Source organism: Homarus americanus, unplaced genomic scaffold (assembly GCF_018991925.1).
Source record: "Homarus americanus isolate GMGI-L3 unplaced genomic scaffold, GMGI_Hamer_2.0 scaffold8226, whole genome shotgun sequence".
NCBI classification, from domain to species: Eukaryota; Metazoa; Arthropoda; class Malacostraca; order Decapoda; family Nephropidae; genus Homarus; species Homarus americanus.
In genome coordinates, this window is record NW_024717620.1 from 3471234 (window position 1) to 3543322 (window position 72089).

General features: G+C 44.8%; 1 protein-coding gene across 1 annotated transcript; it reads right to left on the reverse strand.

Moving 5' to 3' along the window:
• Nucleotides 1-4209: 4209 nt before the first annotated feature.
• LOC121858970 (neuroblast differentiation-associated protein AHNAK-like) lies at nt 4210-25383 on the reverse strand. The gene is made up of 3 exons (XM_042355627.1): nt 24942-25383; nt 23911-23981; nt 4210-4557 (listed from the first exon to the last, which is right to left on the reverse strand). The coding sequence occupies exons 1-3, from the start codon at nt 25381-25383 to the stop codon at nt 4210-4212; spliced, it is 861 nt and encodes a 286-aa protein (XP_042211561.1).
• Nucleotides 25384-72089: the final 46706 nt, after the last annotated feature.

Genomic DNA, 72089 nt, shown 5'->3' on the forward strand with positions numbered 1-72089 from the left:
CACTGGGGGGGAACTGAAGAAATGCAGTGGTGTAAATGGTGACTGAAGGATGATGCTGAAATTAAGTGTGCTGTTTGTGCAGGTAATCACGTGGCTTTAGCAAGGTTGAAAAACTCAACACTGGTGATATATCTCTGTTACCTGGGTGACATGAGCAGTGCTGGCGATGGTAATGAAGGTATCACCAGAGTCAACAGTGTCTGGAAAAGTGTCGTGTTGTGTGACAGTGAAGCGTGTCCAGTTAAAGAGGATGACAAACGAAGGCTTAAGCGAACTGTAATGGGAACGGTGAGATGGATGTGTAATACGAAGTTGACAAATAATAAACTGAGTCAAGGAGCCGGGAGGGGACTGAGAGTGGTGGCGAGGGTAAGAGAGGTGTTAGGCGGAGATGGTTCTGGCATGTGGAGATACCGACTGAGTCAAGTGGAGGGGAGGGGAGCCAGGTGTAAGCCAACAATAAGAACCTGACAAGAGATCATTGTAGCATAGAAACCTGCCTCAGGTAACAGAGTGCCCCACGTAAAACTACGATAAAAATGTTTAACTCCAGCACATCAGGTCTCTGGCCACCACCTCCCAGCAGTATCAGGGCCAGCAGGTCTGGCCACCGCCTCCCAGCACTAACATGGCCAGCAGGTCTGGCCACAAAACCTGGGATGAGGAAGTGTCTTAGCCAAATCGGCCAATCTGTTATTGTTTACCGCCCGGGTGAGTCTCGCGACAGGTCCCCCTCCTAACACCTGACTCCATAATGCAAGACACGTCCTGGCTCACTACCTCACTAGTTACCTGCTGCACACACTACCTCGTTACCTGCTGCACACACTACCTCGTTACCTGCTGCACACACTACCTCGTTACCTGCTGCACACACTACCTCGTTACCTGCTGCACACACTACCTCGTTACCTGCTGCACTGTTACCTGCTGCACACACTACCTCGTTACCAGTGCTCGTTACCTGCTGCACACACTACCTCGTTACCTGCTGCACACACTACCTCGTTACCTGCTGCACACACTACCTCGTTACCTGCTGCACACACACTCGTTACCTGCTGCACACACAACCCGTTACCTGCTGCACTACGCTACACACTACCTCGTTACCTGCTGCACACACTACCTGTTACCTGCTGCACACACTACCTCGTTACACACACACACACACACATACAACCTCGTTTCACACACACACACACACACACACACACACACATACACCCAAGCACACAAACGCACACACACAACCAAACGCACACACACACACACCCACACCGATAAATAAAAGAGAAAAGTCTTCCATGAAATTCACGCGGGTTAAAATGACCCTACTTGGTAAGATCTGGTGAGAACAGCTTGAAAGTTGGTGGGCTGTGATGATGGTGGGCTGTGGTGATGGTGGGCTGTGGTGATGGTGGGCTGTGGTGATGGCTGTGGATGGTGGCTGTGTGGTGGCTGTGATGATGGTGGGCTGTGGTGATGGTGGGCTGTGGTGATGTGGGCTGTGGTGATGGTGGGCTGTGTGAGGTGCTGTGATGATGGTGGGCTGTGGGTGGGCTGTGGTGAGGTGCTGTGGTGATGGTGGGCTGTGGTGATGGTGAGCTGTGGTGATGGTGAGGTGATGGTGAGCTGTGGTGATGGTGGGCTGTGATGATGGTGAGCTGTGGTGATGGTGAGACGTGGTGATGGTGAGCTGTGGTGATGGTGGGCTGTGATGATGGTGAGCTGTGGTGATGGTGAGCTGTGGTGTGGTGGTGTGGTGAGCTGTGGTGATGGTGAGCTTTAGGTCAGGTACGGTTCCCCCACAGAAAATAAGGCAACCCACATCGCTATCCATCTTCCCCACATCCATGCACCCCCCACCTCACCTCACCCCCCCACACCTACACCTCACCCACCCACACCTCACCCCCACACCCCACACCCACCCCACACCTCACCCCCCACACCTCACCCCCCACACCTCACCCCCACACCTCACCCCACACCTCACCCCACACCTCACCCCCCACACCTCACCCCCACACCTCACCCCCCACACCTCACCCCCCACACTCACCCCCCCACCTCCCCCCCCACCCCTCACCCCCACACCCACACACCTCACCCCCACACCTCACCTCACCCACCTACACCTCACCCCCACCTCACCCCCACACCTCCACACCTCCTCACCCCCACCTCACCCCCACACCACCCCTCCCCACACCTCACTCCCCCACACCTCACCCCCTCACCTCACCCACACCTCCCCCCCACACTCACCCCTACACCTCACCCCCCACACCTCACCCCACACGCTGGTGATGACAGCTATATATAGTAGTGATGACAGCTATAGATAGTAGTGATGACAGCTATAGATAGTAGTGATGACAGCTACAGATAGTAGTGATGACAGCTACAGATAGTAGTGATGACAGCTACAGATAGTGGTGATGACAGCTATAGATAGTAGTGATGACAGCTATAGATAGTAGTGATGACAGCTACAGATAGTAGTGATGACAGCTACTATGATGACAGCTACAGATAGTGGTGATGACAGCAGATAGTAGTGATGACAGCTATAGATAGTAGTGATGACAGCTACATGACAGCTAGATAGTAGTGATGACAGCTGACAGCTATAGATAGTGGTGATGACAGCTACAGATAGTAGTGATGACAGCTATAGATAGTAGTGATGACAGCTATAGATAGTAGTGATGACAGCTATATATAGTAGTGATGACAGCTATAGATAGTAGTGATGACAGCTATAGATAGTAGTGATGACAGCTACAGATAGTAGTGATGACAGCTACAGATAGTAGTGATGACAGCTACAGATAGTGGTGATGACAGCTATAGATAGTAGTGATGACAGCTATAGATAGTAGTGATGACAGCTACAGATAGTAGTGATGACAGCTATAGATAGTAGTGATGACAGCTACAGATAGTGGTGATGACAGCTACAGATAGTAGTGATGACAGCTACAGATAGTGGTGATGACAGCTACAGATAGTAGTGATGACAGCTATATATAGTAGTGATGACAGTAGTAGTGATGACAGCTACAGATAGTGGTGATGACAGCTACAGATAGTAGTGATGACAGCTATAGATAGTAGTGATGACAGCTATAGATAGTAGTGATGACAGCTATATATAGTAGTGATGACAGCTATAGATAGTAGTGATGACAGCTATAGATAGTAGTGATGACAGCTACAGATAGTAGTGATGACAGCTACTGTACATATAGTGGTGAGGGTGGTAATGGTGGCAGGATTTAAACGAGATGGTGTGATAGTGTCAGTATATAGTAGGATAAAGAAGCAGTCGGGATAATGGTGAGACCTGAAACACTAAGCTAGACAAGAGAGATTACAGCTATTGTGGCAGCAGCTATTGAACGGTGGAAATATAAAAAGGCGTTTGATGAAAAAGAATGATGTTGTGGGTGTAGAGGGAAAGGTTGGTAATGGCGGGATAGTGTACGGTGATGTAGTGATGGTGGCTGTTGCGGTAATGGTGGTTGTTGTGGTAGGGAGGGAGGATACTGATAATAATGATAACGGGAAGTTGTGGTAATGAAAGAGGAATGGGGGAATTGTGGTGGTGATAGTGGGGGAGTGATGGAGTTGTTGGTGGTGATAGTGGTGGTGGTGGTGGTTTGAGGAGGAGCTAGTGGTGGTAGGAGTAGGAAGAGTGGTGGTGATTCTAATAGTGGTGGTAGTAATAGTAGTAGTGATCTTTCTCCCTGGTGAGTGATCTTTCTCCCTGGTGAATGATCTTCCTCCCTGGTGAATGATCTTCCTCCCTGGTGAATGATCTTCCTCCCTGGTGACTGATCTTCCTCCCTGGTGAATGATCTTCCTCCCTGGTGAATTATCTTCCTCCCTGGTGAGTGATCTTCTTCCCTGGTGACTGATCTTCCTCCCTAGTGACTGATCTTCCTCCCTGGTGAATGATCTTCCTCCCTGGCGAATGATCTTCCTCCCTGGTGAGTGATCTTTCTCCCTGGATCCCATCTTGCCAGGGAGAGATTTTATACAGGTTGAAGGAGACGGGAGGTAAACCCTTTGATCTTATCCCCGACAAAGGGCAGCGACTAATGATGCTCGTCTGAGGGACACTGGTGGTAGAATCCTTTGGTGGTTTACCCAGTAGAAACGTCGTAGCAAATGTAGTTAGGCATAGGTGTAGGCATTTATCTACACGGTGTTCTCGAGATGTGTTTTAGGGATCTTGAGATGTGTTTTAGGGATCTTGGGATGTGTTTTAGGGATCTTGAGATGTGTTTTAGGGATCTTGAGATGTGTTTTAGGGATCTTGAGATGTGTTTTAGGGATTTTGAGATGTGTTTTAGGGATTTTGAGATGTGTTTTAGGGATTTTTAGATGTGTTTTAGGGATCTTGAGATGTGTTTTAGGGATCTTGAGATGTGTTTTAGGGATCTTGAGATGTGTTTTAGGGATCTTGAGATGTGTTTTAGGGATCTTGAGATGTATTTTAGGGATCTTGAGATGTGTTTTAGGGATCTTGAGATGTGTTTTAGGGATCTTGAGATGTGTTTTCGTTTCAGATATGTTGAACTCTCACGATAGTTAAGAGGAGATTTATGAATGTATAATGTATATTGTATAATGTATAATGTATAATGTTAACTATTAAACCTGTATGAAATTGATGCGTACATTTACTCGCGTTAACAATGACTGAATATACATTTTTTTAATATTTCTCGAGGTAATCTGAGGCCAATGGAGATGAATCAATGACCTCTAATTAATTTCTGCTTCTGATTGGTTAATTCCTGATTGGTTGATTCCTGGTTGGTTGATTCCTGATTGGTTAATTCCTGATTGGTTAATTCCTGATTGGTTAATTCCTGATTGGTTAATTCCTGATTGGTTGATTCCTGATGGGTTAATTCCTGATTGGTTAATTCCTGATTGGTTAATTCCTGATTGGTTAATTCCTGATTGGTTGATTCCTGATTGGTTGATTCCTGATTCACTTTACTGGTCCAGGTGAGGCATGAGTGTTTGTGGTGTGTTAAGGTTGAGTTAGGACCACCACTTACCTGCCGGGAGTCTCGAGTTACCTGAGGTGATTTATGGCGTCTTTATAAGTCTGTTATTTTGTTGATGGTCGGCCCTTAGGGGTTTAGGGGCTATAGGGGGATCTAGGGGTTATAGGGACTAGGGGCTATAAGGGGATCTAAGGGCAAAGGGGATCTAGGTGCTATGGGAGTCAAGGGGGACTAGGGGGCTGAGGGGTCTAGAAGGGACTAAGGGGTCGAGGGGGGCGTCGACGTGGGGTACTGCAGGTATTAGAGACCCGATATCGCAGAAGGGGAACTCGGCAATGTGTGCTTCTCGTTCGTCAGCATGTTCGTGTGTCCGTTCATCCGTGAGTGTGTCCGTGAACCCATCTGTTTGTGAGCGCCTCCATTCGTGAGTGACTCCATCCGTCAGTGAGTGTATCCGTTCGTCAGTTAGTGCATTAGTATGTCCGTCCGTCCATGAGTGCGTCTGTGAGCCCATCCGTTCGTGAAGACGTTCGTGAGTTCGTTCGTGTAACCATTCGTCCGTAAGTATGTCGGAATGCCACGTCCGTCCGTGAGTGCTGCCATGAATCCATCCTTTTGTGAGGACCTCCGTTTGTACTTATAAACAAGGTAGAAATAGATCTCTCATGAGGTCGGTAATATAATTTCTCATATTATTGTTGAGAGTTGCGGCTACATGGACTTTGTTGTGTCATGACCAGAGCTGACACCGAGATGAAATGACTGACCTGTGGAGCATATTGTGCCTGACGCCTTTATTGTGATGCTGACTCAGTAGAGCGTAAAGCGAAAGCTTCTTCTGGTATAATATAAATTGTGGTAGAGAGTTATGTTGGTTTGGGGATGAGATTAAGTGGTAGAGGTGGTGTGTGTTAGCGTGGACAACTTAAGTGGATGCTCATGCTCGAGTCCATTAATCTCTGCGAGCTTCTACAAGTTAGGAAAAGTCATTAAAATATCAAAAATTTTATGAAGATCCGCCTTTCTACAGTTCAGCGTTATTACAAAACTAAACAGATTAGACATTTCAGCTATATTTCACGTGATGATTAAACAGTCAGAAGCTAACCTAACCCAACCTGACCCAACCTAACCTAACGTAGCGTAGCGTAACGTAACGCAGTTCAAGAAAGCTCACAGCAACACATCCCTCTCCCGTCACGCCCCTTCATCCACCTCTCCCGTCACGCCCCTCCACCCACCTCTTCCGTCACACCCCTCCACCCACCTCTCCCGTCACACCTCCACCCACCTCTCCTGTCACACCCTCCACCCACCTCCTGTCACACCCTCCACCCACCTCTCCTGTCACACCCTCCACCCAACTCTCCTGTCACACCCTCCAACCACCTCTCTCTCGTCACACCCCTCCACCCACCTCTCCTGTCACACCCTCCACCCACCTCTCCTGTCACACCCCCACCCACCTCTCCCTGTCACACCCTCCACCCACCTCCCGCCCCTCCACCCACCTCTCCTGTCACACCCCTCCACCCACCTCCTGTCACGCCCTCCACCCACCTCTTCCGTCACGCCCCTCCACCCACCTCTCCAGTCACGCCTCTCCACCCACCTCTCCTGTCACACCCTCCACCCACCTCTCCTGTCACACCCCTCCACCCACCTCTCCAGTCACGCCTCTCCACCCACCTCTCCCGTCACACTCCACCCACCCTCCTGTCACGCCCCTCCACCCACCTCTCCAGTCACGCCTCTCCACCCACCTCTCCCGTCACACCCCTCCACCCACCTCTCCCGTCACACCCCTCCACCCACCTCTCCAGTCACGCCCTCTCCACCCACCTCTCCCGTCCCCCCTCCACCCACCTCTCCCGTCACGCCCTCCACCCACCTCTCCAGTCACGCCTCTCCACCCCTCTCCCGTCACACCCCTCCACCCACCTCTCCCGTCACACCCCTCCACCCACCCTCTCCCGTCACGCCTCTCCACCCACCTCTCCTGTCACCCCTCCACCCACCTCTCCCGTCCACACCCCTCCACCCACCTCTCCCGTCACGCCCTCCACCCACCTCTCCCGTCACACCCTCCACCCACCTCTCCCGTCGCCTCTCCACCCACCTCTCCGTCACACCCCTCCACCCACCTCTCCGTCCACCCCTCCACCCACCTCTCCCGTCACACCTCTCCACCACCTCTCCGTCACGCCTCTCCACTCACCACTCCCATCACGCCCTTCATCCACCTCTCCCGTCACACCCCTCCACCCACCTCTCCGTCACACCCCTCCACCCACCTCTCCCGTCACACCCCTCCACCCACCTCTCCCGTCACGCCTCTCCACCCACCTCTCCCGTCACGCCACTCCACCCACCTCTATGTATGCCCCGCCGTAGAACACATACAGAACAGTGCAGGTATATAGGGCTCCTCGTGCCTGTCTGTCCCAGGTGTTGTCGATGGATCGTGTCTTTCATCTGTGTATGGCCGCCCTTCATCTGCTTATATTTTTCTTATCTTCAGTTCTGGTCTTGTTTCTTTCCTCCATTTATCTTTTACTTGGTATCTCTATTTCTACAAAACTCTATTTCTACATCCGTTCCAATTTCTACAACCCTTACTAATACTACAACCCTTACTATTTCTACAACTCTTACTATTTCTACAACCGTTGCTACTTCTACAACTCTTACTATTTCTACAACTCTTACTATTTCTACAACTCTTACTATTTCTACAACCCTAATATTACATAATGCCTTCTATTACCACAAACGGTAATATTTCCACAACCACTACTATTTTCACACACTATTTCTATAACCAAAAATTTATATTTCCATAACCCCTTCTATTTCCACAACCTCTACTATTTTCACAACCTGAATTATTTCCAAAAGCATTTCTATTATCATAACACCTATTTCCACAACCTTTTCCTCACAAGTCGTTCTCTGGCTATGCTAACCTTGCCACAGTCAGGTGCCAGAGGGAAGTCCTCACAACACAAAGATCCTGCAGCGGTTTGAAGTGAGTTCAGGCGGGACATTTATTTAAAGCTCTTGTGTAAGATATTGCTAGACACACTGAAGCCCAGGTCCACGCTCCTAACATATTCAAGAACAATTTTTATAAAATTCTCAGAGCAGTTTTGGAGAAAATTTCTGTGAGAGAAGTAAGATATTTTTAGACAAACTTAAACGACTACATTTATAATTTATTCAAGGAGGAATATTTAACAGTATTTATGTATGTTTAGAAGTGTATTTCCCCGTGTAGAAGTAAGTTAGTGCTACTTGTATGTTTAGAAAGCAAAATGTATGACCGGACAGAAAGGTGAAGGGGTATGTGAAGGTAAACTTGGAAGGAAGGAAGGAAGGAAGGAAGGAAGGAAGGAGGAGGAGGATGATGAGATGTAAATCACGCAAGATATAGGTTGTCAAAAACTGAGATGTTATGATCTAGAGGTAAACCATCCGACTTTACCGAGTAATGTCATCAGGGTGGAGACGGAATGTGTGGGCAGGTAAACGAGGAGAAACAAAAGTGTGAGAGAAGGACGAGTAAACTTAGATAAAAAACTGTATTTTTATTTTATCTTTTTATAGAATAAGGATGAATATTTTTTTTTTTAATTCTTGAGGGAGATTCATATAAAGGTGACGTAACCAACAATCTCTGTAGAGCTTAACATAGGAACAGTTCTCAAGGTGTCTGGGATAATATTACTGTGTCTCATCTCGGTGTTGGGTATCTTATCAAAGGGTCAAGATATCTTATTCAAGGGGTCAAGATATCTTACTCAAGGGGTCAAGATATCTTACTCAAAGGGTCAAGATATCTTACTCAAAGGGTCAAGATATCTTACTCAAAGGGTCAAGATATCTTACTCAAGGGGTCAAGATATCTTACTCAAGGGGTCAAGATATCTTACTCAAGGGGTCAAGATATCTTACTCAAGGGGTCAAGATATCTTACTCAAGGGGTCAAGATATCTTACCTAAGGGGTCAAGATATCTTATTCAAAGGGCCAAGATATCTTACTCAAAGGGTTAATTCATTACACTCAAGGGTTTTTGCTCAACAGCCAGGAAGAACGAGAACAATTTGTCCTGCCTCATCACAGTTTAGTTTACTGCGTAGTTAGGTGAGGTGATTTGACTTAGTGGTATTGTTAAGGAAGACTCTACGCATGTCCATCCGACTCTTCATCTCTTGTGAAGTTATTGGTCGTTGAATTATATAGATATGAAAGTACGTTTTATCGAGGAGGGTCCGTTAGGTGTGAGACGCCCCTCTAACGAAATATATGAAGACAAGTCCGTTATATGGAGGTTTCACTGTACTTAACGAACAGCGTACATGTGTGGACTTACATATGTGTTCTGTCTATAGTTAATTTAAGGTCAGGTCAGGTCAGGTCAGGTTAGGTTAGGTTAGATTAGGTTAGGTTAGGTTAGGTTTGGTTAGGTTAGGTCAGGTCAGGTTAGGTTAGGTTAGGTTAGGTCAGGTTAGGTTAGGTTAGGTCAGGTCAGGTTAGGTTAGGTATGGTCAGGTCAGGTCAGGTTAGGTTAGATTAGGTTATAAAAGGTTAGGTCAGGTCAGGTCAGGTTAGGTCAGGTTAGGTTAGGTTAGGTTATAAAAGGGATCTGTATTCGAGTGTAACATCCTAATCTGCCCAGTGCTTGTCCTGTCAAGGATGAATTGGCAGTATACACCAAACACACGTATACTGCTGCCCTTTATCAGGTGTTGTATGAGTAATTCTGTATTGTATGAGTTATCAGAGTGCAACATATACACGTAGGAAAGTTTGTATTTTATTCACCGTTTGGGCTTTTAGTAAATGAAAAATATACTCAATAACCTACAGTTTTTGTATAATAAGTATTTTCTAAGTGACTATAAAAATAAAATGTTAAAAATAATAATAAAAATCAAGATATTTCCACATTAACTAAAACAAATCTTAAGAAAAAAAAAATAAATAATTGAATAAATAAATACAAATAAATGAATATATAAATCAATAAATGAAAACTTAAATTTCTGACCAAAAATAAAGGAATTTTTTCTCATGTTAGTTTTCGTTTCATCGTCGAGGTGTTGGTCGTATCAGCAGCAGCAGCCATCACCACACATCATATTCCCCGGCTAATGACATTCCCACCTCAGTGATCACACACCACCGAGTGAATTTGTCGAGTCATCTATATTACTACACAAGAGGCAACAAACCTCCTTTGGTGGTGAGAGGCGTGACTTTCCCGGTGACTGTAGAGAGAGAGAGAGGGAGAGGGAGAGAGAGAGAGAGAGAGAGGGAGAGAGAGAGAGAGAGAGAGAGAGAGAGAGAGAGAGAGAGAGAGAGAGAGAGACAGATAGAGAGAGAGAGAGAGAGAGAGATCAGTGGTGTTACTCTCTTTTTACTCTTAAGAAACCAAAACTCATGGATTCTCTTTTCAATAAATTCGAGTAAAATTCTCTCTTTTTCCCGTCAGTGTTATACAAGGATCATAGCTTCGAGAAATTCCCCTTTTTTTCGATATTATACTAAACATTTTACCTCGAATGATCAAAATTTTGTTGCGGTCCATCAGGCTGGTAATAAATCAAGTTAATAAGAGCTGTGTGATATCAAGCAACGCTCACCAACATAAGAGTGAATGACAGCGGCAGATATTAAGTGTTTCTACCCCAAAGAGAAATAGTTATAAAGCTTCCAGAAGGCAACATAAATTGAAGGTATTCGAGAGCATCAGTAATAGATTTAAGTAAAAACTCCTCTACTGGCTATGTAACTCAGCCTCCGTCACTGTCCTCACCACGCCACTGCCCTCACCACGTTACTGTCCTCACACGTTACTGTCCTCACCACGTTACTGTCCTCACCACGTTACTGTCCTCACCACGTTACTGTCCTCACCACGTTACTGTCCTCACCACGTCACTGTCCTCACACGCCACTGTCCTCACCACGTTACTGTCCTCACCACGTTACTGTCCTCACCACGTTACTGTCCTCACCACGTTACTGTCCTCACCACGTTACTGTCCTCACCACGTTACTGTCCTCACCCACGTTACTGTCCTCACCACGTTACTGTCCTCACCGTTACTGTCTCACCACATTACTGTCCTCACCACGTTACTGTCCTCACCACGTTACTGTCCTCACCACGCCACTGTCCTCACCACGCCACTGTCCTCACCACGCCACTGTCCTCCCACCACGCCACTGTCCTCACCACGCCACTGTCCTCACCACGTTACTGTCCTCACCACGTTACTGTCCTCACCACACACTGTCCTCACCACGTCATTTCTCCACTTACCCCCCCAGCACGACCCCCATTACCTAACACGACCCCCCAGTACCCCTAACGACCCCCAGTACCCTATTTTGACCCCCAGTACCCCTAACACGGCCCCCCAAGTACCCCCCAACGACCCCCCAGTACCCCTAACACGACCCCAGTACCCCCCAACACGACCCTCCAGTACCCCCACACGACCCCCAGTACCCCCCCCAACGACCCCCAAGTTCCCCCCAACGACCCCCCAGTACCCCCCCCAACCGACCCCCAGTACCCCCCAACACGACTAGTACCCCCAACACGACCCCCAGTACCCCCAACGACCCCCAGTACCCTCAACACGACCCAGCCATCACTATCGGGCTCCACTTGGGCTCCAGGAACAATATGGTGTTTGCTAAACCTCTCGGGGCTCCGCTGAGGTAGAAGCACTTATCATTTCCCACTCAGATTTAGCGTGACGTTTCAATCCATCAGGTGTGCCAATGGCCTCCGCTCACGACGCACCTGTTTGTAGAGGATTTTCCCTAAACAACCCGAGTCTCTTGAACCCGCTGCGGTGAGGCGCCTTTGTCCTGCTCCACAATGTATAAGAGGGATATAGAATTTTTCAGGGTTATAAAGATATTTCCATTTTTTTTTCTCAGGAATATTTATGATATGAATTTGAATATATATTGTATTATGAATATTTTATCAGGTATAAATTTGTTCCATTTTCTCATTGATAGTTTCATTCGTCTTGGTTTTTTTTTGGGGGGGGGAGGGGGGGAGGGGGGGGTTTACCAGACTGTTAAGTATATATGAAATGTTTTCTTGAGACATGTATAAAATGTTGAGTTTTTTGTTGTTATGATTTAGGATTATTTGATTTTATTTATTGGCTTTACTTTTGTTTTATTCCAAAAAGAGTAAATGGTAGAGATTAAGAGAGAACTATTTGATGAGATAATGTGTTTCTGATGTTAGCTGGGAGACAAATGTTGTGAGTGGTCGCTTGGTCAACACGGTGAGGCAGATCATTATACCTCCACAGTATGTGTTGATGCTGTCTCACGGAGGACATAATGCTGCAGAGAATTATTGTTGTCCGTAGCCACCATAAAACGCTCACCTTAATCTGTTTGTTTGTTTTGGTAAAAGTATTGGTGCTGGTGACGTCACTCTTGGTGTTTGTTATCCTCAGGAACCATAAAGTAATTACCTCTGTCTGTGTTGTTTGTGTTGATGGACTTATTGGTATACTGCTCCCCACAACTTGTCTCTGGTCTTGTTGTTCCGGAGAGTGCTATGAAAGTGATTACTTGGCGCCCGTTTTCTATGATTATATCGCCATTTAGGTTTCTCTAACCTTGGTACTTTTAAATGATGATATATGAATAAACAAATACACCTGCTACTGTATTAACCTGTAATGTGATGATGTTTAACTGCATTCATACCCTACACTAACTCACACATCTGGATGTTTTACCCCAACTTAACCTAATTAAAACTGTCATGGGTTGCCTCAGGCGAGCAGACCTGAAAGTTTGTTTCGGTAAGGTAAGACCAAGAGAAGACCGTATGTAAGGCGTGACGACGTTATCGAAATCCCATTACCGAGGTATGGAGCCAGGCTATGGGGCCCGGCTATGGGGCCCGGCTATGGGGCCCGGTAGGACAGTACTGTATTGTTCATCGTGTCTCACTGACGCCAGAACGACAGTTAAGCCAGTAGGCCCCGGACCGTGGAGTAGTTAAGACCTTTTGCTCCATAGACCTTTAACAGGGTGCTTGCGTAGTCCAACCGCGACATCGTCTTAGTCCAGCAGAGCTGAAGCTACTGTACGACTGCCAGTGACACGAGACTGTCTGTGTAAACCCCAAGGCCTTTGTTAAGTGTAAATGAAAAAGTTAATAATTCCTTCTGAAGAAAAGGAATCACCTGTTTGCTGCAAGAGTAATGAAGACCAACCTAGTAAAACTAAGTGATTAATTCCCCAGGTTGACAACCCAACCCATTACAAAATTACTTATATTGTGGCGTGAATGTGAGTGAATGACTTTAATGCCCATGCTAATTGTATATCTGTGTATGGAACTCTGCCAAATATATTTAAGTGCACATTATTTACCTTATCTGTGATCCATACTTTATTAATTACTAAAGGTAATTGTTGACAGATTCTGAAAAATTATAACCAATAACTGAAGTGGATGTCTGAAATTAATTCATTTAATTGAATGCCGGGAAGTGGAGTGAAACTCTACGGAGGATACACCACACAGTCTCCCTGGTGTAACATCTTGTGTTAATATACCTGAGAAATTCTGGTTTCTCTACGTTAACACTCGATCAAACTACTACTGCTCTGCTGTCATTCGGAATCGAGTATGACGATCATCCAGCTATGATACAATGATATGAGTTATTAGGGATGTCACCTTCGTTGGTGAGCTCTGAGGTGACTAGAGAGGCCGATACGGGACCAGCAGGGTCGTTCTTCATCTGTTTATTTCTTACCTTCCCTTACCTGTTTGACGCCTTTATTATTATTGTTATTATTAGTATTATTGTTGTGTATTTCTTATTCATTGTTTATTACCTTCTCCTTTATCTCACTTTTATCTTGCTTCTCCTCTTATCTCTTCTCTCTGTTGGTCGTTTTTCTATATCATTATTTCTCTCTTCCTTTAATCGCTATCATTTCTCACATCTTCCATTCCTCTCTTCTTCTCTTCATCTCTACCTTTCATCACCTCTTTCTTCCCTTCTTTTGTTTCCCTCTTCTCCTATTCCTTTTATCATATTCCTTCAGTTTCCTCTTCTTTTAACCCTTATTTTGTGATTAGTCCTTCTTCCTTATCTACGTCTCTCCTTCCTTCTCATCCACCTTCTTTATTATCTCTATTTTTATAATATTTTCTGTAAACTCTTATCATGTCACATCTCTTAGCTCCTCTTTATCACCTGTGTTTTATTCCTACTTTCTTTCCAATGTCTCATCTCTCCTTCTTCCTCACTCTCTATCACCTTCTTTATCATAATTTCCCTCATTCTCACCTCTTTCCTTTATCCTCTATATTATTCTCCCTTCTTCTTAATCTCCACCATTATTCAACTCTTTTTCTCCCTTCTCTGGGGGGGGGGTGAGGAGAGGGGAGTGTTGAGGTGAGTGGGGTGGGTGGGTGGGGGGAGAGGGAGTGTTGGAGGTGGAGGTGGGTGGGTGGGGTGTTGCTGTGTATACGTGTTGTGCGTGCGCGTCCTTGCTTTGTGTAAACAAGACCATGTTGATGAATAAATTGATAGTTAGAATCAAGAATGAGAGAGAGAGACACGTCACCAACTACACCTGGGGATAAGTCTGTACCTACTGTACTCTGAGCTCCTGACAACACAACTTAATTAACTACCCTTATCCCCGTCAGCTCTCTTTTGTGATAGTGACATTTGATGAAGAACATGGGAGGAAAAATACGTCTTTTATGTGAGGGAGGCTCTTGAGAGTTGACGAACTTTAGGGGACAAAAAAATCGTAAGGTTTTTTAGAGATAGTTAGGTGGCAAGAGAAATGTATTTAATATTTGCTTCAAGACTTTAAAATGTATGATCGTGTATTGAAGTATTAAAAATAATAAGTTAAGTGTACTTGAAGGTAGAAAATATATATAGTCTTATTCCTTACACATTTATAGGATGTCCCAGAAAATGTCCCTGCCTGCCTCCCTCCCTGCTCTCTGCCTCCCTCCCTGCTCTCTGCCTCCCTCCCTGCCTCCCTCCCTGCCTGCCTCCCTGCCTGTCCCCCCCCTGCCTCCCTCCCTGCTTACCTGCCTCCCTGCCTGCTCTCTGCCTGCTCTCTGCTTCCCTCCCTCCCTGCCACCCTCCCTGCCTGCTCTCTGCCTCCCTCCCTCCCTCCCTGCCTGGTCCCCGAGACACTGTGAGTTGGAGGGAGGAAGAGAGCAGGCAGGGAGGGAGGCAGGGAGGGAGGGAGGCAGGGAGGCAGGGAGGCAGGGAGGAAGGCAGGGAGAGAGGGAGACAGGGAGGGTGGCAGGGAGGGTGGCAGGGAGGAAGGCAGGGACATTTTTCTAGGACAACCATAGATAAGCGTCACTCACAAACACAAGAATAAGAGGAAAGTGTCAAGTCTCTAGAGCAGGATAGTGAAGAGGTTTGTTGCTTCACATGATACAGTAGTTAACGTCTCGAGCTGATAAACATTTATGCCGCAATATACAACTTAGAACTTAGGTTAAGTTATGTAATATTACGAGACGGAACACTGCAAAAACAAACCCAACGGACATATTTAAGTGCATTAGAAATATAGGATTTTAACTTGAAATTAAACAGGGATGTAAATAAATAGCCATAAATCCTTTATCTCATCATATAAGAACTGAAACATGATAGCAAATATAATGAACTTTACAAAACAGAGTGAAAGACATTACAAAAGTAACACACCGCGTTATGTACAGTCCCCTTCACTAGTGCGTTTACAGAGGCTCATCAGGTTTTGTGCAGTGTAGCAGCTCTGTGTTGACCATTCGACGGAAGGAAACTCACAATAATAAACATACTATGGAATCATATCAAAACAAAACAGAAATACCTCAATGATAATGGTTGTAGCGGGTTTATATGACGAGCACCTGTAAACGCATTAATTGAGAGGAGACATTACCCGTGATATAGATAGAAATATTATAGAATACATCGGCTCCATTAATACTCGTCAACCAGGAAATAGTGTGAGGAAGATGATCACATTACTGCTGTCAAACGTGAAGATGGAGACATTTATACCAGGTGACCATCCTCTTAGTGTGAAGAGGAACTGTAGATCTTCTTCACCTGTCAACGTGAGCAAATACACACACACACACACACGGACGTAGGAATCAGCACGTAACCATCCAAATTAACGAGAACAAACAGAGAGTACACACACACACACACTGTATATTTTAATCCCTAACAGAGACCCTGACCAAGTTGGGTCCAGGAGTTGCCAGCAGTTTACTTAAGAGGATCACAGTCTCTGCCCCGATGGAATTCCTTGTCGACCCCGTACACACACCGCTGAGTGTATAAGACCTGCTCTCTCTCTCTCTCTCTCTCTCTCTCTCTCTCTCTCTTTCGGTAGGGTGTCAGTTACATCTCTCAGCTCTATATATTGTCTCAGTTTAAGGGACACTCAGTTTATTGGCTACTCTCAGCTTAAGGGATACTCTCAGTTTATTGGCTACTCTCAGCTTAAGGGATAGTCTCAGCTTAAAGGATACTCTCAGCTTAAGGGACACTCAGTTTATTGGTTATTCTCAGCTTAAGGGACAATCTCAGCTTAAGGGACACTCTGTTTATTGGCTACTCTCAGCTTAAGGGACAGTCTCAGCTTATGGGACACTCAGTTTATTGGCTACTCTCAGCTTAAGGGACTGTCTCAGCTTAGGGGACACTCAGTTTATTGGCTACTCTCAGCTTAAGGGACTGTCTCAGCTTAGGGGACACTCAGTTTATTGGCTATTCTCAGCTTAAGGGACAGTCTCAGCTTAGGGGACACTCAGTTTATTGGCTATTCTCAGCTTAAGGGACAGTCTCAGCTTAAGGGACACTCTGTTTATTGGCTACTCTCAGCTTAAGGGACTGTCTCAGCTTAGGGGACACTCAGTTTATTGGCTATTCTCAGCTTAAGGGACTGTCTCAGCTTAGGGGACACTCAGTTTATTGGCTATTCTCAGCTTAAGAGACTCTCAGCTCATTGCTCTTGAGGTTGTTTATTTCATCTCATCATTGACCACTGCAGAGGTATAGGTGTATTATGTCTCAGCTTCTGTTAGCTTTACTTGTGAGGCAGTTTAGGTTCTGTTAGCTTTACTTGTGAGGAATTTTAGGTTCTGTTCGCTTTACTTGTGAGGCAGTTTAGGTTCTGTTAGCTTTACTTGTGAGGAATTTTAGGTTCTGTTAGCTTTACTTGTGAGGCAGTTTAGCTTCTGTTAGCTTTACTTGTGAAGCAGTTTATTTTTTTTAGCTTTACTTGTGAGGAATTTTAGGTTCTGTTAGCTTAGACTTGAGAGGCATTTTTGGTTCTGTTAGCTTTACTTGTGAGGCATTTTAGGTTCTGTTAGCTTAGACTTGTAAGGCATTTTAGGTTCTGTTAGCTTGACCTGTGAAGCATTTTAGGTTCTGTTAGCTTGACTTGTAAGACATTTTAACTTGTGTTAGCTTTAGTTTAGAGAGATTTCCTGTTACTTATACCGACTGAAGGTTGGTTACATATTAAACTTGATTCACAGGTAAAATTTAAAAGTAATTATCTTCTGAGTTTCTTTCTCGTAGGAAAATTTTCTTCGTAATGAAAGTTTTAATGATTGTTTGTGTGTTCGGTTTAACCTTGGCAGAAGTTTTATTGTTTTATGTGGTGTTTCGGACGTCGATTGTTTAAGGCTTCATCTCGGTGTTTATTAACTCAGGTGTTTGTCTTCACCTTTCATATAATTTATAAACATATAATGAATATTGTTTTCCTTCACTTTATGTTACAAGTGTTAACTATTGACTCGTGTGTATTAATTATTTTTGTTTTATAAATTAACTTTACCTTGTTTGGCCACCCATTAAAGGTGCCCATGCCAAGGAAGGGAGGCCAGTGCCCTGAGTAGGTTACCTCCCTTGTTATTGATAATTATGTCAATGGCTATTTTGATGGCCAGTGCTGTTGTTGATCCCATAGCTAATAAACTGCTCCGTCCATCCACCGTGACAACTAGGCGAGTGTGTAGTTACCTGCCCTAGAGGCGCCGGGTTAATGTTTTTCATCATTAACAAATATATATATATTGTGTATGAGATCTGTCCTGTTGTGTCTTGTCCGAAAAGTTGTTAGTTCATTGAGTGACGTATTATAGTCATTCATCCTAATGTTCGTAAATCATTATAATATGTCGATTACGTCTGTCTGTCTGTCGCCAAACTACCGAACTATTTGAGACACTACTTTTGGCCTCTTTCCTGACAGTGTTACGGGGAAGTTAAAGTCACACTCTTGGTCATGGAAGCCAAAGTTACAGGGAGTATCGTCGACTTACCTACCAAACGCTTTTAAGCTTTGCATTTAAATTCTCAGTTTAAAGCGTATTATTAGATTCTCTGGACAGATTTAGGATATGTGCCATTGTGATGACTGTAAGAGACATGGGTTGAAGCTAAGGTGGACTCGGGCTGCCTTACCCCGCCAATGGTTCCACTGTCTAGAAATGTTGACAAATTACCGATTCATTCACTTATTTCTGTGGTGATAAATTTCCCCTAACACCTGGTAACTAATGTACGTCATCTGTCTTAAGTCAGTCTCAAGCTCTTACGATATTTATTGCCATTTGGAAGAGAATTGAGCCGTAATTTAAGTGAGATCAATGTATTCTTCTTAACATGTATTAAAGCTGATGTGAGTCTAATTATTTAAGGAAAGAAATATATTTTTAAAGCTATGAATTGGCAACAGATACAACTCATTAAAGAAGGAAAAGTTTATTTTTACATTATCAGCTGCCAAATGTTGGGTCACTTAAACAAGACAGTTTTCTCTCCTGCTCCTGCTAATAGTCTCTCTCTCTCTCTCTCTCTCTCTCTCTCTCTCTCTCTCTCTCTCTCTCTCTCTCCCCAATGTTTGCCACTTCCCACTCTACCAGTTACCTTTCCTTTTCCCCCTCCTCCACCTTTCCTTTCCCCCCTCCCACACTTTCCTTTTCCCCCTCCCCACCTTTCCTTTTCCCCTCCCCACCTTTCCTTTTCCCCTCCCCACCTTTCCTTTCCCCCCTCCTCCCGACTCTTCCCCTCCTCCCGACTTCCCTCCTCATCGTGCACTCTTCCCTCCTCCCGGACTCTTCCCCTCCTCCCGGACTCTTCCCCTCCTCCCGGACTCTTCCCCTCCTCCCGGACTCTTCCCCCCTCCTCCCGGACTCTTCCCCTCCTCCCGGACTCTTCCCCCTCCTCCCGGACTCTTCCCCCTCCTCCCGGACTCTTCCCCCCCTCCGACTCTCCCCTCCTCCCGGACTCTTCCCCCTCCTCCGCTCTTCCCCTCCGACTCTCCCCCTCCCGGACTCTCCCCCTCCCAGACTCTTCCCCTCCTCCCAGACTCTTCCCCTCCTCCGACTTTCCCCTCTCCCGGACTCTTCCTCCTCCCGGACTCTTCCCCTCCCGACTCTTCCCCTCCTCCCGGACTCTTCCCCCTCCTCCCGGACTCTTCCCCTCCTCCCGGACTCTTCCCCTCCTCCCGGACTCTTCCCCCTCCTCCCGGACTCTTCCCCCCTCCTTCCCCCCTCCCGACTCTTCCCCTCCTCCGACTCTTCCTCCTCCGGACTCTTCCCCTCCTCCCACCCCCCCACCCCCCACTTCCTCTCCGACTCTTCCCCCTCCTCCGCTCTTCCTCCTCCACTCTTCCCTCCTCGACTCTTCCCCTCCTCCCGACTCTTCCCCTCCTCTCGACTCTTCCCCCCTCCCGACTCTTCCTCATCTTCCCCTCCTCCCGCTCTTCCCTCCTCCGGACTCTTCCCCTCCTCCGACTCTTCCCCTCCTCCGACTCTTCCCTCCTCCCGACTCTTCCCCTCCTCCGACTCTTCCCCTCCTCCCAGACTCTTCCCCTCCTCCCGACTCTTCCCCCTCCTCCCGACTCTTCCCCCCTCCTCCCGCTCTTCCCCTCCTGCTCTCCCTCCATCTTCCCCCTCCCTCCCTGACTCTTCTCCCGCTCCCCCCCCCCGACTCCCCCTCGTTCCTCTCTCCTCCCCTCCCCCCCCACTCTCCCTCTCCGGACTCTTCCCCCCTCTCCCGACTCTTCCCCTCCTCCCAGACTCTTCCCCTCCTCCCGACTCTTCCCCTCCTCCCGACTCTTCCCCTCCTCCCGACTCTTCCCCTCCCCTCCCGGACTCTTCCCCCCTCCTCCCGGACTCTTCCCCCCTCCTCCCAGACTCTTCCCCCTCCTCCCAGACTCTTCCCCCTCCTCCCAGACTCTTCCCCTCCTCCCGACTCTTCCCCCTCCGGACTCTTCCCCTCCTCCCGACTCTTCCCCTCCTCCCGGACTCTTCCCCTCCTCCCGGACTCTTCCCCTCCTCCCGGACTCTTCCCTCCTCCCGGACTCTTCCCCTCCTCGGACTCTTCCCTCCTCCCGGACTCCCCCCCTCCTCCCGGACTCTTCCCCTCCTCCGGACTCTTCCCCTCCTCCCGGACTCTTCCCCCTCCTCCCGGACTCTTCCCCCTCCTCCCGGACTCTTCCCCTCCTCCCGGACTTCCCCCCTCCTCCCGGACCTTCCCCCTCCTCCCGGACTCTTCCCTCCTCCCGGACTCTTCCCCTCCGACTCTTCCCTCCCGACTCTTCCCCTCCTCCCGGACTCTTCCCCTCCTCCCGGACTCTTCCCTCTCCCGACTCTTCCCCCCTCCTCATCGTGCACTCTTCAGCCCGTCTGCTATATTGTATACTAATATCACTTTCCGTTCCTAGAGCCAACAATATCTTACTGGTTTCCGTTTTGATTTATACCAGATGACTTCAGACGCTTTTGTCCGTCGTATATCTCCATACCATCACCACGCCACCACCGACCACCCGCGACTACGACCACCCGGCCACCGACCGACCACCACTACCACGACCACCACGACCACCACGGCTACGACTACCACGACTACATGCAGCCACAAACCTTACGACCACTACGACTACGACTACCCGACCATGACCGCAGCCACCACGACCACCACAACCATGACCACCACAACCACGACCACCACAACCACGACCACCACGACCGTCACCACCACTGCCGCATCATTCAATAACCCTTCTTTATTGTCTCTTCCTGTTGTTTTCTTTTCTACTTTTTTTTGGGTCAATTCATTCAGGATCGAGAAGTTGATGGTGAGGCAAGAGGAGATAGGGGCGGGTCGGTGAACACAGAGACGAACCTCAAACTCTGACCCTGGATAGAACTCCTTTTTTGTCACACTAAAAGTTACGATTTGGTTTGGTTATGGTTAGGTTAGGTTATGGTTATGGTTATGGTTAGGTTATAGTTAGGTTTGGTTAGGTTTGGTTTGGTTTGGTTATGGTTAGGTTAGGTTAGGTTAGGTTATGGTTAGGTTAGGTTATGGTTAGGTTTGGTTAGGTTTGGTTTGGTTAGGTTATGGTTAGGTTAGGTTATGGTTAGGTTAGGTTATGGTTAGGTTAGGTTTTAATTCATCATGTTGTTGACACTTCTTCTCACCTTGAGCCCGGAGAGTTTTTCCCGTGATTATAGAGTCAGTGAGTATTATTATACCTGGTAATTATATACGAAGTGTAAATTACATTGTGTGTGTGTGTGTGTGTGTGTGTGTGTGTGTGTGTGTCCATACTGTTCTTATCTCGTTCACACTGCTAATTTCTTCTTTTCCTGATCATTTTAGTTCCCTTAATCCATGTATGGTAAGACATTTTCTCTATTATCTAGTTTCTTTTCATGGAATATTTACTGATGTTTTATTCTTTATGTTGACTTATATATTTATGTTGTCTATCCCTCTAATATTACATGTCAGCAGGGCAAGAGATCACGGAGTCTTAGAGTGAGTTAACCAAGTGAGATGTTGATTAATGTGTTTGTGGTGGTGTGAGGTGGTTGCCGAAGTGTCCTGATTCTGTTTCTATACACAAGTTTACCATCAACACACAATGCAAATCCCTAAAGTTTAGTTCTCCATTATATAAAAAACTAAACCTCATGAAAGTCAAAACTGTCCAATAAATAGTGAACCTTGAGACCCAGCTGGGGAAGTTTCCTATTGATGGTGTAAGACTGCCAGTTTTACCCTTAACAATCCATACAGCCAGACTATATTATTTCCCCCACTGGTAAATAGGTTCTTGAAATACGAGTAAGTCTATACACTTCCACATGGACTTAACAGCCTCGTTAGGTACAGAATACTGACCCATTTTTCAAGTATTTATAATTTTGTGAAGTTTTTCTTAATTGTCGTTTTAAACTCTCGACTTACTCATCCCTGAAAGGCTCTAACTTCACCAAGGTAGTCAGAAGGAAAATATTGTGCTGAAAATGAGGGAATATTGTTTCTAAATAACAACAGTTCTTTAAAATTAACAACAAATAAGTAAATTAATCAGGTCAAACTGATTGACGAATATATTGTAAATGATGTAGTTATCCAGTACCTTTATTTAGTCTTTTACCTCAATTCTATGGAAATAAATCTGTTACCACCAGAAAGAGGATCATGTTTATTTACATTTGTACACCTTCCTACTTATATACCGTGTTTAAACCACTCCATTACCTTACTGTTATCGGTGTATGAACCAAGCAACTCACGTAATAAATTCACTCATATTATTCTCTTGGACCTGAGTTTTTACTTAACGAATTTTATCATCATGTTTACTTTTATGCGATTGTTGCCATTAATCGTTATAGTCGTGCTGTTGCCGTTAATCATACATGAGGCGATTGTTGCCATTAATCGTTATAGTCGTACTGTTGCCGTTAATCATACATGAGGCGATTGTTGCCATTAATCGTTATCGTCGTACTGTTGCCGTTAATCATACATAAGGCGATTGTTGCCATTAATCGTTATAGTCGTGCTGTTGCCGTTAATCATACATGAGGCGATTGTTGCCATTAATCGTTATCGTCGTACTGTTGCCGTTAATCATACATGAGGCGATTGTTGCCATTAATCGTTATCGTCGTACTGTTGCCGTTAATCATACATGAGGCGATTGTTGCCATTAATCGTTATAGTCGTGCTGTTGCCGTTAATCATACATGAGGCGATTGTTGCCATTAATCGTTATAGTCGTACTGTTGCCGTTAATCATACATAAGGCGATTGTTGCCATTAATCGTTATCGTCGTACTGTTGCCGTTAATCATACATAAGGCTGCTACATTCGAAACTAATTTGCCTCTTGTATTCTGATACTCTAATGGCTACTCCTATCACTATAGCTCTCTGCTCTCGTAAACAAGGTATTAACACACACCTTCATCGTCCATCAGCAGTAACGTTGGCCGATACTCACATTAATATCCTTCCAATATCTTTTTCGATGAGTATTCGTTCGACTCACACTGCTCCGTTGACTGTGTGTGTTGGTGGGAGGGTCGGCGTAGTGACCTGTCGTCCAGGAAGGGTACAACAGACTATGCACCCTTCACCGCCAGTGTACCACGAACTTCTGAACGGAACTGTACCTCCCTCACCCATCCTGACAGGTAGGGAAAGGTACCATTTGTCAAACGCCGACTGAAGGTACAGTACTAAGAACCACCGAATGGAAAGGGTGTGGATTCCCCTTGCTATCTCCCCACTCCCACTCCCCCATCATCATCTCACCCCTACCTCACCCATCCTGGGAGTTGGGGACTGGTACCATCCGTCAGGCAACAACGATTAATATGCTTGTCACAAACATCTGGCAAGTATATCCTGTGTCGTTGGGATCACCTACAACACTCAATTGCTGGAAAGCACCAGTTATTCTTTCATCTGCATTGTAAAATAGCTTAAACCATGTTGCTTTGCTCTTACCAGATAATCTCCCTGTGGTGCACATCCTGTGAAGGCATGAAACCCCATTTGTGCTGGAGACGTGTCTGGCCCTAGAACTCGAAACATGGGTAACACTTCATGTTTTCGAGATTCCATGGAAATGTGAACATTTAGAATAATCTTTGGTCAATGTGCAATGAGGAGAACCAACACGTCTGTGTCAGGAGTGAACACACAGATTACCTCGGCCTCTGGACTTTTCACACTAGTATTTCCTGAGGGCGTAGGCAGCTACCAAACAGGGAGGTACTGGGAAGATATTGGAAGCATAATGTGTTGTCTAATGGTAGACCCTGCTGCCATATGTGACCAAGTCCCAGGTTGATAATCTGACTTTCTGCCTCATTTACACACAGTTGCAGGGTCTCAATTGTTTCTCTTACCGTTGACAACACAACATACATATATTGTTTCTCACTCTTGATCTTTTTTTATTTTATTTCTTTATGGTTCTTTATTATTATTATTATTATTATTATTATTATTATTATTATTATTATTATTATTATTATTATTATTATTATTATTACTATTATTATCATTATCATCATCATCATCATCATCATCATCATCATCATCATCATCATCATCATCTGGCCCCCCAGGCCCCGATGTGGGTCAGTGACCTGTGCCCGGGTGGGGTTTTTCCAGCTGCTGATACGGAGAGCCTTGTCATTGGCTTTGTTGTTTCTGATGAAAGAACTTTCAGCTTGCTAACGCCAGATACTTACTGTGTGTGTTGCCGCCATGTTTGTGTTGCTTGTGTAATTTAAATATGTGTTTACTCTCGAGAGAGGTTTTCTTGACCGTTCCTCTGTGGCATTTGTGTTAAAGTTTCCATTGACATCTGAATAGCATGGATATATTTTCTCCCTTTGCTGTTTTTTTTTCTTCTTTTTTTTGCTGTTTTGTTTTCCTGCTTTATTTGCCTTGTTTGAGTGTTTGTTTTATCTCTTTTTTATTTGGAATTGTTTTGTTTTTCTTTTGTTTTGCTTTGAGGTAAATTGAACGTTTTCCTGTGGAGATAATTCTTGTCTGTGGGAGGTCCTTGTTGAGTGCGTAGAGGTCCTTGTTGAGTACATAGAGGTCCTTGTTGAGTGCGTGGCGGTCCTTGTTGAGTGCGTGGCGGTCCTTGTTGAGTGCGTGGCGGTCCTTGTTGAGTGCGTGGCGGTCCTTGTTGAGTGCGTGGCGGTCCGGTCCTTGTTGAGTGCGTGGCGGTCCTTGTTGAGTGCGTGGCGGTCCTTGTTGAGTGCGTGGCGGTCCTTGTTGAGTGCGTGGCGGTCCTTGTTGAGTGCGTGGCGGTCCTTGTTGAGTGCGTGTCGGTCCTTGTTGAGGGCGTAGAGGTCCTTGTTGAGTGCGTAGCGGTCCTTGTTGAGTGCGTGGCGGTCCTTGTTGAGTGCGTGTGGAGGTCCTTGTTGAGTGCGTGGAGGTGCGTGGCCTAAATTCAGTCATAATTTTCCCTGTATTAACTAATTATTTTCTGACCGTAATATAATAGTACTTGTGTTTGTCTGTGAATGAATTTATATCAAAACCTAACATCATTGGCTCTACATAACAGTGGTGAACGGGTCAACTAATGAAGGTGTCTCTTTATTGGTGCGTAGCTTCACACTTTTTCCGAGGTTGAAGTTAATGGTGGGGGGGGCCGTGTGGTGGTGGAGACCCATTGTTTATAGACTATTAGCACTTGTTTGTGTGTTGGCTCGTTAGCTGGCGGCGGTTATGGCTTCCTGAAATTACACAGCGCCTCTGAATGGTCCAGATTATTGTCTTCTCCCGGGTAAGATTGTGTGGCAACTGGTCCCACCCCTTTGTGTGTTCTCGTAGGTCTTGTAATAGTGAGACGTTTTATTGTGGGCGTCAGTCGATTCCTCACTAGTGGCAAAAACCAACAATAATGGAGAATTTATCTTGATTTTAATAGTATCTAATTCTGTTTAAAACAAAAGTCATGCGAGAAGGAAAATAAGGAATGAAACATAGACGATAATTCGTGAAATGATGGAATGAAGGAGACGGGAAGAGATTAGCTTTATTACTAACCAAATTTAATTGGTTTTGTGTTACCCATTAGAAGACTCGTCTTGTTTGGTAATCAATATTCCTGTGACGCCACATCTGTTTTGTTTAATAATAGACGATGCTCAGTCCTTTGAGTAAGATCACTCAATTACTTTGAGTACAATTAGTTAATTTTTAGGTTAAGATGACGAGCAGTTGCGTACAATGACTGACTCCATACAGAACGATGCCTTAGCATTTTGAATACATTGAATAAATTCTATGAGTACAATAACACTGCATTCAGGGAGTAGAATTATGGTACTCAGGAGTCAAAGTATTTTACTAATTTCTGTAATATCAACATTTTCCTTAACTGAAACCCATTTTTTTATACTCTTATTTTATAATCATAATTTTTTAGCGAATTTAGTCTCAATAAAAGCGGCATTTTTGGAAGAAATTAAATATAGAAACATCATATGAGATGCTTCTGTCAGACGCCTCCTCACACACCTCTCTACCCCCTCCCACACACCCCTCTACCCCCTCCCACACACCCCTCTACCCCTCCCACCCCTCTACCCTCCCCTACACCCCTCTACCCCTCCCCACCCCCCCTCTTTTGTTCCCCCCCCACCACACACCCTCTCCCACACACCCTCACACACCATTCTACCCCTCCCACACCTCTACCCCTCCCACACACCCCTCTACACCCCTCTACCCCCTCCCACACACCCTCTACCCCTCCCACACCCTCTACCCACCTCCCACACCCCCAGGCACGCTTGACGCGTAAACCCATCTCCAGCAGTTTTATCAGCACGGCTGACTGGACAGTCTCCAAAACCATTACTGGCTCAGTCGACACTCTCCCGTCCTAGTGTCTGCTATATGACAACAACCTCACTGACACTAATCTCCAACACCACCACTACTGACACTATCTCAACACCACCATACTGACCTATCTCCAGCACTACCACTACTGACACTATCTCCAACACCACCACTACTGACACTATCTCCAACACCACCACTACTGACACTATCTCCAACACCACCACTACTGACACTATCTCCAACACCACCACTACTGACACTATCTCCAACACTACCACTACTGACACTATCTCCAACACCACCTACTGACTATCTCCCAACACCACTACTGACACTATCTCCAACACCACCACTACTGACACTATCTCCAACACCACCTGCACTATCTCCAACACCACCACTACTGACACTATCTCCAACACCACCACTACTGACACTATCTCCAACACTACCACTACTGACACTATCTCAACACCACCACTACTGACACTATCTCCAACACTACCACTACTGACACTATCTCCAACACCACCACTACTGACACTATCTCCAACACTACCCACTACTGACACTATCTCCAACACCACCACTACTGACACTATCTCCAACACTACCACTACTGACACTATCTCAACACCACCTACTGACACTATCTCCAACACCACCACTACTGACACTATCTCCAACACCACCACACACCTATCTCCCCTACACTACTGACACTATCTCCAACACCACCACTACTGACACTATCTCCAACACCACCACTACTGACCTATCTCCAACACCACCACTACTGACACTATCTCCAACACTACCACTACTGACACTATCTCCAACACCACCACTACTGACACTATCTCAACACCACCACTACTGACACTATCTCCAACACCACCACTACTGACACTATCTCCAACACTACCACTACTGACACTATCTCCAACACCACCACTACTGACACTATCTCCAACACCACCACTACACCTATCTCCAACACCACCACTGCACTATCTCCAACACCACCACTACTGACCTATCTCCCAACATACTACTGACACTATCTCCAACACCACCACTACTGACACTATCTCCAACACTCCACTACTGACACTATCTCCAACACTACCACTACTGACACTATCTCCAACACCACCACTACTGACACTATCTCCAACACCACCACTACTGACACTATCTCCAACACCACCACTACTGACTATCTCAACACTACCTACTGACACTATCTCCAACACCACCACTACTGACACTATCTCAACACTACCACTACTGACCTATCTCAACACCACCACTACTGACACTATCTCAACACCACCACTGACACTATCTCCAACACCACCACTACTGACACTATCTCCAACCACCACTACTGACACTATCTCCAACACCACCACTACTGACACTATCTCCAACACCACCACTACTGACACTATCTCCAACACCACCACTACTGACACTATCTCCAACACTACTACTGACACTATCTCCAACACCACCACTACTGACACTATCTCCAACACCACCACTACTGACACTATCTCCAACACTACCACTACTGACACTATCTCCAACACCACCACTACTGACACTATCTCCAACACTACCACTACTGACACTATCTCCAACACCACCACTACTGACACTATCTCCAACACCACCACTACTGACACTATCTCCAACACTACCACTACTGACACTATCTCCAACACCACCACTACTGACACTATCTCCAACACTACCACTACTGACACTATCTCCAACACTACCACTACTGACACTATCTCCAACACCACCACTACTGACACTATTCTCCAACACTACCACTACTGACACTATCTCCAACACCACCACTACTGACACTATCTCCAACACTACCACCACGACACCATCTCCAAACACCACACCACTACTGAAACTATCTCCAACACTACTCACTACTAGACACTATCTCCAACACTAACACTACTGACTATCTCCAACACCACCACTACTGACACTATCTCCAACACTACCACTACTGACACACTATCTCCAACACCACCACACGTTTGACACTATCTCCAACACCACCACTACTGACACTATCTCCAACACTACCACTACTGACACTATCTCCAACACCACCACCACTACTGACACTATCTCCAACACCACCACTACTGACACTATCTCCAACACTACCACTACTGACACTATCTCCAACACCACCACTACTGACACTATCTCCAACACCACCACTACTGACACTATCTCCAACACCACCACTACTGACACTATCTCCAACACCACCACTACTGACACTATCTCCAACACTATCACTACTGACACTATCTCCAACTACAGTATTGACAAGATTGACTGGAGATCTTCCCCAGTAAAGTTAATGGCACATATTCCAGCACACATTAATAACAGACTCATCACCGTCTCTCTTACTGGCGCTCCTAATGGCGCTCTCTCCAACGCTCGACTTAAACCCAGCGTTTTTTACTCATATTGGCACTGTTAATGGCGCAATCCTCGGCACCATTACAAACATACTGGTGTTGGATTAACTCCAATGGTTTTATAGTTATTCTTATTGGCGCTGTTATTGGCATTGTGTCCAACACCATTAAGGAAGAGTTTTGGCGACACCGTTGCCAGCATCATGAAGATAGTGATGATGTTATAGTGCATTAATGGTCTTTGTAGTCCATGTTAGTACGTACACTAGCGTTTGTAATTAAGAGTCTTTAGAGAGAGAGAGAGAGAGAGAGAGAGAGAGAGAGAGAGAGAGAGAGAGAGAGAGAGAGATCATCAGCTTCAGTAGGTACAGACGTTAGCCCCCTCCAAGACATCAGCGGTGCATAGATTGTGTCATAAATATTTTATGTGTCGTCTCGCGGCCACTGGTCTAGTCTGTTGGTGGCGTTCTTTACCTAGGTGACGCGGCGTTATGAGAGAGAGAGAGAGAGAGAGAGAGAGAGAGAGAGAGAGAGAGAGCATAAATAATAATAACACCATTAATTAAGATAAACATTATACCATATATGTTGAGTGACTACTGAAGATATCACGACACCAAATAATTAACAATCAAAAGATACTATTATGGTCGTTTAACTCACGTGTGTCATCAACGTTGGAATTAGTTTAAAATAACACCAAGATAAAAATATAGCGGTATTAATATATTGAGCTGGGAACTATGCATCTCATAACGACCCCTGAAATAGCCTAATGAGAGCCAGAACACTGAGAGGTGAGAGTAACTCGGGGCACAGTGTAGGTTAGGCCAAGGGTCACCTGGGCAGGTAAGGGAACCTAACCTAACTCAATCAAACTGAACCTAACCAATTCAACCCAACCCAACTGACCTATCCTAACCCAATTAAACCTAACCTAACCCAACCTAACCTAACCAAACCAACTTCAACTGTTAGATAGGGTGGAATCAAAGGCATGTCGTCTTATTAACTCTCCTCCTTTAGTTGATAATCTCACTTCCCTTTCTCTTCGCCGCAATGTTGCTTCACTATAATAACCCGTTATAGTACCTCCTTCTTTCCTCACACAGCCAAACTGAGGAATGCTCTGCCTTCTTCTGTGTTCCCAGACTCATACAATCTGTCTCACTCCCAAAACCTGGTGTAGATTAACATAGTCTTTTTCTCTTCTATTTCTTTACTCTTATTTTTTCGCCCCTCAGGCCCCGTTGTGGATCGATGACCTGTGCCCTGGTGGGCTATTTCCCGTAAACCCAACCTCTGTGTGTGTGTGTGTGTGTGTGTGTGTGTGTGTGTGTGTGTGTGTGTGTGTGTGTGTGTGTGTGTGTGTGCCCAATCCAGGAGTTACCAACTATCTCTCCCTCTTCCGTTTCCCTCCTCCCATTCACCTGCTCACTCGCCTCCTCCCACCCCTCCTCCTCCCTCTTCCCCCACCCCTCCTTCCCTCCCTCAGGCTGTACCCGAACATCTTCCTCTACTCACAGGTAATACGGTAGGAGCTTCTGGTTTCCCCTCTTCTCTCTCATTTTCCCTCTCTCCTCTCTATCCCTCTCCTCCTCTATTCCCCCTTTCTCTCTATCTCTTACCTGTTTACCTCTTTATTTCTTCATCTCTTCTTTTTTTTTATTCTTTTTCCACGGGTATTAGTCCACCCAGGCACAGGTCACTGACCCACATCGGGGCCTGGGGGGCGAACATGGAATAATAATAATAATAATAATAATAATAATAATAATAATAATAATAATAATAATAATAATAATAATAATAATAATAATAATAATAATAAAGATCAAAAGTGAGAAACAATATATGTATGTTGTGTTGTCAATAGTAAGAGAAACAATTGAGACCCTGCAACTGTGTGTAAATGAGGCAGAAAGTCAGATCATCAACCTGGGACTTGGTCACATATGGCAGCAGGGTCTACCATTAGACAACACATTATGCTTCCAATATCTTCCCAGGCGGTAGTACCTCCCTGTTTGGTAGCTGCCTGCTGCCAACTACCTCTCTCTCTCTCTCTCTCTCTCTCTCTCTTGTCTTTATCCATTGCCTTATCGCTTTCTATCCTCCTCCTTCTCTCGCTTGTCAGTGTCTCATCTGTCCCTATTTTCATTTAATTTTCACTTCCCTTCTCTTAATTTACATTCTTACTCTCTTCGTTTCTCTCCCTCTCTCATTTTCATTTATTCTCTTCATTTAACCATCTCTCATTTGCATTTCCTTCCATCTTCTCTCTCTTTTTCTTCTCTCTCCCCTGCTTCCTCTCCTCCCTGCCCCTTCTACCTTTTCTTTCTCCCCCCTCTCTCTCTCTCTCTCTCTCTCTCTCTCTCTCTCTCTCTCTCTCTCTCTCTCTCTCTCTCTCTCTCTCTCTCTCTCTCTCTCTCTCTCTCTCTATCTATCTCTCTCTCACAACCTCACTATTTATTTCTCCTTATCTCCCTCCTCCCCTCTCCTTCCCTCCTCCATCACCTTTCTCTCTTCCTCTACATCTCCTTTCCCTTCTCTCTACTCCTTCTCTCATTCCTGTCCTTATTCATCTACTCATTCCCCCCCCTTTTCCCTTTCCTTTCTCTCTTCTCTTTCTCACTCATTTTCTTCGCCTTTTCTACCTCCCTTTTCCCTTAAATTCATCTCTTTCTCTCATTCAATCTTATTGTCTCTCTCTCCCTCTTCTCTGTCACTCCCCTTTTCCTTTCTCCAACCTCCTCTCCTCTCTTCCTCTACTTCCCCTTTCCCATCTCCCTCCCTTCTCCTCCCCCTCCTCTCTCCTTCTATTCCTTCTGTTCCTCTTCTCGTCTCCTTCCCTTCCTATTATCATCTCCTTCTCTTCTCCTACCTCTCTTTCCTTTCCTCATCTACCTTTCTTTCCCTCTCTCTCCTTTCCTCTTCTCTCCCCCCTAACTCCTCAACTAGGCCAAACTTGTTTTAAACTTTGACCACGAATATTTGTCAAGTGATGTGGACGCCGCCACTTGAGAATATTTTTGTTTATTTACTGTTTTTATGCCCCGCCACGAGTGAGGAATGGGTGTGTAAGGTTAGCCATGTCTGTCTGTTCGTACGTTCAGCAGCTCATGTGTCTGTACATTCGTTAGACCCTAAGATTTGGTTCAGTTTGTTTTCGTCTTCAATTTATCCAGATTTCAGCTTGTTTTTGTTGTCATAAATCACCTAAAAACAATAAGCAATATTGTCACTGATTTTCACCAGTCTAGAAATATGTTAAAATTTCCTTAGTTTTATTGTCATCGTGATAGTTGATAGTCTCTTAACATCATGACTATGAACCATTCTGTTATTGTGTGTTTCGTAAGTCATTTGTTTTGAATACTTTATGATCAAGAGTTAGCAATGTCTGTTTTTTATTGTGTTTTGAATCGCATGTAAACAGTTTCGAACACCTCCTGAACCTCTTTATGGAACAGGGTCAGTTTCGAACACCTCCTGAACCTCTTTATGAAACAGGGTCAGTTTCGAACACCTCCTGAACCTCTTTATGGAACAGGGTCAGTTTCGAACACCTCCTGAACCTCTTTATGGAACAGTGTCAGTTTCGAACACCTCCTGAACCTCTTTATGGAACAGTGTCAGTTTCGAACACCTCCTGAACCTCTTTATGAAACAGGGTCAGTTTCGAACACCTCCTGAACCTCCCTATGGAACAGTGTCAGTTTCGAGCACTCTTATTTTCAGGGGTTGGCCAAGATCTGTTATCACCTAATCCATACTCTTCATGTCTCAAGTAACCTGTATGTAAGATGTCCCTCTTCCTTAAACACAACTACTACTTTGTTGTTATTCGGAATCGAGTATGACGATCATCCAGCTAAGATGATAACGTTATGAGTTATTAATGATGTCACCTTCGTTGGTGAGCTTTAAGGTGACCAAAGAGGCCGATACGGGACCGGCAGGGTCGTTCACAGATGTTGCACATCTGGAGGGCTACATCTAGTGCGGGAGAGGCGTGGGCAGCGTCTTTCCGGCGTTGGCACTTGTCTGCCTCGGTTTGCAGTCGGACTAACTCGAAAGTATTGACATCTTCTCGTGTGGTGCTCCTCCAAGCGCTGCGATGTATAGTAATCGACTCCCAGGTGAGGGGGTCGATTTGGCACTTTTCAGGTTTGTCTTAAGACTATCTTTATACCTTTTCAGTTGCCCGCCAGCTTTACGTTTACTATTCGTTAGATGACTGTAAAGTAGCTGCTTTGTCAGTCTACTGTCGTCCATGTGGGTAACATGGCCAGTCCAACGTAGTTGTTCAATGATAATGGTAGCCTCGATGCTCCTGCAGTTGGTGTCAGCGAGAATATTGGCACTTGCTCTCTTGTCTTCCCAGCAAACTCGGAGGATGGAACATAGACTACGTTGGTGAAAGTTTTCTAGTGCCTTGAGGTGCCTCCTGTATGTGACCCATGTCTCGCTGCCATATAGCAGGGTGAGGAGGACCACTGCTCGATATACGTGCAACTTTGTAGATAATTTCAGCTCCCTGCAGCTGAAGACACGGGTACGGAGTCTGCCAAAGGCTTGAGATGCACATCTGATCCGATGTTGAATCTCTTCATTGATGTCCGCGGTGGTGGACAGGTGGGATCCGAGATACTGAAAGTGGGTAACATTAGAGAGGGTAGTACTGTATAGTTAAGCTGGATGGGTGGTGGAGGTGTGGCTGAACCAAGGGCGGGCTGAAAGAGGATCTTGAGTCTTACGTACATTCACCTCAAGGCCGAAGTGTGCATACACATCTGCGTAGGTGTTCAGGATCTCCTGTAGGTCGCAATCAGTGTGAACGACAAGGGTGAGGTCGTCTGCATACTGAAGTTCAGTCATGGAAGCTGCCAACACCTTTGTTCCTGCCTGCAGTCGTCTTGTATTGAAAAGACCCTTCATCCAGTACTGGATGTCCACCCCGTCGGCTAAATTGGCACTGGCACGAGTAAGGAAGGCAGCCAAGAAAATGGTAAAGAGAGTTGGTGCCAGTACACATCCTTGTTTTACCCCCGTTTGGATGGGGAAGAACTCAAACTGGGTGCCATTGTGCAGGACACTGCCGTTCATGGAGAGGTTCTCCTGCTTTATGCATCAGGCCCTGAGGCTTTGTTATTTTTCATCTGTTTGATGGCAGTAGCTACCTCATCCAGGGATGGAGGATAGTTGAGATGGGTCAATTCTGGATGCTGAGGGACCTGCTGGGTAGTCAGGATATCCACAACGGTGTTTCGGTTGAGCAGTGATTGGTAGTTTTTTAAGTGCTGAAAGAGGCCTGCTTCGTCTTTAATTAGGGAGTTGCCATCGGATGAGCGGAGGGGGGCTGTGCCATGAGTGATTGGCCCATAAACGTTTTAGTGGAATTGAAAAATTCGCTCAACACACTTTATATTTAAACCAGTCGTTCTTTAGTCTGCAAAGTTCGCGCTGGGCCGCCTCTTTCTTCATGCAGAAGGTATCAGCTTTGGTCCGACACTGAGGGTTGTTCAGTCAGTCAGTTAAAGCAGTACATTTATCATTGACGAGTACATTGATTGCCGGGTCATTTTCATCAAACCAGTCCTGGTGTATTGTGTCGATCTGGCGGAGGGTTGTTTATCAGCCCATGCTTGAGCTGCCCTCTGAAAGTAGCTTAGTGTTAAAACCTCTTCTGGAGGCTTGTTGCCTTCGACGTTTTGGGTGATGAGAAGTGAGAGCTTGGCTGTGACGAGGTGATGATCAGTGTTGCAGTGGTCTGAGCTACGCATGGCACGGGTGATGAGGACATCTCGGCGATCTCTTTCTCTGACAATGATGCAGTCAATGAGATGCCAGTGTTTGGATCGTGGGTGTTGCCACGAACCCTTGAACATGTTGCTGCGAAGGAATAGGCTGTTGGGATGACACTTGCCTAGTCCATTTCTCCCCATGATTCCCTGCCATGTGTCAGCGTCTCTGCCAACTCTGGCATTGAAGTCACCAAGGAGCACAACCTTATCTTCTCTGGGGATAGAGGTTAGCACTTTGTCAAGGTCGACGTAAAAGGCCTCCGTGATATCAGATTGGTTCTTAAGGCAGGCTATGTTTAGGGCACCTTTTCTAGCCCCCTTCCCGTGTGGGATGAGCAGAGTGGTTCCTCGTAAGGGCTGCTCAGTCGCACAGACAGGACCGGATTGCATTGCTGCCTAGATCCCAGTGCATAAACGACTATCTTATCTGTGCCGCCCATGTGCAGAGTTATGACTAGAGACTCCCGGCAGTCATCTCTGCCTGTACCCGTCACCACACGTCGGTTCGCCATAGGACCTTTGGGGGTATAGGGGTTTTGACGATGATGAGAGGTATGATGAGCTGGGTGATGGCTGTGTGTGAGTTGATTTATGTGGTGAGGCAGGAGCCCAGGCTGCAACCACACACCTTGGCTCTCTTTTTTCCTGATCCAGTGGTGCAAGTGTGGCAACAACTAGGGAGAGGGAGAGTTGCAATGGACTACCGATAGCCCAGTTTGTTGGGTTTTGCCTTAGTAGCCTGTCCACCAGGCATTGCCTTCATCCGCCGCTGTAGTCGTTGGGTTCCCATGGTGGTCACCTCTTCCGCCTACACCGCCGTTGGGGTCTTGTTGGAACTCTGTAAGCATGTCTGCCTGATGCGGGGCTCCACCACAGATTTTTCGTTCGAGGTTTACTCCTGTAGTCTTATACCTACCAAGGTTAATATTTAAGGCAGCGGGGCGGTGGTTAGTGGGCGCCAGGACCTGTTCACATGCCAATGGGCCTATGCGCCGTCCCTCTGGGGCCCACTGCTACTCCGAGATCCCCTGCTGGTCTAGCCTGGGCCCACGAGGCACCCAGTTACAGTGTGTTACCACGAAGAGGCACAGCAGGAGTCTTGATGGTGAGGAGGCTGTGTACTGGCAGGGGAAGACTTATGCAAGATGCTGCCCTTTTCACCACGAGGGCTAGCCAGTAGTGGTAGCTGAAAGCAAGAGGAAGCAAGCAATGCCTGCACCTTAACACTAACATAATGCTGCCATACTAGACGCATTACACCACCCTGTACACACACACACACACACACACACACACACACGTCGAATACCACTCTCGTTAAAACACTTTATATCAAATATTTGCAGTTTCCTGCATTCTCTTTTTTATTGAGTTTCTCGTATGTAAAGAACAAGGAAAAGGAAAAAAGTCCTCCTTTATTCCGTTATTCCTGTTTTATCATCTTTATTTATTATTACCTTTTTATTGCGTCTTTTTCATTAATTTTAACGATACGAAAGTTTTCTTTATTATTACATTATTTGGTTAACAACTACTACGCTGTTCAGTTAGTGTATTCCACTCTGGTTCATCTCATTGTTCTTCCCTGCCTCCTGTTTTACCCTTCCCTATTCCCCGTTTTATCTCTCTCTCTCTCTCCCCCTCCCCTCCACTACTTGCTCCCTTGCTTCCTTCGCTCCTCCTCATCCACCCCTTACCTCCCCCTCCATCATTTCCTCCCTTCTTTCTCTCCCCCTCCATCCCTTGCCCTCTCCCTTTCCTCCTCCCGCCTCCATCCCTTGCCCTCTCCCTTTCCTCCTCCCGCCTCCATCCCTTGCCCTCTCCCTTTCCTCCTCCCGCCTCCATCCTTGCCCTCTCCCTTTCCTCCTCCCGCCTCCATCCTTGCCCTCTCCCCTTTCCCTCCACCTCCCTCCATCCCTTACCCCTTCCCTCCCTCTCCCTCCACCCTTTACCCTCTCCCTTCCCCCCCCATCACCTGTACCCCTCTCCTCCTCCTCACATTTCTCACCTGTGCACTGTATCAATTACCACTCACTTACCTGTTCAAATTTACTGTTATACTCCACCCTACCTGCTGCCTCGGCCTGTACTGTGCTTCATGCTGTGCTTCATGCTGTGCTTCATGCTGTCTCTCTAAGTGCTGTGCTTCATGCTGTCATATTAGGTGCTGTGCTTCATGCTATCACATTAGGTGCTGTGCTTCATGCTGTAAGTTATTCTGCTTTAATTAGTTCATCATATTTCCTTCTGTTTTCTATGTATAATAAAATCCTTCTAAAATATCGTAATATATATGTATTTTAATCTTGTTTATAAAATATTCTATCTTTTAAAATAAATTCCAGATAATTCCAGATATAAACGCGTTTTAAATGTGTATAATATATTCCTTATGGTAGAGTATAAAAGAACTTGTATTTAACCTGTTGGCAAATGCTGCTTAAATTTCTCTGGCGTTCATTTAAAAGTCTTGAGAGTGAACCATGAAGTCAATAGAGCGAGGCCTCATACTGCAGCCTCTTGAGTTATTAACGGCGTATATTAAAGCGTAGACTCTTGACTTGTGGTGACTAGGTGGGAAAAAACTCTTAAAACGACTCTAGAAACGGACTCAGAACTAGACTACTTTAGTTTGGTGTGTGCTAATACCGAAGATCTTGGTTAGGTTAGGTTGGTTAGATTTGGTTCTTGGATGATTCTGTTAGGTTAGGTTGGTTAGGTTTGATTAGGTTGGGTTAGTTTTCGTTAGGTTTGGTTAGGTTAGGTTAGGTTAGATTTGATAAAGGTAAATTCTGCTTAAGTTAGGATATATTAAATTTGGTTAACTTGTAAGTTACGTTGTTAAGTTTGGTTAAGAAAAAAATGAAAGAAAATAGTTGGGTTAGGTTAGGTTTAAGAATAAGAGGAAGAGGAACTACTACAATAAAAGAGAAATAGCAAAGGAGCAGAAATCAAAGGTAGAGATGGTAAAATAAAGAAAATGTTCAGTCTCGTTCAAGAGTCTTCAAACACTGCTGGAGACAACTGGCAACTCAAGGCCGTTCATTTACTATAGTACGTAGTAAAATATAATACGATACAACAAAGCCCAACCATTAATTAGGCAAAGGGGAACTAAGTAACCAATCACCGATAACCTTTTACATTAATTCATATATTTTACTACGTACTATAGTAAACAAACGGCCTTGATTTGCCAGGTTTCTCCAGCAGTGTTTGAGAGGGAGTAAGAGAGAGAGAAAAAGAAAGAGAGAGTAAGAGAGAGAGAGAGAGAGTGTGAGTGAGTGTGTGTGTGTGGGAGCGTGATGGGGACGGGAGTTATGAGTCAGGAAGATGGAAGGGATTGTGAGTTATGAGTCAGGAAGACGAAGGATTGTGAGTTATGAGTCAGGAAGATGAAGGATTGTGAGTTATGAGTCAGGAAGATGAAGGATTGTGAGTTATGAGTCAGGAAGATGAAGGATTGTGAGTTATGAGTCAGGAAGATGAAGGATTGTGAGTTATGAGTCAGGAAGATGGAAGGGATTGTGAGTCATGAGTCAGGAAGATGGAAGAGATTGTGAGTCATGAGTCAGGAAGATGATGGGGAACTAATGGAGGTAAGCGAAAGCTAGTGAGGTGGTCTACTTGTGTGTGAGGAGGGCAGGTGAGAGGGAAACAGGTGTCCCAGGTGACTACAGGTGTGACAAGGGAAAAAGTTGAAACATATTAGGTCTAGAACGATGGTGTGGAAGAGGTTTGGTTAGGTTAGGTTAGGTTAGGTTGCTAAGGCAATAGGTTAGGTTAAGGTTGTGGGTTAGGTTAGGTTAGGTTGTAAGAAGAAGAAGCAGTTGTGGGGCCAGGCCAGGCCAAGTTGGTTAGGTTAGGTTAGGTTAGGTTAAGGTTAGGTTAGGTTAGGTTAGGTTAGGTTAGGTTAGGTTAGGTTAGGTTAGGTTAGGGAGTTTAATAGATGAAATAAGTTGGGGGTGCCTAGTCTTCACGTGGTACAGGATGATTTTGTGTTTTTCTAAATACATACAATATGATGCCGTATAGATTATCACCTCACTCACATCATTTCCAGCGTAATGAATCTCGCTGTGTGGAGCTTCCTGTCACTAAGCGTTTGTCTCACATATACCTAACCTAACCTAACCTAACCTTAACCTAACCTAACCTAACCTAACCTAACCTAGGCTAACCTAACCTAACCTAGGCTAATTAATTGATGAAAAAGAAAAAACAAATATGACTGTACTATATGAAAATGTTTTTGTTTACTTAGATTCTGATGGTATACTTTAGGCTAGTGATGTTGTCCTCTGAGTGTGGTGCAAGAGTGATGTAGAGAGAGAGAGAGAGAGAGAGAGAGAGAGAGAGAGAGAGAGAGAGAGGATACACAAATTGTAAGTCAAACAGAATATGACTGAGGGAAGAAGTTAAAGTTTGTGTGTGTGTTTGTGTGTGTGTGTTTGTTTTGTGTGTGCGTGTGTGTATGTGTGTGTGCGTGTGTGTGTGTGTGTTCGTAGGTAAATATATATATGTATGTGTTACGTTGAGTTATACAAGTTTATGTCAACAAGGAGTCTGCACATACAGTATACTTCGTCTCTGTACAGTGGAGCTATCAGACGGGGCGCACCTATCTAAATACATCCCTGTTCTGTCGTCTTTATTATGTATCTGATTCTTTATAAATTTTCAGCCAGTCAGAGTTTAATCACTTGTAAATATTGATCCAGTTCTTGTCTGCCATGTTGGGTTGGCAGTCGGTACAAACATTCTTCAGTAAATGCCAAAATCAGGTTAGGCAAACTCGTCAGCCAAATGTTTTCACCGTAGAGTCGACATAAAATTCGAAGTATTTTACGTTTCGCGTCGGGAATATATTAAATTTTCTTATGATTTATTCTGTTTGAGTAAATCTTTTGGACTAAATGTGGTTTTTTTTATGCAGAATTTAAAATATTTTATTCTTGATTTTTTTTAATCGTTCTTGTTTTTATTAAATATTCGTTGTTTTCTTTGTTTTAGTTTTTTTTTACGGGCATTATCATTATTATCCATTTTCTTACGTTATTATTAATGAATATTTGTCTCTTCTTATTTGTCATTATCTTTCATTATCTTATCCCAAATTATACAACAAACATTAAATTATATTCATTTTTTCACCATTAATTTATTTTTTTCAGCTTTATTTTACTTCCATTAAATCTTTCTCAAGTTTAATATTCCCTTAATTCATTCATTTCTGGCCGCCAAGTTTTCCCGTTTAAATCGTATTTTTTTTTCCCCGTGTTGCTGTGGTCATCGTAACTTTTATAAGCAATCTGCGTTTGGTGTTTGTTTGCAATATATTTTCTCCTGCCAATTCTTTTTGTATTCTCCCCCTCGCCATGGTGGAGAGGGGTACATAGCTCTGTGTGTGTGTGTGTGTGTGTGTGTGTGTGTGTGTGTGTGTGTGTGTGTGTGTGTGTGTGTGTGTGTGTGTGTGTGTGTGTGTTTGATCATATCTTGTTTGTTTTTATTCATATATTTTTTATCTGTCATATGTAATCACGTCTGTCTGTCTGTCTGTGTCTGTAATCACGTCTGTCTGTCTGTCTGTCTGTCTGTGTCTGTAATCACGTCTGTACTCATGTCTGTCTGTACTTATATATATCCGTCCTTATTTATGTATGTATGTCCCTATGTATGTATGTATGTATGTCTTGATGTATGTATGTCCGTCCGTCCGTCCGTCCGTCCGTCCGTTCGTCCGTCCGTTCTACCCACTTGTTATTCGATGGTATTTGTAAACATCAGGCGGCTCTTCTTTCCAATATTTCTTATGTTAAATTAATTTCCTCTGTGTCAACCTTAGCAAACTTCTGTGGTTGGAATTTTTTTTTTTAAATTTCCTCCATATTTCCAGTCACATATAGTCTAGTGATACTTCCAATCAGGGTATGTCCCCTGAATTTATGGTCATTTCTTCCAATCACTGCGCCTAGTCGTCATCTCCGTGTCTTCCAATCTACGTATAATTATCCTTGTGACGTGTTATTGTTGTTATTTGATTATTTAATTAATTTCAATCATCGTGAGTATTCTGATTTACTTTATACCTTCCAATCAGTGTATTTTCTGAATGTCTTGACAACTTCCAATCACATTATAATTTCTGATAATTTTGACATCGTCTAATCTTACCTTATTGACTTTTATGTCTTCGTGTTGACTAATATACCTTTATGCCTTTATTCCACTAAATTACCTGATAATCTTAATGTTATCCAATCTCACTTTTATGTCATCAAATTTTCTAATCACAGTTATTCAGAATTTACCTGTGGTCTTCCTCTGATTCGCCAGTCCCAACCCATAAAGCTCTCCAGGTTAATATTTCTTCATTCCAATCGCTCGAATATACTCTCAATTCCAATCATTTGTTTACAAAGTTCTCATAGGTGTAATTTATCTTTACCCAATCACTGTGAGAATCAGTAGCAGTTCATGTCTTCCAATCAGAAAAGGACCGATTACTGTTAAGGGCCCAGTGCGATTAGGTTCGATTAGGATTGGGGGTCATTAAGTTGGGACCCCTATCATAATAATCAAATTGGATTGGGCCCTTTAGACCTGAACCTTGGAGTGGGCCCTTTAGACCTGAACCTTGGAGTGGGCCCTTTAGACCTGAACCTTGGAGTGGGCCCTTTAGAACTGAACCTTGGAGTGGGCCTTTGGACCTGAACCTTGGAGTGGGCCCTTTAAACCTGAACCTGGAGGCCCCTTTAGACCTGAACCTGGAGTGGGCCCTTGACCTGAACCTTGGAGGGCCTTTAGAACTGAACCTGGAGTGGGCTGCTTCGAACTGAACCTGAGTGGGCCCTTTAGACCTGAACCTGGAGTGGGCCCCTTTAGACCTCGAACCTGGAGGGCCCTTTAGACCTGAACCTGGAGTGGGCCTTGACCTGAACCTTGGAGTGGGCCCTTAAACCTGAACCTTGGAGTGGGCCCCTTAGACCTGAACCTTGGAGGGGCCTTAGACCTGAACCTTGGAGTGGGCCCTTTAGAACTGAACCTTGGAGTGGGCCGCTCTGAACTGAACTCGGGAGTGGGCCCTTTAGACTGAACCTTGGGAGGGCCGTTTCGAACTGAACTCCGGGAGGGGCCCTCAGACTAACCTGGAGTGGGCCCTTTAGATCTGGGAACCTGGAGTGGGCCCCTTTAGACCCGAACTCGAGTGGGCCGTTTCGAACTGAACCTTGGAGTGGGCCCAGACCTGAATCCTTGAGTGGGCCCTTTAGACCTGAACCTTGGAGTGGGCCCTTTAGACCTGAACCTTGGAGTGGGCCCTTTAGACCTGAACCTTGGAGTGGGCCCTTTAGAACTGAACCTTATAATTGGATTTGGTTGAGGAGTCGATTAGTACCAAAATCAGTATTTAGTCTAGAATCTTCAACATCTATCCCTGTAAACTATTTTTAATCCCACATAGGATTTAGATTGGACCTCTGCCACACCCTTTGTTATTTTTTTACGATTCCCTCGGTGCTGACTTACCCAGACACCCATTTATACCAATTCCTATCCAATCTACCTATCATCTACCCTTGTGACCTATTTTGAATTCCAAATATTAATATACACATACCATAGGCATTTTTTATTTATTATTTTTTTCTCCCTTGGTGTTGACTTAAACCTCGAAAATTTTGAATCCCCAATCCGTGTTCAGTCCACCAATCAGTAATCGCGTAACTGGGACTAACGCAACAGCGAAGGCGTGTGTTGAGCTGCGTAACTCTGTGTAGAGATCAATACTGTTCTGCATGGTGGTGGTGCTCCAACAAGTCTCTCTCTCTCTCTCTCCTCCTTTTCCCTTCTCACAGCTGTTATTGTTGACTATTGCTCTTCTCTCCTTCTTTTTCCTCCACCTCTTCTTTAAATATTTCTCTCTCTCCTTCTCCCTCTTTTTAATTAAGCTTCCATATATCTCTCTCTCTCTTCCTCCCTCCTTCCTTCCTCTTACAGCTGTTATCGCCGACCATTGCCTCACGGTCCGCCACAGTCCAGGAGATAATATGCTTTCCTTCCCAAATAAACCTGATAGACAATTTCTGCTTTTATCTTAACTCAATCAAATTTCCTCTAAGCTTTTTAACCCTTTGTTTTTGTTGGGATTTTGTCTTTGTCATGTCTGTCTGTCTATGTTTGTCATGTCTGTCTGTGTACCTTTGTCATGTCTGTCTTTGTTCTTGTCATGTTTCTCTCTCTGTCTCTTTGTTCCTGTGATTGTTATAATGATTCCTTGTTTATCTTTGTGTTTTGTTTTCTTCTTTTTTAGTTCATTTGTTTTTGTTTCTTTGTTCATTTTTTTTTACTTATCTACTTTCTTTCATTCATCTTTTTCTTCCTTTATTATTTCTTAATCTTTTTCTTTCATCTTTTTTTTCTCTTCTTAGTCCGTTATTTATTCTTCTTTTCTTATCTTCCTGTTTAGTGTATTATTCTGTTATTATTTTGTTATCCTCTTTTCTTTAGTAGTATTTTATCTTTTGTTTGTTTGTTCAGCTGTGTTCTTTGTTTTCCCTTTTATTGTTATTTATTGTTATCGATAATCTCTCTCTCCTTTCTCTTCGCCGCAATGTTGCTTCACTCTCTCTCTTTTACAGGTACTTTAACGGTCAATGTTCAGGGGATTTGGCATCCTGTGTACCGCCGGCAAGGCCGTGGGCTCGTAACACACGTCTTGCCCGCGGTGCCCACCGTTTCTCTGTGGATGTCGGTCACACTATAATAACCCGTTACAGTACCTCCTTCTTTCCTCACACAGCCAGACTGTGGAATGCTCTGCCTTCTTCTGTGTTTCCATGCTCTTACAATCTGTCTCACTTCATAAAGCTGGTTTTTCCGGCATCTTCGAGGAGGAGATTAATATAACCTTATTCTTTTGTATTTTTAGTTTCTTTCTATTTTTATCCCCCCCACCCCGGCCCCGTTGTGGGTCGTTGTCCTGTGCCCGGGTGTGGGTTGTTGACCTGTGCCCGGGTGTGGGTCGTTGACCTGTGCCCGGGTGTGGGTCGTTGTCCTGTGCCCGGGTGTGGGTTGTTGACCTGTGCCCGGGTGTGGGTCGTTGTCCTGTGCCCGGGTGTGGGTTGTTGACCTGTGCCCGGCAGTCGTTGACCCAGCCCGGCAGGTCGTTGACCTGTGCCCGGGTGCGGGTCGCTGACCTGTGCCCGGCAGGTTGACCTGTGCCCGCGTGGGTCGTTGACCTGTGCCCGCGTGGGAACGTTGACCCAGCCCGGTGCGGGTCGCTGACCTGTGCCCGGGTGTGGGTCGTTGACCTGTGCCTGCGGGCCGTTGACCTGTGCCCGGGTGTGGGCCGTTGACCTGTGCCCGGGTGTGGTCGTTGACCTGTGCCTGGGTGTAATGCTGACTGTGCCTGGGTGTGGGTCGCTGACCTGTGCCCGGGTGGGTCGTTGACCTGTGCCCGGGTGTGGGTCGTTGACCTGTGCCCGGGTGTGGGTCGTTGACCTGTGCCCGGGTGTGGGTCGTTGACTCCAGCCCGGTGTGGTCGTTGACCTGTGCCCGGTGTGTGGCCGCTGACCTGTGCCCGGGTGTGGGTCGCTGACCTGTGCCCGGGTGTGGGTCGTTGACCCGTGCCGGGTCGTTGACCTGTGCCCAAAGTGCGGGTCGTTGACCTGTGCCCGGGTGTGGGTCGTTGACCTGTGCCCAGTGTGGGTCGCTGACCTGTGCCCGGGTGTGGGTCGTTGACCTGCTCGGGTGTGGGTCGCTGACCCAGCCCGCGTGGGTCGTTGACCTGTGCCCGTGGGCTCGTTGACCTGTGCTCCGGGGTGTGGGTCGTTGACCCAGCTCCGGGTGTGGTCGTTGACCTGTGCCCGGGTGGCCGCTGACCTGTGCCAGTCGTTGACCTGTGCCCGGGTGTGGGTCGTTGACCAGCCGTCGTTGACCTGTGCCCGGGTGTGGGTCGTTGACCTGTGCCCGGGTGTGGGTCGTTGACCTGTGCCCGGGTGTGGGTCGTTGACCTGTGCCCGGGTTTATTTCTTCCATCATTATCACCTAATGACGCTCGTGTGTTTGTGTATCTGTGTTCCTGTTGTTTTATTGTTATTGTTGTGTTTTATTGCTTTAATGTTTTCATTTGATTTACCCACTAATTGTAAAAGAGAGAGAGAGAGAGAGAGAGAGAGAGAGAGAGAGAAACATTTTATGCGTACATTTATATATTTATGTATTTGCCTCTGTCTACCCAGCAGTAATTGGGAACCTGGTTGTTAATCGATTTGTGGATCGTGTTCCGGGGTACTGGTTAGCCAGTGCAGTTGGCGAGTTGTCCGGTCTTCTAGGACTATTTCTCTACACTGCGTCATGCAGCTCGTTAACTCAGGGTGTGGTTGTTGTGTTGGCGACACCTTCTACACCTTAAACACTGGGTCATGCAGCTCGTTAACTCAGGGTGTGGTTGTTGTGTTGGCGACAGCTTCTACACCTTAAACATTGGGTCATGCAGCTCGTTAACTTAGGGTGTGGTTGTTGTGTCGGCGACAGCTTCTACACCTTCAACACTGGGTCATGCAGCTCGTTAACTTAGGGTGTGGTTGTTGTGTTGGCGACACCTTCTACACCTTAAACACTGCGTCATGCAGCTCGTTAACTCAGGGTGTGGTTGTTGTGTCGGCGACAGCTTCTACACCTTAAACACTGGGTCATGCAGCTCGTTAACTCAGGGTGTGGTTGTTGTGTTGATGACAGCTTCTATACCTTAAACACTGGTATGGTTAGATTAGGTTAGGCTAGCGTTGGGTTAGGTTAGGTTAGGCTAGCGTTGGGTTAGGTTAGGTTAGGTTAGGCTAGCGTTGGGGAGGTATTCTTAAAGTGAAATAAACTGAAGCACAATATTCAGGTGATTCCTATAATTCCATAAAATATTGTAAATAACTTGTTAATTTAGGCAGTTGACGTATAATTACCTGCAACTATATTAGGTTGAATTATAGGATTATATAATAAAAACACAGTTGTGGGAATTATATCAATATATTTTCTGGCCGCGTCAACACCTACGTCACACCGTCTGGGGAAGTGAACAGAAATATTACAACAACAAAATCAAATTGTGTGCTTTAAGATAATTGAGGTAAATAAGACTGTTAACAAGAGGGTGTACTCCAGGGTCAGTCTCTTGTACCTTGTTGGTCTTGTTCCCTACCACACCTGTGAACCATTGATGAAAACTGAACATTTGAGCTGAACAAAACTACTATATGGAAAGGTTGTTTCTTACTGTATAAAATGTTGTCAAATATATTTTATAAATTACTTTATATTTATTGGTTTATTGTGTAATATATATGTTTTTATGTAATAATTTTCTTTATGTATTTATTAACTAAGTAACAGATTTTACTTTGCTTATATATAAACAAAAAACAATTACTTGAACCTAAAATCACATTCATTTATAACACTATAGTAAGATGTCCATAAGAGCTGTGAGGTACTGCCGCTTGAGGAGCAGCAGCAGTTTGCACAGTATGTTGCAGACACTGGCTTATACATCAGGTGATATTAAGCTTTTCTCTTGTTGCTGAACTAAAGTTGGGCGCAGCACAAGTTCCCACCGTGGGCATACATCACCGTGAGAAAAGTTGGTGGTCCCTGCATAAATCATGGTTGTTGTTGGGGGTAGTCTCTCTCTCTCTCTCTCTCTCTCTCTCTCTCTCTCTCTCTCTCTCTCTCTCTCTTAACACTCATCACTCAGGATATAAATAACACGAACCTTTTAACAAATTCCAACGAATAACACAACAAATAAAACACGCTCTCAAGAGACTGTTCTCACCACGTGCTGAGAGTCTCCCTGAGAGAACACTTGCTAGATAATATCTCTTTTGTCTCTTAACTAGATATGAGTTCCTATTTGTGTGTGTGTGTTTTGGCTGTTTTAAAGTACCAAATAATCTTGTGCGTGCGTGTGTGTGTGCGTGTGCGTGCGTGTGTGTGTGCGTGCGTGTGTGTGTGCGTGTGCGTGCGTGTGTGTGTGCGTGCGTTCCCATAACCAGGAATGAGGTTTTTACTCCGGTAGGTGTAAATATCCCTGTATTATTTATATACATTATCTTCTCGTGACAGCCCAGCCTCCCTCCCTCCCTCCCTCCCTCTAATGTAAATACTGCAGTGTAAATTATGTGTACACTATTCCCGCGGTCCAAACAACTGCTCTAAAAAATCATTTACATTTCAACAACGTCTTTGGCTTGTGGTGGTGGCTACGGGGGGGGTGGGGGGGTAGGACCTCTTTAAAACAGTGGAGAGAAAAACCCAGTCTTTGTTCCCAGAGCATCAGGAGGGAAAATGACGCTGATTTTATCTGGGTAAGCCAACATTTACAGGCCAGTGTGTTGTGGTCGAGGTGCCGGGAGGGAGAATTTTTGATCTTTCGTCCATGGCCGAGGTGCACGGACCCTGCATAGTAATGATGGCCTCCTGAGCACCAGCCAAGACCTGCTCATGATAAAACCTGATATGTGATCAAGAAACCTTTACGTCCAGAAAATGTATTTGCATATTGAACTTCTCCTCGTATTGGGGGTTAACTTAAATAATCGATCAACAGAGATTTCGATATGTGAGTTTGCTTGTGAAGTTGATGGTCCTGTGTTTAAGAGGGCGGATTTATAGTGCATGATGATATATTGGGACAGACGGACAGACAGACACAGGCAGACACACACAGACACAGACACACATACAGACACAGACACACATACAGACACAGACACACATACAGACAGACCCAGGTGATGGTCCCTGGGTGAAGGTGGTGGTCCCTGGGTGAAGGTGGTGGTCCCTGGGTGAAGGTGGTGGTCCCTGGGTGAAGGTGGTGGTCTCTGGGTGAAGGTGATGGTCCCTGGTGAAGGTGTGGTCCCGGGTGAAGGTGGTGGTCCCAGAAGGTGGTGGTCCCTAAGTGAAGGTGGGTGGTCTCAGTGAAGGTGGTGGTCCCTGGGTGAAGGTGGTGGTCCTGGGTGAAGGTGGTGGTCCCTGGGTGAAGGTGGTGGTCCCTGGGTGAAGGTGGTGGTCCCTCGGGTGAAGGTGGTGGTCTCTGGGTGAAGGTGGTGGTCCTGGGTGAAGGTGGTGGTCCCTGGGTGAAGGTGGTGGTCCCTGGGTGAAGGTGGTGGTCCCTGGGTGAAGGTGGTGGTCCCTGGGTGAAGGTGCTGGTCTCTGGGTGAAGGTGCTGGTCCCTGGGTGAAGGTGGTGGTCCCTGGGTGAAGGTGGTGGTCCCTGGGTGAAGGTGGTGGTCCCTGGGTGAAGGTGGTGGTCCCTGGGTGAAGGTGGTGGTCCCTGGGTGAAGGTGCTGGTCTCTGGGTGAAGGTGGTGGTCCCTGGTGAAGGTGGGGGTCCCTGGGTGAAGGTGGTGGAACCCTGGGTGAAGGTGGTGGTCCCTGGGTGAAGGTGGTGGTCCCTGGGTGAAGGTGGTGGTCCCTGGGTGAAGGTGCTGGTCTCTGTGAAGGTGGTGGTCCCTCGGGTGAAGGTGGGGTCCCTAAGAAGGTGGTGGTCCCAGAAGGTGTTGGTCTCTGGGCAGAAGGTGGTGGTCCCTGGGTGAAGGTGGTGGTCCCTGGGTGAAGGTGGTGGTCCCTGGGTGAAGGTGAGACCCAGGTTCAGCTCCCCCGCTAGGCTTGCAGTAATTGGAAGTCGAGACGAAGAGTTTAAGCAGATTTGATACGCAGTGAAAGTGATGGTGGCGACCTCTCACCCCACCCCACCCCACCCCACTGCACCCAACTCCTCACTCCAACCTCACACCCCACTCACCGGGCACCCCACCCCCACCCCACCTCACACCACCACACCCCCACCCTCCCCACCCCACCCCAAATCTTAAAGTGCTTATACATGTGAGGGAACAAATACGCTTCAGTCATAATAGGTCTCATCCTCATAGGTTCAAGGCCCAATAGGTCTAAGTATTAATAGGCCCCAAGCTTAATGTACCAGAGTCCTAAAGGTATAACTTAAACCAATTTTAATAGGGCCCAACTTTACGAACCAAATAGGAATGGATCTTAATGTGCCATCAGTTGTTATAGGCCCCAAATGTAATAGGCCCCAAATGTAATAGCCCCCAAATGTAATAGGCTATAGTTCTGATAGTGAGGGTAAGTTGTGTTGTGGTTCATTACAACTTGAGGTAACAACACACGTCACAATGTCGCTCACTTCCGCCTCCGTGTCTGCCTGTGTAGCTGGGGTGACGTCAACCCTGTGTGTGTGTGTGTGTGTGTGTGTGTGCGTGTGTGTGTGTGTGGGTGCGTGTGTGTGTGTGTGTGTACCGCAATTTTCTCCAACATCCCCGTGAGAGATTTTCTGAATTTTGCCGCAACTTGTGGATGTGGACTCGACATGAACGAGTTTGCTGGAGTTTATGAAAAATTTTCTCTCTTTAATCGCTTTACTGACGGAGGGGGAGGGGGGGCAGGTGAGAGGGGGAGGGGGGGCGGGGGGGACCAAACGCGTCCTATAAGACACCTCTAAAACACCGAGAGATATAGATAAGTTAGTGGACCGTGGCTGTGAGAGATTATTGTTTTAATTATTTATTCCTTTATGGTCCATGATATTTTATCGCCTGTCTTCACTCCTCCATAATAATAATTTTAAAATTTATATCAGTGACGCCTCGGGGTATTACAACACATTAACATAATATCTAAAACTGATCATCTTTAAATAAATAATATTTCAGTCACATCAAACGTAGGAATACATATATAATAACATATATAAAAAAGACCTTTAATATAAATAATCCTGTTATATGTTGTAATACATTTTAATATTGAGCCTTTGTGTACGAGTGTCTGTCCTGAATAAAACCAACGGGTTAGAGAAATATTAATTGATGTCCAGTTGTGAAGGTGTTAGGAATGGTGGCGGTGTCTGGTGTGGAGTTATGTTAATTTTATTTATTGTCTTGATGTTCGTTTGTTTATAGGAGAAACTTATTATGAAAAGAAAAATATACAGGGTGATTCAGCATCGAGTACATTAAATTTGTTCAATGTTTTTTCATGTTGTGTTTGGAAGTATAATTCTGTATCGGGTTATATATGTTTAATTTACTCTGGCATATATATGAACGTGTGTCCATTAATAGGTATATATATTACTAAACATTAAAAACATAAGAATGGAGGAAAATACAGACCCATTTACACCCAACCCCTATTGCTCATATATCCACCCAACCAACAGTAACTATTGGTCCATACTGTACCGTCCCGTTTACACCCAACCCCTATTGCTCATATATCCATCCAACCTGTGTTTGAAGCTATCCAGCGTGTTCCAGTTAATAATGATATTTGGTAACTTGTTCCATTCATCCACTACTCTGTCTCCAAACCAATGTTTACCTATTTCGCGCCTAAATCTAAATTTGTCTAATTTAAAATCAGTGTTACGAGTTCGCTCCTGGTTGGATAATTTGAGTACCTTTGTAATGTCCCCTTTGCTTAACCCTGACTTCCATTTATACACCTCTATCATGTCGCCCCTCGCTCTACGTCTCTCGAGGGAATGCAAATTAAGATGCTTTAATCTGTCTCTGTACTCAAGGTTCCTAATGCCCGGGATTAGTCTTGTCATTCTCCTCTGGATTCTTTCCAAGGATTCTATATCCATTCTGCAATACGGTGACCAGAACTGAACTGCGTAATCCAAGTGAGGTCTCACAAGCTCAAGATATAGTTTTAGGATGACCTCGCTAGTCTTGTAACTAACACTCGTTTGTATGAACCAAAGTACTTTATTAGCCTTGTTACAAGCAAAAACACATTGTTTACTTGGCTTAAGATTCCTACTTATCATTACTCCTAAATCTCTCTCGCAGTCGGATTTCTCAATGGCATCGTTGTTCATCTGGTAACTGGTTTCCCTGTTTACATCTCCTATACTGAGTACTTTACATTTGTCCACATTGAATTTCATCTGCCATTTTTCAGACCATTTGAAATTTTTTTTTAGATCTTCCTGTAGTTTTGCCGAGTCCTCGTCAGATTTAATATCACGTCCTATTTTAGTGTCATCAGCAAATTTACTTATGTTGCTGTCTATGCCGATATCTATGTCGTTTATGTATATAATAAATAATAATGGTCCAAGTACTCAGCCCTGGGGAACTCCACTAGTGAGGTTGCTCCAATGGGATTTAGTGCCATTAATGCTCACTCGCTGTCCTGTCCCTGTAACCACGCCCTAATCCATTTTAGAATATCCCCTTTAATGCCATGTGCTTCTACCCTTCTTATTAGTCTTTCGTGGGGGACTCTGTCGAAGGCTTTGCTAAAGTCGAGATATACCACATCATAATTGTGCCCCTCGTCCACTGATTCGAAAACTGATGAAAAGAATGTTAATAGATTAGTTAGACAAGAACGTCCGCTTGTGAAGCCATGCTGGGAATCATTGATCAATTTGTGCTTCTCCAGGTGATTTCGAATAGAGTTGGAAATTATTGCTTCCAGTAATTTACCTACAATTGATGTTAAACTAACTGGACGGTAGTTAGAGGATAGTGATCTATCTCCCTTCTTGAAAATCGGTATTACATTCGCTATCCTCCAGGATTCTGGCACTCCACCCGTTTTTAAGGACATGTTAAACAACTTTTGCTAAGGGCATTCTAAGCTCTTCCTTATATTCCTTTAATACTCCGGCAAATATCTCACCGGGACCAGGTGACTTATTAGGCTTTAGTTTGTCTATTTGCTTACTAACATCGTTACTAGTCACTACTATCTCGCTTAATTTGTTTTCTTCACTATCGGTGCTAAAGGAGTTCTCGTTAGTCGATACAGGTGGTCCATCATAACACACACCCATATACTGTAATCACGTGTTGTCGGTGTCAGCTTCCTTCTTCACATACCACTACACATAAACCTATACACACATACCTATTTCTCTTAATATTGTTGGAATTTTTTGCATTTTTTATCGGGTTTTCGAATTTGTCCAAAACATTTCGTCAGATACTTTCATTTGTGTTGACTCAGGTCCTGGGATCAGAGAATTGTAAGTCCTGTAAATTTTTGTTTTATTATTTTTTTTCAGATTTCTTTGTTTATTACGCAAAGGTTTAAGTTCTGAATGTTAATCTTTTTCTTCAGTTATTAAACCACTTCAGCCATTTTCCAGTTCCAAGTCTTACTCATGAAACTTTAGAGAATTTGGCAATTTTTTGGTATTTTTAATTTTGTTGAGAACATTAAGTTGAAGAGTTACGTATGAGTGAGTATTGATGTTTGTACATAATATTGGTAATAACTTTTGAGAATTATTATTATTATTATTATTATTATTATCATTTCTGTTATTATTATTATTATTATTTTATCCTTATTATTATCACACACACACACACACACACACACACACACACACACACACACACACACACACACACACACACACACACACACACCAAATCCTTCACAATATGCCAATTGGAAACAAAAATCCAAGACAGTTGCCATAAGAGAGACTATAACTCCCTGTCTCAAATAATGAAGCGGTGAGCGAGGTAGTCGAGACACCATCCTGACTACACCGTGGGAAAGGCCCGGATGGTTATAGCGACACTTCGTTATAGAGATCTCGTTTTATCTTGCCATAGACGCGATAGATTATTATAACTGGATATTGCGTTGGGGCCATTAAGCCTTAACGAGCGTCAGAACCAATTTGTTGTACTTAATGAGGTGTTTTTGGTACGAAGGGTCAAGGTATTTATTTGGGGAGTTGGTTAATGGGGGATTACTGTAGAGGTTGGTGACCCACAAATCTAAGTATAGTTTAATCTAGTTTCATCTTACTTAGCTCTAACCCAACCTAACCTAACCTAACCTACCTTAACCTAACCTACCCTAACCTAACCTAACCTAACCTAACCTAAACTACCCTAACCTAACCTACCCTAACATAACATAATTTAACCTAACCTAACTGGGAACCTAATCCTTCCATTTAGAACCTACTCTATTTAATCCGTGTATAAATTAACCCTACTTAATGTAACGTAACTTAACCTAACTAAAGTTAACCTAACGTAACAACCCATATTTAACTGACCAATCCTAACATAAATTAACCTAACTTAACGTAACCCATATTAAGCTTACTCTAATGTTAGTATAAATTAACATAATCTAACCCTAAGTTAACCTACACTAAAACACCTGAGAGCTGAGGGAAGTGATGTGAGGGGTAGGGGAAGTGAGGAGGGAAGTGATGTGAGGGGTAGGGGAAGTGAGGAGGGAAGTGATGTGAGGGGTAGGGGAAGTGAGGAGGGAAGTGATGTGAGGGGTAGGAGGGAAGGGTTGAGACGGGACTGGTGGGGGAGGAGGGGGAGGTGTGGGTGAGTGAGGGTCATTATGTGCTGTCGTTAGTTGTGTGTAGAAGCAGGTGTAGGGTGTACAGTGTGTTGATACTAGGTGTAGCGTGTGAGAGGTAGTGGTGGGAGGGAGTCACTTCCTTAACTCTACACCTTGCAGATATATATATATATATATATATATATATATATATATATATATATATATATATATATATATATATATATATATATATATATATATATATATATATATATATGTATATATATATATATATATATATATATATATATATATATATATATATATATATATATATATATATATATATATATATAGATATATGTATATATATATATCTCCACAACCACCCACCAAACTGGTCCCTCAGTCACAAAGCAAGGACCAGGTGTCTGGCCAGCACTTGGGCACAGCTACTAGCCTGTATGGAGCGACGCAGAGTACCGTTTATGACACACCTCCCCTCACCCTAGTATTATAATGTTCCTCGTGCAGTATATATATATATATATATATATATATATATATATATATATATATATATATATATATATATATATATATATATATATATAAACACACACACACACACCATGCACTCCAGTACAGTTTTTTTAACAAATAAAAGGCTGAGGGAGAGACTAGACAAGTGTTGTCTAATACACTCACCGAGGTGACCACTGGAGGATGAGTGACACAGGAAGAACACTGGTGTAGTGAGTACACAGTATAGAGGAGTCCTGGTAGGTCGAGGTTTTGTACACAGGAATATCAACAGTGTATTTATGGGCCGGGTCCTCCAAGAGCTTATTGAGGATGCGTGATGGTGGTGAGAGTAGCTGACTGTGGAAATATCTATAGAATAAGGAAACTGATGATATATATCGTAAATTTGTAAAGACAGAAAGTTACTGCTGATTGTTGTTGTTGTTGTTTTGTTTGAGGGAAAGAGGGGGAGACTTCACCGAGGCAGACCACTACAACACAGATGACAGCAATATCCATCTGAGAGCGCACATAACATACAGTAACTGGCTGTTGTCAGTGAAGTAGAGTGTGTCCAACCCTCAGTGTAGTAGTGTTGGCCAAATACTTGAATCCCTTATGGTAAGAATTAAAGTAAGGATGATGCCTGAAACATCACAGGTCCGTGGGATGATGTTGGTGTCAATATATATGTTGAAATGTACCGTATCATTCTGTTATTACATATGTATTTTGTTTTAGCGGTATTGAAGGAAGCCAAGCTTGATGCACCGAACTAAAGTTATGGGAACAATGTCTTACTAGTAGAGATAAGGATGTGGTAGTGAGAGTGAAGGATCTTTGGAGGGTTGAGTGGACGGAGTTGTTCATTACTGCAAGAGGATCAGATAAGCCTTCCAGAACTACACACATTCTCCATCCTTCAGGAGGGAAAGACGAAACTAAAGAGACCGGGAGGAAGGGTCATGGAAGGGCACTTCGTAAACAAGGATTTTTGCTAAACTATCAAGTGTCCTGGAGATGTGATGGGCTGGTGCACTAGTTTACCGTTGTTGCCCACCGATTATTGGCTTAACTGTATGAGGAGTAACTAAGTTGTTAATCACTGAGTAAAGTGCTAGTCTAAGGTGGTTGATGATATGATATGTTTATTAATATTACAAATTATTATGTGATTGTTAAGGTGAGGGAGACGGGGCGATAGTTAGGAGGGTTTGGTAACACACTGAGGCGGGGAGAGAGAATCTGAAGACTTTGAACACATGAGGAAAACGTTTAGTAGAAAATATTTTGAGAACAAGTGAGTGTCATCTAAACCAGGATCAAGATCTTTGTCAAGTGTTAAAACATCTATATCTTTATTTACATTGTTTGTTATAAATCTGGGAGGTAAAATACCAGGTTCCTGTAGATCCAGATGGAGTCATACGCCGCTCCTCCAACTGGGATGAAATCGAGAAAGTAAATTAACTTCTGGAATCTGAAATTATTAGACCATTAGGTGGGCTGAGAGGCGACTGAAGCAATGTATTAAAGGTGAAGCAGAATAGTTTGGTGTTGTTGTGTTGAAGATGTTGTCTGGTGGAAGTTGGATCTGGAGAACTCAATAATTACTTTGACTTGATCTTTTGCACGTTACTGGGTGTTGGTGCAGATCAACAGTGTTTACATAGTGTCTAGGTTATTTCTCTGTCATTGTTCAGAAGTAAAACAAAAACTATGAACCAATTTAAGGAAGTGAGGTGTTTTACGAGTGTCTTACCGGGTATAAATTCCTTCATGTTAACCTTGATAACGTGAGTGAGGTGTTGGGTGCTAGAGGGAAGACCATCATAACAGAAGAAAAAAAATAGAAATAATCAAAATCTCAAAATTCATCTCAGTCTACAAGAAAGTGATGCTGGTTGAGTACTTTCAGAAATCTTAGTCTTTGGGAAAATATTTACTCAAGATTATTATTTGATTCCTTATTACAGAAATATGTTTGTTCTCTCAACTTTGTTTTATGTGAACAATTCTACGTCACAGAAACTCACACACACAGACGTTAACCTAAACACTGTCACGTGACATTATATACCTGTAGAACTCTTAAATTCTTCCCTCATTTACTACAGGCATTTTCTCTCCTCTCTTTCTCTCCCTCCTCTTTGCCTCTTTTATTCTCTTATTTCCTTCCCTTTCTTTCTACCTGTCTGTGTTCCTTCTCTTCCTCTCCCTCTTGCACCTTATCCTTCTCTTCCTCTCCCTCTTGCACCTTATCCTTCTCTTCCTCTCCCTCTTGCACCTTATCCTTCTCTTCCTCTCCCTCTTGCACCTTATCCTTCTCTTCCTCTCCCTCTTGCACCTTATCCTTCTCTTCCTCTCCCTCTTGCACCTTATCCTTTCCTCTCCTCTTGCACCTTATCCTTCTCTTCCTCTCCTCTGCACCTTATCCTTTCTCTTCCTCTCCTCCCTCTTGCACCTTTATCCTTCTTCCTCTCCCTCTTGCACCTTATCCTTCTCTTCCTCTTTAATCTTTTATATTTCTCATGTGTCTTTCTCCTCTTCTCTCTCTTGTCCTCTTTGTTTGTCTCTTGTCCATATATGTTTTCTCTTATTCATTGTCTTCCTCCCTTCTTCCTCCTCTCCGTTGTCTTCCTCCCTTCTTCCTCCTCTCCATTGTCTTCCTCCCTTCTTCCTCCTCTCCATTGTCTTCCTCCCTTCTTCCTCCTCCTCTTCTCCTTCATTCTTTTATCTTCCTATCTGTCTCCCAATCATCACCTTCTTATCTCTTATCTTCCTCCCCCCTCCTCACCTACCTCTCACCCCCTCCTCACCTACCTCTCTTCCCCCTCACCTCCTCCTCAACCCCTCCTCACCTACCTCTCACCCCCTCACCCTTCCTCTCACCCCCTCTCACCCCCTCCTCACCTTCCTCCTCCCCCACCTACCTCCTCTCACCTCCCTCACCTCACCCTCCTCACCTTCCCTCACCCTCCCCACTCCTCCACCCTCCCTCACCCCTCCTCCCCTCCTCTCCCCTCACCCCACTCACCCCTCTCACCCTCCCACCACCCACCTCCCTCACCTACCTCTCACCCCTCCCTCCTCACCCTCCCCACCTCCTCTCACCCCCTCCTCACCTCCTCACCCACCTCCTCCACCCCTCTCCTCACCTTCCTCATCCCCCTCCTCACCTACCTCTCCCCCCTCCCCCTCCTTTCCCTTTCACCTCCTCTCCCCTCCTCCCTACCCACCCCCTCCTCACCTTCCTCTCACCCCCTCCCTCACCTTCCTCTCACCCCCTCCTCCCCCACCTCTCCCCCCCTCCCCTACCTCTCACCCTCCTCACCTACCTCTCACCCCCCCCTCCCCACCTTCCCCTCCCCTCCTCACCTCCCTCTCACCCCCTCCCTCACCTACCCTCTTCCCCTCACCTACCTCCTCTTCCCTCTCCTCCTTCACTCTTCTAACTCTTATCTTTCTCCACATCTTCACCACCTCCTCCCCCATTACCCCATCACCCCCTCTTACCCATCACCCCCCCCCACCCCCCACCCACCTCACGGTCAGCACCATAAAGTTAATGACACAGCAAATTGGAGATATTGAGGACAGCGCCACCAATCACTTCGCCCAGCCTGTGTGTGCGGGCTGTTCCTGAGGCTAGGGGCTGATCAGGTCTGGAAGTCCTGGAGGTTGATGGCTGGTAGTTAGGATAGGGTTCAGGTACTATTAACAGGGTGATAGTAGGAGGGGTTCAGGTACTATTAATAGGGTGATAGTAGGAGGGGTTCAGGTACTATTAACAGGGTGATGGTAGGAGGGGTTCAGGTACTATTAATAGGGTGATAGTAGGAGGGGTTCAGGTACTATTAATAGGGTGATAGTAGGAGGGGTTCAGGTACTATTAATAGGATGGGACTGTGAGGGTTTGGCTTTCATTGTGGACTGGCAGGATGAGAGCTGGGGATAGGAGGAACCTTGCATAGGAGGCCTGGAGAGGTCTTAATCCTTTTTGTGTAGAGAAAGGAGGGGTGAAGAAGACTAGGGGTGGGGGAAGGAAGTTATAGTCGGAAATTAAAGAAATTTAGGAGGAGGTAAGAGAGGGCGGGCTGACCGCCTAGCTAAGCTAATAGTGTGTTAGGGTTGTGTCATGGGTTAGTTATTGTCTGTCGGTACAGGCACTAGACATCCTACCCTGTCCCGTATATGGGTGTTTTAAGGGCCTTATTTCATATTCCGCCGACCCTACTGGCGGATGTTGGTCTAGGGAGGTTGTCTACTGCCTGGCTGTATTGATCGGGGGTGGTAATGGACCTTTTGAGATTTGGTAACTTTTTGGGAACCATGTATGGTTGTTGTCGTTATCTGGTGGGAGTCTTTGAAGGAGTTCTTGCTCTGAACGTTCTATCTTTTGCCAGACTCTGCTGGCCAGGGTGTGCAGCTGCTGGTTGATGGGTTTTATTCTTAGGTCTCTATGTATCTCGGCTGTAGTTCTGGTGAAGGGGTATCTTTCACCTGTGACGAATCTCAAGGCTTCATTTTGGAAACACCTGTAATTTTAATAATTGAGTGGTGCTCACAATATGAAGAGGTATTACTGGGTAAGTTAATACCTGAATGATGAGTGATGTCACCAGGCGGAGTTTTCTCAGCTCTCTTCTTGCCTTTTCCTTCCTGGTGTGGACATGATGGGAGTAACCTGTCGTGGATATATGCAGGCAGAGGAGGGTGCCTCTGCTTTTGCCTGGGAGCTGTAGAGGGAAGGGGTAGGGGTAGACGGGGACTGGCGGGGTAGGCGGGGAGGGCGGAGGGGGTAGACGGGGAGGAGGGCGTAGACCGGGAAGAAAGGAAAGACAGGAAGGGGCGGGGATAGATTTGGGCAAAGGTGAGGGTAGACGGGGAGAGGCGGGGGGTAGACGGGGTGAGGCGGCGGGGTAGACGGGGCAAGGCGGGGCTGACGGAAGGGCAGGGGGGTAGACGGGGGCGAGGCGGGATAGACGGGGCGGGGCGGGGTTAGACAGGAGGGGCAGCTGTAGACAGGAGGGCGGCTGTAGACGGGGAAGGGAGGAGTAGACAGGAAGGCAGCTGTAGACAGGAGGGGCGGCTGTAGACGGGAGAGGAGGAGTAGACAGGGAAGGGCAGCTGTAGACAGGGAAGGGCGGCTGCAGACGAGAGGGGTGGGGGTAGACGGGGAGGGGCTGTGGTAGACGGGAGGGCGGGGTAAGTATTGGTGAGGGGGCAAGAAGTATTGTGTCATTTAGGGTTTAAGAAGCTAAGAACTGTTATTATGAGAGGGAGTTGATGGGCTCTGTGGCGTGTGGTGGTGGACCATTGTTCACAGATTACAGACAACTATATGTGTGTGTGTATATGACGCTCAGTAGGGATAACTATTGACGATAACTTCTACGTATATTTTTAAGCTCCAGACTGGCCATGGAAGATCATATATGAGTATAGTATAATACATATTAATGACTAGTTCCTAGAAAACCTAACCTAACCTAACCCAACCTAACCTAACCTAACCTAACCCAACCTAACCTAACCTAACCTAACCTAATCTAACCTAACCCAACCTAACCTAACCTAACCTAACCTAACCTAACTTAACAGAATCACTCCATAACTAAGATCTTGGTTTCGTAAGATGCGGCATAGGAGAGAGAGAGAGAGAGAGAGAGAGAGAGAGAGAGAGAGAGAGAGAGAGAGAGAGTTTATCCTGATATATTTCACCTCCTCCTTTCTTCTTCTCTATCTCTCTGTATCTCCTTTCTTCTCTTCATCTCCCCCTTTCTCTCTATAATTTCCACCTATCGCTTCCAAGTTCCTCTCCACTTACTCCTGCCCCCTCTACCTCTAATTGCCCACTCTTGCCCTCTCAACCTTCCCCTGCCCACTCCTCCTCCTCCTATCCTCTGCCTTCTCCACCTCTTCCTTTTCTGTTCATATTCTCCTTCACTTTCTTTCTCTTTTCCCCGTGTTTTCTCTTTTTGTTATTTCAGTTTTCTTCTTTTGGTGTGTGTTGCTGTCTCTCTCTCACCTCACCTCACCTCACCTCACCTCACCTCACCTCAAGTCACCCTCACCTCACCTCACCTCCTTGACGTCAAAGGCAGGAGTTAATTCTGTTACGTTTAACGGCGAGAAATGAGATCAAAGCACGTAAGTGAGATAATGCTAAACCACTCTAAGTAACTTTGGTCCCTATGTACTCTGGGCGTAAGGGAGAAAGTTGGCGATCCTGGGGGTGTGTCATAACTCCTGGGCGTCCAGAATTAGCGATACACATATTGATATATTGAGAGAGAGAGAGAGAGAGAGAGAGAGAGAGAGAGAGAGAGAGAGAGAGAGCAACCAGGTGATAAATTAGTAGGGCAGCGGTAGAGTGTTACCTGGACCTGAGCAGGTGTGTGTTAGTGCTCCACCTCCCCTCGCTCACATAACATAATAACTGGTCAATGTTATTTCTTCATTAAGGGCTGAGAGCAACACTTATATTCAACTTCATTCGTTGGGTTGTGTTCTATATGGAGATGTATTATTCAGAACTGTGTGTGGTTGTCTCTTGTTAATTAAACCTTTGCCACAATGTCTCTACAGGTACAGTAGATATTGAGTGAGTGTGTTTGCCTGGTGTCAGATTCCCGAGGCTGGGCCCTTGTATTGTGACAACTGCGCCAGGCAAGGGGAAGGGTGCGGGGGAAAGCAATTGGAGATCTTGATATCTGGACACAAACAGAACGCCTGAATCTTCTCAATTCAGGCGGTGGGGAGCACAGTGGAGGTTGTGCTATAGGATATCCCGCCCACCAATGCCGGCGGACCATTCAAGGTGACAGGTCTTCCTTCCCATTCTCGTGGGTGATGGTCGACGGCCACTGATGCCGCCAGGTTACTTAAGCTTGGGTTAGATTCACTCTATGTTGAATGTTGTCCGTAGTAGTGAATACCGCAGCCAGTACACGCTTGTTCTAGCTCACATTAATTATTTGATCTTATAAAACAACAGCGTCGTTGCCACATAGTGTAGTGTATGCTGTACGAGGGACGGTCACATGTGATGAAATGACGCAGTTGCTACTCATATTTTTAATCTTTAATATCACCTCCTCTGGCTTCAATAAACTTACTCCACTTGGTTCTCAAACTACGCCTCAGTTGCCTCAGGCAGCTCCTCATCATTCTGAAAGCGGCGCCCCTGGAGGTGCGAATTCAGATTTGGAAACAAATAATAGTCGCCCGGGGCCAGATTGGCGCTGCAGGGAGGGAGGCTGAGTTGTTCCACACCTCTTATTTTGGAATAGAAACCTGGACGACAGGGGCCTCTGTCTGTAGACCGGCAGAAACAACCTCTAGTGAGTGTTCCCCGTCAACTCTCCCGCACGACGCCACCTCCAGTAGTATTAGGTCAGCATAATAATCACTGGTGATGGTTGTTCTATGCGGCAGGTAGTCGACCAGCAGAATCTCTTTGACATCCGTGAAAATCGAGGCCATGATCTTGCCGGCAGAACTTGTCAACTTCTTGGGGCTGGAGAATTCGGGTGCTTCTCTTGCATGGATTCCGTCTTTGACTCGGGAGTTCCAGTAATGAATCCAGGTCTCATCTCCTGTCACCAGAAGGGAGAGAAAGTTGGCTGGATCGGCTTCATACAGTTGAAGGAGCTCACGACTTGAGGCCCTCCTCTGGTGTCGGTCCTCAGCATTAAGGTTTGGGAGAACTTAACTTACAGAAACCTTCGTTAACCTCCAGTGTTCAGGGATGATGGTCACAGTACTTCTACGTGAAATACCAACCTAAAGTCCTTAGTCAAATTAACTGAACCAAGTACACAAATATTGCTTCACTCTCCTGTTCGAAACCGTTTGATCACCCGTTGTGGTCCGTACAGGTGGCGGGGATGTCAGCTGTAACATGGAAGGTCGTGCAGTCCCCACGATTTGTTTGGGCTAAGAAGACTAAGATTGATGCTCTGGAATGGATGATGTAACACAGTATTCAATTCTTGTTGTGCGATGGTCGACTTAAACTCCTGCTTCAGTAAGATTATTATCATTATGAACTTCTGAACTGTCTGATGGTCCTGTCAAGATGGCCGGACCAAGTGTGTATTTTGTCATCTTTGTTATTAAATTTTGTTCTCTTGATTTTAATGTAAAATTTTAAGTAAACTTTGGCACATTATTACCGTAGATTTGGGCGAGTTAATTTATAGGGTACAAAACACTGAACTATTAAAGCGAATTTAAAGCTGATTAATCATATTAGTATTTACTATAGTGCCACCTCTTAGCACACACACACACACACACACACACACACACACACACACACACACACACACACCCACCCACCTCACTCTCCGAAATAAACTGGCCAGAATTATTATAACAGCGTCTTACATCTGTCGTCAAAACGCCTACACGACACATTAAGAGTTATTGTACAGAGGATTTGTTCCTGTCTCCGGGGATGGTCTTCTATTTCTGCATACCAGTTAAACCTGCCGGCAGAGAATATAGAAGTCACAGCTCTTCTTTTATTCTTTACCGAAAACACATTGGATGAAGGAAGAGGTAAATCAGAGTATTTTTTTTCTCTCTTTAATTCGAGACCTGGGAGTGTAAAGGGGGATATTCTTAGCGTTATTAGTGTGGGGGAGGGAAGGGGGTGAGTGGGGTGGAGAGGAAACGGGAAATGATTGGGGGAGGAGAGGAGTGTAGGTATATGAGGAAGGAGAAGGGGTTGGAATGAGGAGGAAGAGAGTAAGGAAGGGGTGTAGAGGGAGGGAGTGAGGGGGGAGGAGGTGATTCCCGGTTTCCCTGTGGTACGTGGTATATATATAGATGATTTTATTTTTTTTTTCAGTCCCCCTCGAAATGTATTTTGTTTCCAGGCGATGTGTGTATATAAATTGGGGAAGTATTTTTACGCTAACCCAGTGAATTCTTCTTTTCAGTGGCCCACGTATTTTTCACTCGTGTTGGATAAATACTTTTACGTTTTTTTTTTTTGGGGGGGGGGAGAAATATATCTTTTGTCGGAAATATATTGTTTTTCTTAAGTGTCGAAGGGGAATATTTTTCTCGAGGTAAGAAGAGTGTTATTGGGGATGAAGAAATACTGTTGGGTGGTATTGAGGTGGTAATTTCCTGTCTCCAAGGGGTAGTTTATGGTCTCCAAGGAGTACTGTATAATCTCCAAGGGGTACTGTATCTCCAAAGAGTACTGTATAGTCTTCAAGGAGTACTGTATACTGTAGTCTCCAAAGAGTACTGTATAGTCTCCAAGGGGTATTAAGTTAGGTTAGGTTACTTTCGATAATTATGAAGATGTCCTCCTATAACACACATGGTACAGGATGATTATATCCACCATACATATATACAATCGGTGTATAATGATATTAATAAAAATTTTCTATAATTTCAGGTAAGTAAGAATATCATCACCTACAGTATTCAGTGATGGCGGCAGGTCACTCAGTTGCTTTCTCCTCTACTCAAAGTAAGTTTTTTGTCTCTTTCTTGTCTTATTTTTATTTTTTTGGCACAGTAAGAAAAGCCACAGACCGCCGGGTATATCTTTCGTCTTAAGAAGAGTTGGCGAAATAAAACCATTGTTGAATTTGTGTACCTATTGCAGTTTCGCTATTTGACGTGTGAGCTGTGAGATTTTGTTTATAAATTCGTATGTTTGTTTTAGAGTTTGTGTTGCTTAATTTAATGCTTATGAGGAGTGTTGGTGACTATAGTGGAGGAAAAATAACAGCATGCGAGTATAGTGTATTGCAATGTCGACAGAGAGGAGTGAGGGTCATATTGAATCTACCTGTTACTGAGGTGTTGGTTTGTTGAGTGACTCTGTTTGTCTATACGGGCGAGTGGTATTATATTTGGTGAGGAACTTGGGTACTGGAGGAGGTGAAAGTTATATTAAGTCGTATTGTTATTGTTAACCTGTCTACAGTAAAGGTTATATTATCTCTAAGACATCCTACGCGGTTGGTTAGACGACATATATTTGGTGTTTACTTCTGTGTAATAGCTGTTAACTATATGGACGGCCTCGTGTTTAACATATACTGTGAGTTAGGTCTTAAGGTTTTCTTAATGACCAGCGTCCGTTCCTGCACCTTCTTTCCTGAGGTACAGTCACCCCACAAAGTCCTGTCGCCTCCTGAACCATGAACCCAGAGATTCAACTCGTGAATCCGAAACATTTATAGACAGAATAATGTATCAGTCTACTGCTTCGGGTTCACGAGTCTGAATCTCGGGGTTCATGGTTCAGGAGGAGTGGCAACAGGACTATCGTTGGTGACTGTACAAGCATCTTAAACTTCTCGAGGATTTTATTAAATTATTCTTTATTAAGGACGAGTTGGGGAAGGAAAGGGGCGGCCCACAGCCTTCACTAAAACCTCTAACATTAATAGTTCGTCAGTTATCTAAGTCTTGGAGTATTAAAAAATATACTATATCTATTTACACACACACACACAGTAAGCGGAACTCCGTGTTGTTATTTACTGTTTCACGTAATTAAGTTTGACATATGTGTTGACGCTCATGACCGACTGACCAGTAACAGGCTGCCGCCACTAACTCTTGTAGCTTTACACAACTAATAATGTATCAGTAATTAACCCGTAAGTAAGCCGGATTCATCTTGTGTTCATCATCTTTACGAGGATATACAACTGATAGTATTATATTTAGTGCAATAAAACAGACTTTTTTACACTCACAAAAAATAACACTGAAACAATTTATATTCGTTTTTTTAGGGAGATAAATATTGACAAAAACACAATTTACCCTAAAGGAAAATCCTTCTGTTTTTGTTTAGCTTCAACTGGAATAAATCAATTGAGCTGATGCAGATTAATGAGAGAGAGAGAGAGAGAGAGAGAGAGAGAGAGAGAGAGAGAGAGAGAGAGAGAGATTTTCGACCCCCTAGGAATTCCACATCCGTCTCTCCTTCCAAGATGATCCCATACTACCAACCCAACCTACTGTGTCTCTCACTCTCACACGCTCCCTCACTCTCACACGCTCCCTCACTCTCACACTGTCCCACTCACTCTCACACGCTCCCTCACTCACGCACTAATCACCACACTCCCACATAATCTCCTTTCATTCAATTATAACCTTGCGCGCACTCTCCCCCACCCCACACTCCACACTCCACACACCTCTCCCCACACTCCCCCACACCCACACCTCTCCTCCCCCACACCCAACACCCCCCCACACACTCCCACACCCTCTCCCCCACACACTCCCACATCCTCTCCCCACACACTCCCTCACACCCCCATTCTTAGCGCCACAAACTGTTCTAATTTATCCCGTGCCCAGCCTCTTTTTAACCACACTTTCCATCACCTTCCTCACACCCTAGCACCTCCCTCACACCCTAGCACCTCCCTCACACCCTAGCACCTCCCTCACACCCTAGCACCTCCCTCACACCCTAGCACCTCCCTCACACCCTAGCACCTCCCTCACACCCTAGCACCTCCCTCACACCCTAGCACCTCCCTCACACCCTAGCACCTCCCTCACACCCTAGCACCTCCCTCACACCCTAGCACCTCCCTCACACCCTAGCACCTCCCTCACACCAGCACCTCCCCTCACACCCCTAGCACCCCACCCCAGCACCTGCCCCACACCTGCAGCACCTGCCCCCACACCCCAGCACCCCCCACAATCTCTAGCACCTGCCTCACACCCCAGCACCTGCCCCACACCCTACACCCCCCACCCCAGCACCTGCCCTCCCCACACCCCAGCACCCTCCTCCCCACACCCCAGCACCCGCCCCACACCCCAGCACCTCCCCACACCCCAGCACCCTCCCCACACCCCAGCACCTGCCTCACACCTAGCACTCCTCCCTCACACCCTAGCACCTGCCTCACACCCTAGCACCTCCCTCACACCCTAGCACCTCCCTCACACCCTAGCACCTGCCTCACACCCTAGCACGCCTCACCGCCACACTACCCTACCTTCTTTGCATATAATGACAGGAATTACAACCAGGAAACCGGTTATTGAAGGTCTCAAGCCTCGACTGATTGACCGAGCGAGTTGAGGAGACAGTACACAGGTAGATGATTGGCTGGGTGTGATTGAGTGGTTTATATGAGATGGGTTTTTGGTGTTGGTTTAACAGGATGAGGAGAGGTGGGAGCCATGATCCGTTTAAGGACTGTGTTTACTAAGGCTTCGATAACCAGAGAGGCAGTGTCGCTCACAGTACACTCGATCGTCTCCACTACACTCTACCCATTTACACCTGAGGGGACTGGCTGTGTCTGGACTCAAACCAGTTACCCCTAAGACAGGATGTTAAGTATCGACTCGGCCACTACATTTAACAAGAGAGCTCCAGTAGACGGTAGATGATTAACACGAGAGCTCCAGTAGACGGTAGATGATTAACACGGGAGCTCCAGTAGACGGTAGATGATTAACACGGGAGCTCCAGTAGACGGTAGATGATTAACACGGTAGCTCCAGTAGACGGTAGATGATTAACACGGGAGTATAGCCCCAGGAAGAGAGCTCCAGTAGATGGTAGATGATTAACACGGGAGCCCAGTAGACGGTAGGACATTTGAACACGGAGCCTGCAGACGGTAGATGATTAAATACGGGAGCTCCAGTAGACGGTAGATGATTAACACGGTAGCTCCAGTAGACGGTAGATGATTAACACGGGAGTATAGCCCCAGGAAGAGAGCTCTATTTCCCAGCTGTCACGTGAAGCAAAACACGGACAACTTTTATATTCCACAGTCTGAATTTTGCCCAGTTTAGTGATGAGTTAATTAAGCTTGGCTAATTGTTCTGGGCCACTAAACTCTTGTGGTATATTGTGTGATTGTTCTGAGGACGTGTGGGTGTGTGTGTGTGTGTGTGTGTTACATACACACACACACACACACACACACACACACACACCCAATCCCTCACACCCCCACACCTCACACACCTCCCTCACACTCCCCTGACACCCCCACACACCCCTCAGATTCCCCTGACACCCCACACACCCCTCACACACCCCACACACCCCTCACACCCCTGACACCCCCACACACCCCACACACCCCCCACACACCCTCACACACCCTCACACACCCTCTCACACCCTCACACACCCTCACACACCCTCACACTCCCTCACACACCCTCACATCTGCTAGTCGGCTCTTGCTACATATTGCTCTTATTCTGACTTACTTTGAGTGGTAATTCATCCTTTTCTCTTCCTGTCCTCATCATTCTTTATCATTTTTCCTTTCGAGGTTCTCTTATCTTCCTTCACTTGCTTCTTTTTCCTCCTCTTCTGTTTCTTTCTTCTCTTGTTTTACTTTTCCTTTATCATCTTCTTTTATCTTTTTGTCCTATCTTCTTGTTATCCTTCCTCCTCCTCCTCCTCTATTTTCTCCTTTTTGCCACTTCTATCTCATTATTTTCCTCCTCCTTCTTTACATCTCTCTCTATCTTATAAATTCTCTCTCTCTCTCTCTCTCTCTCTCTCTCTCTCTCTCTTTCCTTTCTTTTCTTACTCACTTTACTTCTCTTCCATTTAAACTCTTTTGATTTTCCTCTTTCCTCTCTTTTCCCTCGTGACTATTTCCTTCCTTCATTATTTCTGTTATTTTATCTACCTTTCTCCCTCTCTTCCTTATATTTCACATTTATTCTGTTTTCTTCCATTTCCTACTCACTTTTCTTTTCTTTCATTTAATTTTATCTTCTCATCTCTCCTTACCCGTTTCTTTATCGGCTTTTCGCCTTTATTCTCTGTTTTTCCTCTTTTCCTCTGTTTACATCACTTTCCTCTTGGTTTCTTCATCTTCCTCTTCTCTTTCTTTCTTCGTGTCCTTGTCTGTTTCTTCCTTTCTTCTTCTCTTTTCCTTCCTTCCCTCACTCCTTCTCCTTCTTCCTTCGTTATTCATTTTCTTGGTTCTCACTCTATTTTGTATTGTGTATTTTCATGTATTTTTCATTATGTTGTTATTGTGTTTTCCTTGTGTCCTTCTTTATCAGCTTTTATGTTAATGACTTTTTCATTTTACCTTCCCGATGTTTCTTTCTTTTCTTGGATGTTTTCATTAATTTTTTTCATGTTTTCTTAATTGTTTTTCATTATTTTGTCCTATATTTTCTAAGGTACATTTTTATTATTTTATTTACATTATCTGTTTACACTACCTACACTTTCGTCTCTTTTTCCCTTTTATTTATCTTCGTTTTTTCTCTTCTCACTTTCCATATATTTTCTCTATTGTATTATATTATTTTTCCTCCGTTTCTCTCTCTTACATAACAATCTTTATCTTAATTATTCTTTTATTGTTTTATTTTCATTCTGTTACGTAATTTATTCCCTCTAAATTTTTCTATATGTCCTGATTTAAACTTCTCATGCAGCTTATTGTCCTGGTTTAAACTTCTCATTAAGCTTATTGTCCTGGTTTAAACTTCTCACAAAGCTTATTGTCCTGGTTTAAGCTCCTCATAAAGCTTATTGTCCTGGTTTAAACTTCTCATAAAGTTTATTGTCCTGGTTTAAGCTCCTCATAAAGCTTATTGTCCTGGTTTAAGCTTTTTTTGCTGTGTAATTTTCCCTAACATGACCGAGTTAAGTCTACTATTACTGAATATTGTCCCAGCTTAAAGTATTTCACAGCGTTTGCAATTTCAGCTTAAAGTCCACCGTACCGTATATTGCCTCAGCTTAAATCACCTGGTACCGTATATTGCCCAGCTTAAGACCCTTAGTTCCGTATATTATCCCAGCATAAAGCTTCACTTGTCGCGGCATTTCCCCCAGCTTAAACCACTTCTCGTGCCATCATTTCCTACAGCTCCCCGCTATGCCCCCCTCCTCTGCCTGTGCGACGCGAGCAACTCAATAAAACTAGTTGGATCTATGGCGGATCTGACTTTTACCCCTTACGTCTCAATCCGGGTCATGTTACATCGAGGACCTGGATCATTATTCTTTATCGTCTTTCTCTCGTATTCGTCCGATAATCCGTTTCTTTTCTTCTTGATTTTCTCTTGTTTTTGTGTTATTCTTTAGTTTTTAATTTGTTATTGTTGCGTCTTTCTGGTATACGTTACATGTTTGGTTATTTTTGTGGTGATTTTCTTATTTTTTATTTTTTTATTTACTTTTCTATTTTTTCAGTATTTCTTATCTTTGATTTTATTATTATTATTATTATTTTTATTATTATTATTACCTTTATTTATATTTTCTTCATTATTCTTTGTTTTTATCTTTTTATTCTTTTTAGTTATTTATTTTCTATTCATTTTTTTCTTTAGTTATTCTTCATTCTTCCTCTGATGTCATTATTTTATTTTCCTACAGATTTTTGTTCCATTTTCTTTATATTTCCTTGTATATCTCTCATTATGAATTGATTTAGTTTATGTATTGTACTTTCTTTATTCCGTCTTTATTTCTCTTCTGGTTTTCTTTTTTTTTGTAGTTTTCTTGTTTTCTTCATTTCTTTACCTTTCCTACTTTTTGTTCTTGTTGCGGTTTTTTCTCGATTACTTCTGATTATTTTCCTTAATTACTCTTTTTCTCTCTGTAATATTCTCCCCATCGTTACAGCCTCTTGTCTTCTCCCACCAGTCGAGTGAACTAATTGAGTAGGTTGGGAAGCCTCTCAGCTGACGCCGCAACAGATTGGTTCATATTGCCTGTGCCCAGAACACCTCCTGTGGCCACCGCTCTCAGTGTTACGTAAAATAGAGCCAAAAATATTAAAATGAGGAAAGAAATGATAGATAAATATGATAAAACAAAAGAATTCAATAATAGACGGAGACTTAGAGGATAATTAACAAAATAACGATGGAAACCCAAAGCAAAAGTTGAAGTAAAAAGTATTATTAATTAAACATATCTAAAGTTTATAAGACTCATACATCACAAAATACAAGGTGAGATAAATACCATAATATGAAATAATTCACAAATAAATTATGATTCAAAGAAATAAACGAAGATATATATACAAGAAAGAAAAAAACGAGATAGATTTGATAGAAAGATAAAAGATGAGTAAGGAAAAAAAAGGAAAAAAATAGCTGATTTATTTCATCCGAGCATTGTGCGTCATGCGTCATATGGTCAATGTCAGTCATGCGTCATACGGTTACTGTCAGTCATGCGTCATGCAACTGTCGTCTTTGGTATATTGAACGACGGACGTGTTTCGTGTTTGGGTCATCACGGGTCAACTATTGTTCAGTATTCAATTCTTTCCTTGTCTTAAGTCTATATATTCTAACCGAGAGAGAGAGAGAGAGAGAGAGAGAGAGAGAAACAGAGAGAGAGAGAGAGACAGAGAGAGAGAAACAAAGAGAGAGAGAGAGAAACAGAGAGAGAGAGAAACAGAGAGAGAGAGAGAGAGAGATATCCAATATTTCCCTTATGTTTACAAGTTATGACTATTATTCCCATAATATTTTTTTCCACAAACATCTAAAACAATTGAGGTGTATCGACGCACATAAAACATTATCAGTTTAGTATTGACAGTAAGATCCCAATTATTACCGTCTACAATAGGGACAAATTGTACATACATAGTAACTCTCTGATATATATCTTTATTGACTAGGTAGACAAAACATTAACTAACTTATTATGTGAACTCGGCTGTTTATCCCTCGTGTCTCATAGTTAGTATTTCATATATGTGTTTAAATAGCAATAAATATTTTATAGTTTTTATAGTTATTTTTCACTTTTTCTCTATTTGTTTCGTTATCTGTGTGTCTCTACCTCCGTTTGTCCTCGTGTGTGTGTGTTCCTTTCCATCTGGTCTCATTCCATCTTCTCGTCTACCCTCTTCCTTCTCACGCCCCTTCCCTCCCCTCTCACTCCCCTTCTTCCCTCCCCTCTCACTCCCCTTCTTCCCTCCCCTCTCACTCCTCTTCTTCCATCCTTCTCACTACCTTCCTTCCCTCCCCTCTCGCTTCTCTTCTTCCCTTCCCCCTTTTCCCTCTCACTTCTCTTCTTTCCTTCCTCCTCTTCCCTCTCACTTCCCTCTCCATTTGAAACCTTCAATTACTACCTTGGACTCAGTCTGGTAATCTCACTTCCCACACCCACGTTCTTCTGAACCTCCTCCCCCGCTCCGCCGCCTCGCTAAAGCTGGCTAAGTACCTCCCAACCCGTCTCCAAAATGCCTCCCATCTCCCAGGCCGCCTCCAAAATGCCTCCCGTCTCTCAGCCCCCCTCCAAAACACCTCTCCGTCTCCCAGTTCGACAGCACAGCCTCTTACACTCTTCATCGTGGATTCTCCAACTGCTGTCTCCAACAATGTCTCCTGTGTGATTTAAATCTTCATTTCCTAAAAAATTCCGACATAAAATATCTTTCGTCTTGTTTACCCGGTATTTGTCACAAAAATATTCAGCCGTATAAATATCTCCAGTACTATCCCAGTCTCCAATGATCTCCAAGACTTCTTTCTTCTTCGACACACGGCGGAGTCTCCTACTACACTACTAGCGATAATATCACCTATGCAGTCTCATGGCTCAGTTGTTATCTCTTAGACACCTTCTGTCTCTGTCTCCTAAGCTTATGAAGTCTCCAAATATATCCAAAACATCACCGGTCTACTTAACTACGAGAGTCTCCAATGATCTCCCGTCTGCCAGTTATATCTCCAAGGCTTCCCCACTCCAGCGAGAGACACACCATAATAACTGTGGTCTCTTCCCTCACTACCGTCTCAAACTGTCTCTTTCGTCTCTGTCACATCTCATGGTGAAATCTCCAAAGCATCTTCAATCTCCTATAGCCTCAGTAATATCTCCAACATACCTAAGATCTCTTCACCCCTGTAGCTCTGTCTCTCTCCAGCAACAGTAACTATCTCTTACGACTCTTACGACTCTTCACAGTGAAATCTTGCGAGACGATTTTAATTTCCTGTGGCGTTAATGTCTCCATTAATCTCCAACACGGCAATCTCCTCCTCCTACTAGCGTCTCCAAGTACTGCATCTCCTACGTTTCCTCTTGTTTCTCAGGACCAAGAGTCTCTAATGATGCACTTAAACTGTACAAGTGTCTCATTAATCTGTGAGACA

What these genes read in the sequence shown, in the direction of transcription:
- LOC121858970 (XM_042355627.1), bottom strand. Translation starts at nt 25,383, where the DNA reads ATGACTGAATTTAGGCCACGCACCTCCACGCACTCAACAAGGACCTCC. An exon ending in AATTATCTCCACAGGAAAAC is followed by an intron (nt 23,982 to 24,941) that starts GTTCAATTTACC and finishes TTCGAGTTCTAG; the next exon opens with GGCCAGACACGTCTCCAGCA. An exon ending in CACCACAGGGAGATTATCTG is followed by an intron (nt 4,558 to 23,910) that starts GTAAGAGCAAAG and finishes ACACATCTCAAG; the next exon opens with ATCCCTAAAACACATCTCAA.